The sequence below is a fragment of the Epinephelus moara genome, chromosome 20 (genome assembly GCF_006386435.1).
Source record: "Epinephelus moara isolate mb chromosome 20, YSFRI_EMoa_1.0, whole genome shotgun sequence".
Classification (NCBI taxonomy): Eukaryota; Metazoa; Chordata; class Actinopteri; order Perciformes; family Serranidae; genus Epinephelus; species Epinephelus moara.
The window spans coordinates 17,707,441-17,779,529 of NC_065525.1; the positions used below are offsets into that span (position 1 = coordinate 17,707,441).

The 72,089-nt window shown below is 41.6% G+C and overlaps 2 protein-coding genes across 4 annotated transcripts; one reads left to right on the forward strand and one right to left on the reverse strand.

Annotated features, from left to right (window-relative positions):
• Positions 1 to 4,147: 4,147 nt before the first annotated feature.
• On the forward strand, positions 4,148 to 42,300 carry si:ch211-236l14.4 (SITS-binding protein). The gene is made up of 11 exons (XM_050073302.1): positions 4,148 to 4,214; positions 4,290 to 4,953; positions 7,433 to 7,604; positions 12,829 to 13,036; positions 13,223 to 13,373; positions 33,098 to 33,295; positions 33,699 to 33,967; positions 34,085 to 34,221; positions 35,254 to 35,375; positions 38,584 to 38,763; positions 38,926 to 42,300. Exons 2-11 carry the CDS (start codon positions 4,483 to 4,485, stop codon positions 39,097 to 39,099), a joined length of 2,082 nt encoding a protein of 693 aa, XP_049929259.1. The 5' UTR covers positions 4,148 to 4,214; positions 4,290 to 4,482; the 3' UTR covers positions 39,100 to 42,300.
• A 6,041-nt stretch (positions 42,301 to 48,341) lies between these two features.
• On the reverse strand, positions 48,342 to 67,833 carry cpt1ab (carnitine palmitoyltransferase 1Ab (liver)). Of its 3 annotated transcripts, none has more exons than XM_050073939.1 (19): positions 67,675 to 67,833; positions 63,765 to 63,929; positions 63,108 to 63,250; positions 61,909 to 62,080; positions 60,591 to 60,692; positions 60,088 to 60,225; positions 59,880 to 59,957; positions 57,919 to 58,026; positions 56,580 to 56,664; positions 54,872 to 55,067; positions 54,323 to 54,511; positions 54,118 to 54,223; positions 53,728 to 53,844; positions 52,886 to 53,050; positions 52,335 to 52,466; positions 52,048 to 52,200; positions 51,458 to 51,571; positions 50,317 to 50,409; positions 48,342 to 50,213 (listed from the first exon to the last, which is right to left on the reverse strand). In XM_050073939.1, the coding sequence occupies exons 2-19, from the start codon at positions 63,903 to 63,905 to the stop codon at positions 50,130 to 50,132; spliced, it is 2,316 nt and encodes a 771-aa protein (XP_049929896.1). In that variant the 5' UTR covers positions 63,906 to 63,929; positions 67,675 to 67,833; the 3' UTR covers positions 48,342 to 50,129. The 3 variants fall into 3 exon arrangements, with proteins under 3 accessions (XP_049929896.1, XP_049929894.1, XP_049929895.1); XM_050073937.1 differs by lacking the exon at positions 56,580 to 56,664 and adding an exon at positions 57,160 to 57,247; XM_050073938.1 differs by lacking the exon at positions 56,580 to 56,664 and adding an exon at positions 57,160 to 57,247 and having other exon boundaries at positions 67,679 to 67,831.
• Between the last annotated feature and the right edge of the window lie 4,256 nt (positions 67,834 to 72,089).

The following is a 72,089-nucleotide window of genomic DNA, read 5'->3' on the forward strand; positions in this document are numbered from 1 at the left end:
AGCAGGTACAGGAACATGATCAAAGACCGAGAAAGCAATTAGTGAAAGTCCAGATCCGATTCAAAAGTGGCCTGTTAGCGTCTGCTGTCACAGGCAAGGCTCATACAGTAGGCTTAGGCTGCAGTATGTTATGTGTGTTATGTACCACAATCAGGGATGAGGCAGAACTGTGTCGGGGGAGCCAATTATCATATTTGGCAGCAGTTGTTTATAAAACCATTCTCATCCTCCGTTGACAATCTGTAGCAGATGTTTCAGACATATAAGACTCACAAGGCCTCAGTGGCTTGTTGTCTATCAGAGGTCACTGAACAAGTCAGTCGATCTATACTTACATTTTTAGCGACCCTTATGGCATGGCTCTGCAGACTGCTTTGGTCCAGACTGAATGAGCTCAACAACTATTGGATGGATTGGCATGAATTTTGGTACAGACATTCCCAGTGCCCAGAGCATGAATCCCAGTGAGTGTGGTGATCCACTAATTTGTCACCTAGTGCCGCCAGCTGGTCAAACTCTTCATTTATCCATTTAAATATCTCGACATTGAGAAGGGTTGGCACAAATATTTGTACAGACATGGTTCCCAGACAATAGTAACCATGATCCCCTGACTTCTTTTGTATTTATTTATTTTTATTTAGTGTATTTCTGGTCAACATTTTCATTCTTTGGGTCATGATAAAGTACCTGCAAAACTAATAACATTCTCATCAGCATCAGTTGTTCTCATAACCAAATATTAGCATGCTAACTTGCTAAGGTAGTTAATTACAAAAGGTTTTCAATAATTGCCACAATATAAAGGGACAGTTCACCCCAAAATAACAAATACAACATTTTCCTCTCACCTGTAAAGTTGTGTATAAGTCCAAATTGTTTTGGTGTGAGTTTCAGAGTGGTTGAGATATCAGCCCTAGAGATGTCTGCCTTCTCTTGAATATAATAGAATTAAATGGCACTTGGCTTGTGGTGCTCAAAGCGCCAAAACATACATTTGAAAAACTCGTGACCTGGTTACTCAAGATAATCCACAGACCTTGTTGTGAGCAGTTTCATGTAGGAACTATTTTCTTTCCACAGAACCACTCCTGCCAACCGTATCACCATGCAGAAGGAGGCGTGCATCTACTGCTAGCTCATGAAGCAGCACTGAGGTAGCTAACATTCCAGCTCAGCCGAGGAGGATGCCATTGATGTTTACATCTTGCAGTATCAGAAACCCCTTCTCCATGAGTAGATGCACGCTTCCTTCCACGCGGTGATACAGTTGGCAGGTGTAGTTTGGTAGAAAGTAAAAAATTCCTACATGAAAGTGCTCACAACAAGGTCTGTGGATTATCTTGAGCTACCTGGTCATGATTTCTGGAAAGAGACATTGCTGTTGAGATTTTTAGTGTATTTTTTTGGCACTTTGAGCATCACAAGGTGTCATTTAGTTCCATTATATTCCATTATATTCTACAGCCGATATCTCCAACACTCTGCAACTCACACCAAAACAATCTGGATTCACAAACAGCACTACAGGTAAGAGGAAAAATTGTTTGTTTGATTTCGGGGTAAACTGTCCCTTTAAGTTTCTCTATCCTGAATGAAGCAGTCGACTTGACACACAAAACATAAACCATTAGCCATTCTGCCCCACACCTAATTAAACCCTTGCCCCTTTGCCATCAGCGCTAAATGAGTGGTCAGAGGTAGTGGCCAGTTCAGGTCAGATTCCTCTGTTTTTTCATGTCCCATGTTCACACTCTCGGAGGGAGCGGGTGCATGCCACGCAGCAGTCCTCTGCCTATTAATAGCCGCGAGGGATGGAGTCGGGGGGCAATCTGGATGGCGTGTAAATTTAGACCCTCCCCCCTGGATGTTCCGTTGATGTCATAAGTCTGACCTCTGACCCAGGAGCCTGGCTGCCACAAGGCCCACACTGAACTTGAATTTCAGGGTTCCGAGTGCAAGCATGCACGCCGGACACATGCTAGCGCTTATTCATTTACAGTACATATACATGCACACAAATGCACGGTGCAACAGTTTGTGGAAAAGAGCTGTATGTTGTATGTCACCAAAGATGCTAAGTACTCTGTGCCCTCTTTCACTGAGAGAGACTATCACACTAACTGACTGTGTGGCTTCTTTGTCTTTCATTCACTTACTTTTTGTGTGCAGATAGACGCACCGTTTGTTTCCTGCAAAAAACAAATTAACAACTGATTCATCAGTCATACACGATCATGGTCTGATTTCCAAAGATTTTGAAAGCAACTGCAGTAGGAGCGGGGCGATTAGGTAGAGTGCTCGCACAGGTTCCCACAGCCTTATCCAGTGTCTCTGCCCCTGCCAGAGCTATGTGATGGATCGGAGACTGGGGGGCTGACATGCATAAACGGGGACAGGGGCAACTGATCTTCAAGGTATGTCAGCCGACACTCTTGGGATATCTTGTGCACAGCACCGCGGAAGAGACCTTAACCCTACAAACACAACAACATTGTTCAAGCCATGATTCCTCTTGTCTTATTTTTGGGTCCGATAAGGTTGTCGTTGGATACCAATAGAGCCATGACCATGTTACAGTAAGAACTGTGTTGAAATAAATGAATAGCGACACGGGATTAAAATGAGTCAACACAAGCTGTATAGAGTTTAGGTTTCGGAAAGTTATGGCAAAGGATACGCTTCTGTGAGAGCTAAGAGTCAAGCTTTGTGTCATTCATCCATGAACATTGACTTTGCATGTCTGTTGTCAAACACTCGACCACCTATAGTATGTTGACATTATAACTCCAGACACAATAGATGTTGACAGTCCAAATGGCAATGAATGCCACCTTCGACCAATCACACCACCCCCTGCCACCCTTGAGGTGCTCATAAACAACATTCCTGCCCTCAAATGTCTTCTGCACTCCACATGAGACACGCAGACCATTAAACAGTGCACAGCCTATAATATATTATCACAACACACCCTGAATGCACCACAGATTCTTGCGCTGCTTCACATTTTATTTTCTGTCCTATGTGATTCTCCTGAAGCAGTTACATACAAAATTTTGGATACTTTACTTAATGCTTTGGCTAAACAAGTGCTGCAACATGTTGAGCTGCAGATTACGTCCTAAATTTGCTGCAATAGTTAATGATTCTAACAGCTCAGTTTCCTTTCAGGTTTAGCATCATTTTAATAAGACGTCTGTCAGTGTTGTGGCATAATGTTGTCAGTATCATATGTATCTAAAAAATGAAATAAAATAAAAACACAGCCACTAAGGGAAATGCAGAAAATGGACAATAAAAGAAAGGTCAGACAAAAGTTAATCTGGATTTTTTACACCATTTAATCTGGATAAATGGGGTAAAAGAATCTAAAATTACAAATATAATACTTGATTTTGGTTGTAGATACTTGATAAAGGTGAGCTATAGCAGAGAGCGTTGGCCATGGAATTTCAGCAGGGATGTTTCCTGGATAATGAGCACTTCATCCAAACTGTCTCAAAGCCAGTCTGTCTTCTACATGCAGTCCCTTGACCCAACGTAAATGTTTAGACCAACTATTTCTTTAATTTATTGGACATTTTAATTAATTATTAATCACTGTTAATGTATAATTAACCTCCTGTTAACCTCAGTTTAATTAATTATTCAATAAGATTCAGCCAATTCCATTAAACCCACATGACAGGAATACAGCATTGGTTTTAAATGTTCCACTGCTCAGTTGTAGCCTACATCTCATTTTGGAATCAGACATCACTCCTTGTGCTACTTTAAGATGTGAAACACCACAAGATCAAATTTGGATAAGGCATGGCAAGTGTCCCGACCTTGCCATGCCCAATTGACGCCCCTGATCCGTCCACCAAACCACCAGATGACAAGTCTCCACAGTCTTTACGCACGGAGAGCGCACGGAGAGTTTGCAAGCACGCATGGGGATCCCTCCCTTCCAGGCTGTCCGTGGCCTCCTCGCCCGGGCGGGCTGTTCCAAGACTCAGCCAAACCCTCTTGATCCCCCATTTCCCTCTCTCTACCTTTCCTCTGAAGAAACAACCCGGCGTTACGTCAGAAAGTGCAGGGCAAGCAAGTCAGCGTCTTAGGAGCTATTCGTAGGCATTGCTGCCAAACCCGGCTTGGGGCTGCTCACGAGCTCACTGCAGCCAATGCAATTTACAAATGCAACTCTTTTAAAACAGCAGGAGTATGTGGTAAGTCACTTATTCATTCATACTGTTTTATTTCCTCGCTGGGATTTTATTCTCACAGCTTTCTTCACATGACAGGTCTCTGTTGCTGGCACAATTGCGCAAAAAAACAACATCAACAGAGTAAACGGTGCAAAGATAAAGAGTAGGCTGGTTTACCCTGTAGCCTCACTGGAAACACCATGACATGATGAAGCAGCAGAGCTTTTTGACGCACAGAGATTTCTGCAGCATTTTTTGTGTTTGATTCTTTGCTGATCTCAAAGACAACATGCCCCACGCTCGAAATAGGAACCCCAGCCCCATCCCAGAGGTAACATGGGACACGGGGCTGAAGGAGATGAACGAGACCTGGAAAGGAGCTATAGCCTGCCTCGGAGTGGCCGTCTTCTTTGTCATGACCATCGGGATCATATATTGGCAAGTGGTGGACCAGCCTAACAAGAACTGGATCCTCAGGGGGACTTTTAGCGGACTGATCTGGGAGAGAAGAACCCACTCGCTGGTCATACAGACCCTGACGGAGGACAAGACCTATGTGGAGATAGACGTCGGGAACGTGGGGAACCCCGACATCGAGGTTCCCTTCGTGAGGAACCTGTGCTGGCTGAATAAAACGGAGTTCTGCTATACGTGGGACTCGGTGGCCGAGGTGAAGATCTCGCTGGAGGTGAATGAGGAGACGGAGACGGAGTGCTACAGTATGACTTGGGCGCCGGTGCACTGTCATGTGGAGCTGAAGGTAGGGTGTCTCTCAGTGTGGACTCAAGAGCCAAAAACACAAGCAGAATGTTATCAAATGCACTTTTACGCACAATGTGATGCGCAAAAAAAGCAGTTTTGCACGTGGAAATTTCACGCCTTAATTTCCAGTTTACGCAGTGTTAATTGGCATATGATTGTGCGCATTGGTGCACAACGTAAACCATAAATTTGAAGGCCCATGTTCACGTTTTAAATCTAAAAGCACGACATTATGCGTATTTTCTCATACAAATAAGTTACAGGACGTTTTGTCTGTTTTATATAAGTGGTCTACTTAAATGTACATGATTTTAATCACCACCTGGTCATATAAAATTATTAAATCACAAAAGACTTAACTGAATTAAATAAGTGGCTCAGGTGCAGCAGATGAAGGTGTATAATCCATAACTTGGCTCATATGTTCAGATACAAAAATACTGCAATTTATGTTTATTTTAAATGTCGTTTTAATTTAATTTTGTTGAAATTAAATTTCTAAAACTATGACAACCTATTAAATTACTTGAAACAAAACACAACCATGACGCATGAGTGACTCATTTGAGCTGACATGATGTAATAGACCAAAAAATAAATAAATAGTTTGCGTGATCCCCTCATCCTTTCCCTCTCTACAGCCCTGAGCGGACTCCATTCGTGTTAAATCTGCCTCGTCACAGTTGTTGTGCTTCTTTACATGCACAGTACTTACTGTACTTTCCCCCCACAACTTAATTATCAAAGGCATTTAACTATTGGGATGTTTGGGGAGGTTAATCTGTACCCACTGGAACATTCCTCGCCATAACTCCCTGTCATGTGGCGCGACTGCTCACAGGAAATCTCTCCAAACTAAAGTCGCCTTTATTTTTCTAATTTCCAAAATCCTGCCCGGCGCCTCTCAGGTGACCACTTGGCACCTGTTTTAAAACTGCTTAGCAGAGCCCGGATTTGCTTACGTGAAATAAATGAGCTGCCGGTTTGCGCATTTGTACCCCCCATGCGTCAAGGCGCTTTGAGGAAGGACAGACTTTCTCTTAGAAAACACTCTGTCATTCAATCCCTCCTGCGTGCGATGCTCTCTGAGACAGTCTCATGTGCCAGCCGTCACATAGCCTACAGCCCTGTGCCATGCAGCTCTGCACTGAAGTCATACTACAGTCAGAGATTAGATTCATCCCTACTGCAGCACATCAGGTACATAATGTGATAGCACTGGAAACATTTAATCTGTTCCAACTTCCCCCCTCTGGAAGGCGTTACAGGACACTGTACGCCAAAACATCCAGACACAAGAACACTTTCTTTCCACAGGACATCACTATGATGAACAGTTAATGTCAGGCATACAGTGTCAATAACCCTGTAACACCAAACATCCACTGTACCTGCAAATTACGTATTTTTATAGTTTACACACACTGTGTTTTTTAACATGTAAATATCATTACTGTCAATATGAATAAAAGCAGGCTGGATATACTCCCAAATCCAGCTTCCTCGTGTAGATAACGCAAACTGTCACATCAATAATTCCATATTTGTTCCAGCACCTTTTGCATCATTGATCTTCTGTCAGCATATGTTGCTGTCAACATTTGGGGGCACACATATAAAACAGGGGGTTTGGGTGTCCCCGGCACAAAAAATTGGAGCATCAAACACAATTCTCAACACAATTTTCTGCATTCTGTGGGATTTTTATGCACTAATTTGTGCCATTTCTGCACAAATGTATGGTGTAAATGTCTTCAATTTGTTGAAATTAAAGACCTCTGCCACTTTAAAGTAAAAATGCATATGTTCTAAATATAAAGGACGTCAGAGGAAGAGCCTTTGGCTCAAAATGCATCAACATGCTTCCAACAGGAGCTGCTTGGTGTGTGGATGTATTTGTTTCCTACTGAATATTGATGGAGACATGTCCCCTGCCTCCTCCCCAAAATCAACACATATGTCAACTCATACAAAATCAGTACATACATACTGATATAGATATACTTTTTTTTATATTTGTACTTACTGTGAAATGTTTATGTTTATCTTGTTCAGCTTTGTTGTCCTTGCTTTTAGCTGTTGTGTCAATTTCTATGCAGATGCATTGAGAGTAACAAAAAACTGAGTCAAATTCCTTTTATTGGCCAATAAAGCTGATTCTGATTTTGATTAACGTACAGTCAGAGTCATCTTATACCCACTCATAAATGAAATTCAGATACCCCATTCATGCTTAAGTCCACTTAAAGCATTTGAGTTGTCTCAGAAATGAATAAAACTTGCATTTTCTTCTACCATCTATTAACTTTTAATCTTAACCCTACCACTAATTTCTTATGTATATTTTCCTTTTATTTGTCAGCATCAATTTCATATTGCTGTTTTCAGTCTGTCTTGATGTATGTAAACCTGTCTGTCTCTTTCTCTATGTGTCTTTCTCCTTCACACTGTTTTTGTGTACGTGCCTATCTTTTCAGGACTGCTTCTCCATGACCAACGTGTCCTGGTACGGTGGCGCCAGCGTCCGGGGTCAGACCTGGCCGATCAACGACCAGAACGCCACTACACAGCCCTTCATCGTGAGCGATCTTAAGGACAATCCCTCAGGCTTCGGCTCTGCCCTGGAACGTTACTTCCTGGGCTCATCAGGTGAGAAGGTCACGGTTGGAATGAATCTTTTGCATCAACTGAGATTTACTCTCGCAGTCATTAGCAAAAGTGGAGTCGTAGTTCTTCTTTACACCTTGGCCTGTTACAAGAAAAAAGACCTTTGTAAATCTTTTGAATGACACATCGTCAGCTGTTTTTCCACACTTGCCATTGGCGCAGGGTTAGCACAAGGGCTCGGGAAATCTGACCCCGCATCAGCGGGTATACGATGTGTGGCGTGAATCCCAGGGCGTGAGGGAAGCCCTGTGGATGTTGTTGTGTTTTCTTACCACCCCCCTCGTGTTTGTTTGTGTTTGAGCTGAGGAAAAAATGGCCTCCAGAACCAGCATCCTTAAAAAAACCACACACTCCACTGACTGGACAGGACGTCGTCCATCCTACTAATAGAGTGTAACGTAATACTGTCTGTGGCATGTCAGTTTATTAATTTAGAGATTAGACTACAAAGGGAAGCAAACCACCTTTAGCATCTTAAATTAACTCTTAGGGATACCGGGGTAATTGCCTTTTGTTTCTATTAAAAGGGCAGGTTGGATGAGGGCCCTGCTGACTCTTATAACTCACCAGGTTATTTTGGGGGTGTTAGATTTTATCCTGGGGGCAAAGGGGGGAGGCAGGGACCACTGGCGGATGTGAATGGTTAATGTGACTGACGAGGAACGTGTGGTGTTTGTGCGTGTGAGTGTGTGTGTGTGTGTGTGAGTGTACATGTGTGCTTGTGTGGTAGGGGGTATAGCATTAACCTCGAGGGACTTTGCTCTCAAGTTGTGTTTGTGTGAAGTTTGCTTACTGAGCTGCTGCTCAAACTAACCACTCTATTCTTAAAAGAGTTCACATGACATTCTTTTTTGACAACCAGACATTTTAAAATCCCATTTTACACACACATGCACATTGCAATGTGTACTTTTTTTTAGCATATTTCTTAGATTACTGACTCTCAGTGTCAAAGGGAATCCTGTGCATGTGTGTGTGCCAGCCAGCGTCCAGATCAGGGCAGAGAGTATGACTTCATCCGGTGAGGTGACACAAACAATCATCTATCATGACTTCACTGATTGTTAGCAGCAGTCACACACATTCATTCACATACTGACAGACACAAATGCACCCATGCACACGCGCATACACCCATACACATTTTGGGGATGTTATGTAACACAGTGGCAGGCTTAACAAGAGAGTCACATGACTTAAATCCCTTTTCCACCTTGTGAGAGGACGGCAGTAATTATCAGGACCCTGTAACCCTTTGTTTCTCCCGTTAGCTTCACACAGAGAACAAAAAAAAGAAAACGGATGAGATGAGATCCCGACGAGAACAACTGTTTGAACGTTGCCAAGTAACCACTCGCAGGCACACACTGTACATAGCCCCAAACATAGCAAACTGATGCTCAGCAATGACAGCGATGCCTATTGGAGCATTAAAGGTATATTTAACATGATATCTTGCTTTAAAGTTCAAGGATGTTTTTGTTTGGCTCTTAGATTTACATAATGTACCTCAGAGAGAATCGTTTTTCACAACTGAAGACATACTGATATTTGTACTTGGCTGCTTTCCGATTGCAAGGATCAGCGGAAATTATTATTGGGAAATGATTTTTAATTGACTTTGATTTGTCATTCTTCCTTCATGCACGCAGCTCATGAGTTAAAGAGACCTAACAATGTAGACTGTCACACTTCAGATTTGGCTAATGTGACGAGAATATTTCACTTGTAGGGTCCCGTGCAGGGCCATGCACAGACATTTTGGGGGTCAGGTGCTCGTGTGAAATAAAGGGCACCCCTCTCATAATTATTGATAATAAAAAAAAAAGGCACATACAGTAGCATATCTTTCACGTACTTACATATTTATTTACTTCATACCCATACACTCATACGTTGTGGTTTAACAGAGACAAACAATTGTAGGCATAGGGCAAACACTGTCGTCACCAATCAACATATCCTCAAATAAAGATTCGTATGATATTTTACACATACGACAGACTGTATGATATGTACTGAATTAGCACCGCACAAATGACATCATATGTAACATAAAGATACATACTTAACGTAAAGTTATGTTGGTTAGATTTAGAATAAGAAACATGGTTAGACGTCTTTAGGTTTAGACAAGTAAAGTTATGTAGGTTAGGTTCAGGAAAAGAAACATGGTGAAGACGTACCTTAAAATAACTCACAGGGATGAGGGTTAGAGGGTGAAGGTTAGGGGTTAAAGGGGACTCCTCACGCAAACTTTTTGCTCTCCAGGCCCTGATCACACAGAAAGTGTTTCAGCAGTTGGAGGCGGCTTTTTGTAATTGTTTTAAATAAGAATTAAGTGTTTTGCTCATGTTTTTTGCACTGTGACACACCTCGCGTTTCTGCGCTCCAGGTGCCTGCCGTATTTGCTGCAGCATTCAGAACTCCTCAAGGTTAAAAAAACCTTCCACTCAAAGCAGACAAGTGCTCCATGTCATCTCTTTTTTTTTAATCAAATTTTTTTTTTTTTTTTTTTTTTTTTTTTTTTCATTGTCCAATGAGATGACCTTCTGCGGTGGTCAAGACAACAAGTTTACAGTTGGTAAACAATGGAGGAGAAACTGGTGGTAGTGGTTGCTGGATACCCAGACCTATACGACCCGACGTTAGACAGCAGGTTGTCAGACTGCCCCCGAGTCATCCTAAAATATGCCTGGAAATGGCCATCATCGAGGTGAAGCACCTGGACCAGGCTCCCTTTAATCCACCCTCTTTTTTAGGGTCTCATGNCCATCAGAAGGTGCACGGGGTCACCTCCGCTACCACCTCTAAATGCTCGGCTCAGACTGAGCCAGAGGAAGTGCAGAACCTTTATGGTCCCATAAGTCCTGCTCTGTTTTTCTTAGAAGTCTACATTTTCCTATTAAAGAAAGTGCATGTGAATGTGTGGGAGAATGCACGTGTGTGTGTGTATGTGAAGAAGTTGATTTGTGTGTTCGCTCAGCAGCTGTAAAAATTGAGGCATGTGTGTGTCGAATCATTCAAATCTGCCCGATAACCTTCATTCATTTTCACATCGGCCTATCTGCTGCTGTGTAGGTGAGCTGATACGGTCGGTCGCCAGGGCATATAATTTTGCTTTTGAGAGCTAGTGGAAAATATTTCGGGGGAAGCTTGGAGTGTTTAAGGAATTGTTCTAAAAATAGCCCCCTCCCCTTTCTCCGCTTCCCCTTTAACTCCTGTGCACCCCACCTTGGCTGTAACTCAAGGCCTCAAACCTGCTTCACTTTCTTTAAATAACACTTATTGATTCCTGCTCCCCCAACACCACCCCCAGAGTCTGTTCTGTCTGAACGAGAGGTTAGAAGTTCATTTTCAATCAGGAGTCCCCCCTCCTTTATACTAAAAATGCATACCAGTGCATGCAAACTCCTTTCAGTGGAATTGCATAAACACATCAGACAGGATTTAGTGTATTTATCATTCAAATCTGCGTGTTTAGTCAAAGATGGAATAAAAGGTACAGCTGTTTTGGACCACATTGTCCCATTTCCTTGAGGCCCTGCAGTGTCATTTCCCATAAAAATTAACTATGACTCAAGAAGTCATGCCTGCAAACCTTAACTCCACTTTCCACCCAGTGTGCACTTTGGTGAAACACACTGTTTGCAGCCTTCTGTATCTGCACATCATTCGACAAGGCTGCTCGGTGTCTGGTGTACGCTGGTCGCCTCTGTTTCCACTGCCTGCGTTCCACTTCCATCCTTCCATAAAGCTATAACATTTTCACCACTGCCCCACTTTCTGCTCCCTTGTATGTGGACATTAATGACGTGTGCAGTTTCATGGCACCTGTGTTTTATTAAAAAAAAAAAAAAAAAACATTTTAGCTATTTCATCCCATGTGGTTAAAATATACAATAGTGTTTGTCACAAATATCCACATTTATCCACCATTATGAATCCACACAAGCAGTTGAGAGGTGACTTTATACCTTGTGAGGGGCAGCTGAGGAGTTACCAGTATCTCTTTGACATTATCCATTGCAAACACGTGAGAATTACCCTGTGCTCGAAGGCTCTTCGCGAGGCTTTATGCCGCACTTGAACACTGATCTCTGAAACGATTAATCTGATTATGAACCGGTACGTGAGTATCCTGCCTGCTCCTGGTCCCTGCCTGCATGAGAACAGTAAGCCCATTGAAACTAGAGAGGGTGGCCGGAGTGAGCCAAGCTCTCAGCCCGGGTTCTCAGACTGTCTGCCTGCTTTGGAAACAGGTCTCGCACCCTAATCTGTTCATTGATCACCTCCCAAATCCCAAATCCCAGTTTGGCTGCTTTGAATGAATTGTGCAAAAACTGGAGGTCACAGTCTGGGTTGGAGGGTCTGATCGATACTGGCTGGGTTGCGCTGACCTGAGATAGAACAGACACACAGCACAGTAAAGCGGAGCAGTGAGGAGAGGAAGGTAGTTAAAGTTGGGAGGGAGAAGGTGGGAGTCAGGACGGGTGAGAAGTGGTGAGGATAGGGGGGTAGGAGTAACCTGAGAGGGACGAGGCATTCCTTGCAGGGCAGCTACATCTGCGGACACAATTATCTGCCTCGCATAATTATATCATTTCACACGGCCTCTAAAAGGCGTCATATACATACAGTAGGAGGAAAAACAAGATTTTCAGAAGGCTAAAGTTGGCTGATTTAATCGCAGCTCCACTTCCTCCGAGCTGCTTTTGTCACCAAGTTTGAATAAGAGATGTGATCTGGATTAAAACTGACTTTATCTTCAATGTGACTTTGGATATATATCCGAGGCTCCTCTCATTGGTGTGCAGTGTAACCTACCTACTCAGAAGTTGCCAGCAGCCCCGGTGTAAACTCATCTAACCACATACTGCTATATCTCATTCTAGGGAGTGTTTTTCTCACATCTGAGTGGAGCAATATCAGCTGACACAGCCCACACTCTACCTCCCACAACACTCCATCCGTCACACTCATCCTGGTCTCAGTATCACTCGCGCACTATGTCATATAAGAGGAATCCGCAGTGGACGTCTCATACTTACACTCCTTTTTATTGCTTTACGTCAAGGCCCGCCTTCTATCTGTTTGAAGCGAGACGTTATATCATGTGTTTATCTGATTCTCTGTGGATTTCTGACGAGCGTGGTGTAATGAACTAACATCCTGTGCCCTCTCCTGTCTGCTTTCCACCCTGCAGGTGTGGCAGTGCTTGTATCTCCTGATATTCCCCTGCAGCTTGGGGTGGACAGCAGGCAGCAGTTCTGCCTGCAGTCGCTGCCCAGTATGGAGCGTCTCCCTCTGCAGTACACCGTGTGTGTGGCCCACAACGTGAGAGCTGCTCACCAGGAAGCAGTGCAGCAACTCTCCCAGCACAGCAGGGAGCTGCCCAACATGAACACACTGTGGTTAGTTCAGTTAAGATTCAGATTAGCGGTGACTTCCTCGCCTGAGGGGGCTTCTGTTTTGTCAAAATACCAAGAAGTCAAACAGTGGTGCATGTGTGAGCACTGACTGAAACTTTGTGGGTATTTAGGGGGTCATAAACTAAAAATCCATCCAGGTTGTGTATGATCTCTCTGTGTGTGCTGTAGGCTGCCGTTCTGGAAGCTGCTCGCCAACATGGATTCAGGGCCGAAGGTGGAGAGGGAGCTGAGGACCTTCTCTAATCGTCTGAGGAGACACCAGCTAGGGGAGGGAGTCATCAGCCTCAATGAACATTCCACCACCCTCCTCTCCGAAATGGTATGTTCCCCTCACCGTGCTGTCTCTGTACCACCAGCCTCAAATTCTCACTTACTTGGTTGAGTTAAACCTCAGGAAGGCAGAACCAAAGATAACACGAAGTGTAATGTTCATCCTGTTGAAAAAAGAAAAAAGAATTTTAACGGTCTCTACAGAATCAAAGGGCAAAAATCTGAAGACAAAATAAAAACATCACATATTTTTGAATGAATCAAAATAACAGTCGCTCTCCCTACAAAAATAGCCTGTTGGTTTAATTTTACCTTTTTAGGTTATGCCCTATTTCAATAGTGTGTTTCAACGGAAAATACATTAATCAAAAATCCCACTTTTTTGAGACCAAATATTTCTCTTTCACAATCAGATTCAATATTTATCTGGCACTTTAAAGAAGAGAGTTTCATTGGATCAGCTCATTCAAATAAAAACTACAACTCTCAAATGATCATTTTAGTTGCTCCCTCCATGTTATGTTCAATTTGTGAAGAAAACTACCTCACACAAAGCACAAAGTTTCTTTGTGTTATTGTGTGACTTCAGTGTTTCAAAGGGTAAGCTCGGATTTACTGAGGTCACACAAACAATCTGACTGATCGTGGCAGTGGTAGACCAGCAGCTTGTGTGTTCAGCCAGGTAAAACTGTTGTTTATGTCAATGGAGTCTGGCTTTGAAGAGAGCATATGTAAGGGTGCTTTCACACCTGTCCTGTTTGGTTCAGTTTAATTGAACTCAAGTTTGTTTGCCCCCTAAGTGCGGTTCTTTGGGCAGGTGTGAACACAGCAATCGCAGTCAGGTGTGGACCAAAACAACCAGACCGAGACCTTCTTGAAGAGGTGGTCTTGGTTCGGTTACAAACAAACACTGGTGCGGTTTGTTTGTAGTGAGAACGTGTTCCGACCTCGATCCAGACCAAGTGCAGTCACATTACACATTGTTTGGGTTAAATAAACAGGAGCATGTTCCAGGATTATTAATGCGTGCCTCCTCCTGTACTGCCTTAAAGGGAAATTTCGGTTTATTTCAACCCGTCTCCTATCGTCCTAAATTTGTAAGGTAAGACAACACGTTTACATGTCGTTTTCTATATGTTCTCTGACATTTATCCTAACGATATGAGGCGGTCTTTGTGGAAAAAAAGCTTGTTTAGTGGACTAACTTTGCACTTGAAGGTTGCCCGTTCACTTACGTTTTAACAGGTCTGACGCTACTATGCGCCCCGGCTGTATCTAGGCTAACGGCTAACATGCTAACTATTATTTTTATGTCACTAGTCACTTGAAACAAATTTAGGACGATAGGAGACAGGTTGAAATAAACCGAAATTTCCCTTTAATATGCACATTCAGCACATCCAACGCATTAAAACATTGTTTTCTAGTTGGAGCCGCGCCTCGTTTTCAATCTGTATGATTTGCCTAAAATGAACAATGACAGCAATATAGTACACAATGACCAGCACTAAAATCAACTTGCGTAGTTGTCCCTCCATTGTGACATTAGAAAGTGTCGCATTTATCTTGCAAGTGTACTCTTCTTCGTCTTGTTCACTTCCTGGATTTTTCCCACATGGGAGTTATGACCAATCAAGAGCAGCTTTCTCACACAAGGCATTTTATCTGGTCCGCTTGTAAATGCTGCCGTGAGAACACGAACCAACTCTGAGCAATTATGCAACTTTGTGACAAAATTAGTCCCTGATTTGGACCAAAGCAAGACAACTCTAGATCTGAAAGCACCCTAAGTTTCACTTGTAGTGCAGTTCCCCAATTGAAAGAGCTGTCTCTATGGCAAGACTTTGATTATACTTAAGACTTTGATTTTACTGCATTGATGTTGTGAGTGTTTGTAATCAGATGTTTTTAGTTTTTCTGTTGTTACATGTGTCACCTATGACTTCAATTCATCAAGAATTTTTTGTTTATCGGAGGCATGCTAGAAAAACAACATTTTCTTAGAGATTTTAACGCAACAGTGGGTGAGTAATTGAAATAGGCAACAAATGGTCTTTGGGGGGATGAAGTATTCCTTTAAATCTGTACCAGCAGAGATACTTTACAGTAGCCTACTACTATGCTTATCTCTATTGGTACAAGTGTTCATTTCTTCATCCTCTCTTTATTTGGCTGTTTCTTACACCATGTAGCTGTAGACTCCCATAATCCTCCTCTTCAACCATCTGGGCTGTGAGGCTGGTGAGGGTTCATCAGTCACAGGCTCAGAACTGGTCAAGGACAGAGATGAAAGAGTTTTCTTAAGTGGATCTCCAGAAAGCTGGAGACGGGCAGGAAGCGAAGGAGGGAGGACAGGTTCACAGAAATGTCACAACGTAGAAAAGAAAATGTTGAAAAATTTGTTTCCCTGAGTGCAGACCACACTACCTGCAGGCCACATTTTTAAGTTCTCTCTTTAAGCTTGTAAATGTGATAGATCAGGCTCACCTAATAGGTTTCAGGTATTCTAAACTTCATGATTCATTGGTCCATACAGTATCTGGTGTGTGATACAAAAGGGCAGGTGATGTTTATCATCATCGGTTCACATTTATCCAGTTACTTTCCTTGAAGGTTGTAGGGAACTGCCTGGAAACAAGAGACCACCAGGACCACTCTTGAGTGGATCTAAGTCAATACCCTGTGATATTCCATTACAAAACAAATATAGCTGAGAGAAGACAAACAGAGGCTACCCTAACTGATCTCAGGTTGCTCCGAGTGTGGTAACCGTGGGACGGCGAAGAATTGGGTGTGTTGGGATTAGAAGGGAAGTGAGCCAAGACTAACTTGAGTAGGTGATCCTGACACCAGCTCGATGTTGCGATCTGACCTGGACCGTGTGGCAACAGAAGAGGAGGCAGAGGAGTTTCACACAATCTGTCCATCAGAGAGGTTGAGTTTATTATATATACACACACAATGCTTACAGTAGGCTCCCATTCCCGGATCAGAAGGTGTGAAAGGATGAAAAAGGGGGGAGGAAATGGGAGGAATAACACGTCNGATGACCTTCTGCGGTGGTCAAGACAACAAGTTTACAGTTGGTAAACAATGGAGGAGAAACTGGTGGTAGTGGTTGCTGGATACCCAGACCTATACGACCCGACGTTAGACAGCAGGTTGTCAGACTGCCCCCGAGTCATCCTAAAATATGCCTGGAAATGGCCATCATCGAGGTGAAGCACCTGGACCAGGCTCCCTTTAATCCACCCTCTTTTTTAGGGTCTCATGCACCCACCCAAATCTCAGTTTCCCTGCATCCAAAAAAACTATTTGCCGACAGCCTCTGACCCTCAACCAGAGCTAGAGCAGGTACCCTCTGCCTGAACATTTTAGGAACTCGCCACTAATTACTATGAAATAAAAGATGCGGTAGATTGATAACACAGGAAGGTTAGTGTGAGGATGTGATGGAGTAGTTGCCTGGACACAATAAAAAGGCACAGCAAGTGTTTTTTTTACTAGTGGCCTTCGCATCAGGGCTTCATACTACTTCCGTCTTTCCTCTCATCAGTGCATTGGTCACATTATCGCAGCCTTCCTGATTATGTGGGTTGTACATGAATGGTGGTGCATTACCTTTTGTAGGTATGCATATAAATAGTGCATGAGAACAGCCTGTACCAATGAAGGCAGGTCAAGGAGACGTGGATGCTGCTCTACAAGGCATTCGATTTACATGTGTTTACTATGGTGGCTGTGACAAGGGAAGTCAAAGAAGGAGGTGCTGGGGCTCGCAGAATTAAAACTCAAATGCAGTTGTCAGGTGTTACAACATGTTTTTAAATGAGAATTGTTGCCAAGGACTTTAAAATATAAAGATTAGAAAAATGTAATAAGTGCAAAAAGGGCACTTATCTAGGGTCGATCAGTGTGTGTGCCTGGACGCATCATTTCGCAGGTAGAGGTGATGTTTCCTTGAACTCCAGTGAGAGGTTTTCCCCCTCAACACACTCTTGGTATTTGGTGATTCACCATGGGCCCTGATAGGAGGATAGGCACCACAAATAAATTTTTGGTGTTACATTAAGACGGACACATCTCCTCAGACCACCTGTTTTTTAACGAGTAGCCACGTCTGGATGTGGAACAAGGATAGAGTTTCAGTTCAGTTTTGGTAGTAATGACATTATGGTAGAGTAATAGTCTGATTGCTTACTGGCGTCCTGTATGAGATTGGATTGATCCTCTCCTTTCAGAGGTATAGGCTCAATATGTGCATCCACTTACCTTGAATAAATCATTGATGTATAAACAGCTCCAGGCTCCTGCAAAATAACCACTCACATCCGTGCTCTTGTGCACATCAGACAGGTCGGACCACCGTTAAGATGCATCACATTTTAAACAGCAATTGATGACTGCAGCTGTGACGAAGAGCACGATGTGGTAGTCATAACTGTGTTATTGTTGTGGGACAGGAAACAATTACAGCAGCTATTATGGAGAGGAAAAATACTACCATTATGTGTGGATAGTAAATAGGATCATTATGGGAAATTTTGAGTTTGTGCAGACTTAATCAGATCATTGATTTGTTCCTAGTATTGGCAGTAAAACGTTATTATTTCTACATGTAAACAGAACAAATCTAATTGAATGCAGAACTAAATCTGTTTTGTTACATAGACTGAATACTATTCATAACCACGTCTTTTCTGAGTTTAGATAAATTAATAAGAAGGAAATTAGTTGAATTTATTTTTGTGTAGTAAAGTAAAATTGAACTAAAAGCACAGCGACAGGGCTCTCACATGTCTGCAAAGGTAAACTGAACTTAAAATACTCGCTGTATATTTGTATGTGAGACTCTACACCTCTCAGTTCATAATATATCCTCTCAGGAAAAGCTGAACTCCAACTATTCACACCGACTTCACTGTTTTTAACAAGATAAGAGGAGCTGCACTGACCATGTTTGATACCAACAAGCTCAAATTTTATTTATGTCATGATTTCACCCCGTTTCTAGATGAGGTGCGGTGTGCTTCTTTGGTTTCAGCTGGTTTAAAAAAAAACAACTGTGGTACTTTTATTTTGCTCGACACGGATTTGTGAAAAGCAGCACACCCGTGGTGTTAAAATAGTTAAGCATCACCACATGTCTCGATCATACTGGTGAGCTTGATTTAGAATTAACAGACAGACAAATCGCATCTCAGCAGAAAGCCTTCATCAGAGCTCTGATGTCTCCTTTTTCCTGAGTCTGCTCTCTGCAGTTTTAGAGTAACATTACACAGCTGTGTAAGCCAACTGACCGTCGTGTATGTATGGGACCTGTCTGCACGGACTCTAGTTAGTCATAAGAGCACATTATGAATGTGGTAGGCAATATATGGAGCTGTGACTGACATCCCTAAGAGGGCCCCTGGGCATGATTAAAGACAGACAGACTGCAACACAGAGCGACAGAGCAACAGAACGACTGCGCACTGTGCTGTAATACCTGATATTTCACAAAATCAGGAGTAAAGAGTTGCAAAGTAAATGTTGTGAAAATTTCCTTTGGTTACATTCCTCACTGATAACACTGAACAATGCCTGTGTGCTCTGTGACCTTGTCTTATAGTTCACAGAAACCTGTTGCACTCCCTGGCTCACTGTGCCATGACCGAGCCTTGAACCACATCCTTCTTGTCTTATATTCTCACATAAATCCGCTCGCCCACAGCATCTCTGAACAGCATTTAACTGTGTAACAGTTAGGAAACAAACTATGGGACACAAACCACAGAAAAAACGATGATCTTACAGCAGTAAAGAAGAGGTAGAAAAGTAAGGCAAAGAGACAGCAGAGATGATATATGCAGCTGTGCAGCAAAGTGACATTTGAGAGTGTTGCCAACTGGAGGAACTTGTCACAGCCCCACCTGTCTTTAGTCATACAAAAACAACTGGGCTACTAAGAACAGATTAGATATCACTGAGGCTGCGTCCTGCATTGATAACATAAGAGGGAACTCTCAGGGAGACGTTGTCCCAGAGCTTTAGGGGCTTATTCCTACGTTTATTTAACTGGAGGTCTGTGGGACACAATTTACACAGGCTTTAGAGAGCAAATGTATGCAGAGGAAGAGTGGATATAGGTACCTATGTTTTGGAAGATAATTACTGTGCATGGCAAAATCACGTAGTAATCAGATGCAGATTGTTGGCTTGATGTGATACAGAGGGGACGTACCATTACAGGTCTAATATAATAAATGAACAGTTTATTTTGCTAATTGACATAGATGCCTTCATTATTGCTCTACGGTGTCCATTGAGGGTCAGAATTTGAAAGATAATGGCCTGACATTGAATAAAGGTTCTTTAAAAAATGAATTTACAGATGGATCAGTATTTTAATGGTAATTTATTTCTGATATTTTTCATTACATTGCAGCTAAAATGTATTTGTTAATTATCAGTCTTATAATACTTTGTGGTTTAGTTGTGTACAATTTAATTGTATATTTGCATGGTTAATTTAAGCTTTAATTGCGGCCGCTTTATAATTGTTTTTTTTATTTTATATAGCGAAGGACACGTGATTTTTTTCTCAGTGGAGGAATTAGAAATAATTAAATTGTGAAAATGTTCATTTGAAACATTTGTAAAATAACCAAATAAATAACCAAATAATAGATTAGATTAAAAAAAAAATCAATATTTATTTGCATTTGTATTCATGTAATTTATTGATACACACACAATAAATAAAAACAGTGCACGCTATTTATCTTGACAGAACTAAAACACACACACACACACACTCACACACACACACACACACACACACACACACACACACACACACACACATAGATATGATTTTGTATATCAGCACACAGTGTACAGCTTCTTTTTTTGTTTGTTTATTTATTTTGGTTAACTCTTAAATATATTTACATATTAGAAGTTAAAAGTTGCCTTATTATATTAATATGAGTATTATTTATATTCATAGGGCCTCACTCACATGCAGACACAGATACTGCGTGTTTACATCAGACAGATACCTTGGCTCTCATCAAAGCTGAAACTCAAACTCATCATTACAAATAAGGGCTTAAGAGTTCCTATTTGTTTTCACAGCGGGCCGTTGTAATAAGTGAGAGTGCGATAGCTCTCTGGATCCAATAAAAGTAATTTATCTACTGTCTCCTCATATCTACTTTTCTCAATGCTAGCTTTTATAAAACGAGCATCAGAGATTAGAATCAAATGTAATTTCTGTGAATTTATCAGATTTGGCAGCAGCTCCGTCAGATATTAGACCACCTCCGTGCAAACGTGTATCTGTGCAAATGTGCACACACATTACCTCTGTCTTGCTCTCCCTTTCAGTTTCTGGTCCTTCCATTTTAGCATAATTTCCTTCTCACCATCTCCCACCCCTTTTTCTTTATTTCTATCTCTGACTCAATCTTTCCATGTGGGATTCAAAGAAATGATACTTTACTGCTCCTGCTCGTTTGTTGTTCGGTTTCTCGGAGGGAACTGGCCAAGCACAACACGCAGATATGGAGGAAGGTTATGTAACAATCGGGGATTTTGATTTCTTTTTTCTTTCAGATAATGATACTTAATCATCTTTATTTGATACACCGTATAATGACGAGGATGGGAGCAGTAAAGATGTATTTCCATGCATTATGGTGTTTAATATTGACCAAGCAGAGGAAGCAAGAGAACCACAGACAATATTTGTGAGTGCAAAACATCCACTAAAAAGAGGCTTTAAAATGCAGCAGTTTTAACTTTTTTCCAACTGAAGGTTTACAGATCATGAGATTTGTTTGAAAGCCCTCCCAAAAACAATAAAGGGACCTTGAGTTTTTGTGGTCATTTAAATGCACAAAGTTGAGAGCTGGTAAACGAAATGCCAATACTTTCTCCAAGCATCTAAAGGAGGTGAGTTACTTTAAGTCTCCATGGAATAAAAAAACACATTTTCCCGTTATTAATACTCTTCCCCAGTGTTCATTGATCGTTTATCTCTTGTTACATGCTAAATATATGTAAATAAATAAATCAGTATCATTTTATTTTTACATCAAATTTCCTGTCTTTTCTCTTTCTGTGAAACCGGGTAAAACTATTTTCTGGGAGTGGGAATCACCAGAGGCTCTATGATATGATATAATCACGATACTCACAATACAGTAGTATTGCAGTTCTAAAAATGTTGCAATATACTGAGTATTGTGATAAAAATAAATTGTAATATTTTGTGTTGTATAACCTTTTTTCAACTGTGAATTCTGCCGTCAAAGGAAAACTTTATCAACATCTGTTTCATCTAATAAGACAAAGTTTTCAGTCTGTTTATCTCACTTTAGTCATTTTATTTTATTGCAACAAAAAATATGTAGTAGACTGAAAAAGCAATTGATTTTATTGTTCAAGTAGGCTACCCAAAATTTAATTTGTAATATTAATAATTTGTTCATTAAAAAAATAGATACATGGCATTGTGTGACGATGCGATAATGCCACACAAATATATTGTGATACTATGCTGTATCGAAATTTTTTCCCCTCCCCTACTATTTTCAAATGTTTGATGACTCATCCAGCACTCGGGGGCTTTTACAAAAGTTCGTCCAGTCAAATGAGACTTTGGGAGACTAGCTAGCCACAATGATCATATAAAATCACACCTTACTGTTTGTGGCTTGTCGCAGCTAACAGAGCAATATGTCTATATAGTAAGCAATGTGTGTTCGGATATCAGTGGGCAAAATCTCTGTTTTCATCTACAAAAACAACATTGTGGAAGTCTAATTCATGCATCTCTCCCTCATTCTCATCCTGATCTAATGGCAAGAGATCTAACGGACTCTGCTGTAGCTTTGTATCGCACTAAACTGTAAGCCTGCCCACGTTAACACAGTCCAAAGGATTTGATTTAAACCCCTCTTGTAACTGTACACTGCTGAAATATTCAGCTTCACTGGGAAATACATCACAGTACAGAAGCTAAAGACGCCCTAACTTACATTTCACAGGGACTTTAAGCTGAGTTTAGTACCAAATAATAATGAACAACAGGGGTGTAGGGGGGAGTAGACAGAGTACTACTATAGTAGAATAAATAGATGTGGATGTGGGGAGGGGCCCATAGAGAATGGGTACAGGGTCCAGAATTTTGTGCTACGCCCCTGAAAAACAACACAGGTAGATTGAGAGCTTGTTATCTTCTAGAGGTTTATTGTTTTGGTTGAGTTTTTCCCTTGCATTTTCTCTGTCTTTGTGCCAACCCAAGATCACTGAGTCACACCTAAACAGAAATAAATGCTCAAAATATTCAGCTTGCATGGCGAAGTAAAACAAGCTGCTGCTGCGTTACTCAATAGGTCACCAGGAGGACCCGGGCAGCTGCCCTGAAACCTCGACTCTCGACAAGTAAGAGGTGAAACACTTTGACAATGACTCACTTAGCCAGCTGAAGCTTTGTTAAAAGCAAGCTGTCATCTCCTGAATGAGAGCGCTACTGTATATGAAAATCATCCCACACAATTTTCCACAGCCGATGTCCTACCTAATACTTTCCATCAAAGACAACAAGCGAGAGACGGCAGAGAGAGAGGCTCTCTTTTAAATGGACGGTTGACACAACACAACAGCGCGCTGATGTAATTACAGTATGTGATCAGTGATCAGTCTGTGGTTGCTCAGGTCGGCTCTGTTTCCTGCCTTAAATACTGAACTATTACAAATGATCTTACGAAACAATATCCTTGTTTCAGAGAGCATTTCTTCATGTGAAATGACTACAAATCTAGCATTGAAGTTCTCCGAAAACGTCAGTACTGAATTGATTTAACAGTCTGCTAACTTCACCAGCTGAGACTGACGTAAATGAAAAGGACCGAGAAAAAGAAAATACTTTTTTATGACATCAAAGTATTTGAATGAAGGATCATCTTGTCTGATCTATTTTTACATCTCTACTTGTGATATTTGCACAGAACACCGCGTCTCACACTTGAAACAATAAAGCTGATTGATGCTAGGAATGGAGCAGAGAAAGTCTCTTTAGTGTTTCATTATTTTTTCAATAAGTGGAATTGGAAATTTACTACCATGGCAAGATCCCAGTTTTGTGGCCATCAATTTCTTGAGGTTGGGCACAGAAACTAAGTTTCCATTGTTAAGGAAATGCATGCCTGAACACACACACACACTCACACACACACACACACACACACACACACTTGCACGCACACACGTAGTTAGCGTTTGAATGCACCTTTTTATAACCCCAGTCAGGTCTGTAAGTGTGCACAGGTGTCATAAATAACAGTATAAATATGACAGGTAAAAGAGTGCGGCCCATCTGGTCCGCAGCAGCAGGGAGTCAGGCGGCAGCGTTTTCCACCCAGACAGGTCGCTGTCCGAGGGCCTAGACGCCACATTAAAACCTTCCTGACCCATCAGAAGGTGCACGGGGTCACCTCCGCTACCACCTCTAAATGCTCGGCTCAGACTGAGCCAGAGGAAGTGCAGAACCTTTATGGTCCCATAAGTCCTGCTCTGTTTTTCTTAGAAGTCTACATTTTCCTATTAAAGAAAGTGCATGTGAATGTGTGGGAGAATGCACGTGTGTGTGTGTATGTGAAGAAGTTGATTTGTGTGTTCGCTCAGCAGCTGTAAAAATTGAGGCATGTGTGTGTCGAATCATTCAAATCTGCCCGATAACCTTCATTCATTTTCACATCGGCCTATCTGCTGCTGTGTAGGTGAGCTGATACGGTCGGTCGCCAGGGCATATAATTTTGCTTTTGAGAGCTAGTGGAAAATATTTCGGGGGAAGCTTGGAGTGTTTAAGGAATTGTTCTAAAAATAGCCCCCTCCCCTTTCTCCGCTTCCCCTTTAACTCCTGTGCACCCCACCTTGGCTGTAACTCAAGGCCTCAAACCTGCTTCACTTTCTTTAAATAACACTTATTGATTCCTGCTCCCCCAACACCACCCCCAGAGTCTGTTCTGTCTGAACGAGAGGTTAGAAGTTCATTTTCAATCAGGAGTCCCCCCTCCTTTATACTAAAAATGCATACCAGTGCATGCAAACTCCTTTCAGTGGAATTGCATAAACACATCAGACAGGATTTAGTGTATTTATCATTCAAATCTGCGTGTTTAGTCAAAGATGGAATAAAAGGTACAGCTGTTTTGGACCACATTGTCCCATTTCCTTGAGGCCCTGCAGTGTCATTTCCCATAAAAATTAACTATGACTCAAGAAGTCATGCCTGCAAACCTTAACTCCACTTTCCACCCAGTGTGCACTTTGGTGAAACACACTGTTTGCAGCCTTCTGTATCTGCACATCATTCGACAAGGCTGCTCGGTGTCTGGTGTACGCTGGTCGCCTCTGTTTCCACTGCCTGCGTTCCACTTCCATCCTTCCATAAAGCTATAACATTTTCACCACTGCCCCACTTTCTGCTCCCTTGTATGTGGACATTAATGACGTGTGCAGTTTCATGGCACCTGTGTTTTATTAAAAAAAAAAAAAAAAAACATTTTAGCTATTTCATCCCATGTGGTTAAAATATACAATAGTGTTTGTCACAAATATCCACATTTATCCACCATTATGAATCCACACAAGCAGTTGAGAGGTGACTTTATACCTTGTGAGGGGCAGCTGAGGAGTTACCAGTATCTCTTTGACATTATCCATTGCAAACACGTGAGAATTACCCTGTGCTCGAAGGCTCTTCGCGAGGCTTTATGCCGCACTTGAACACTGATCTCTGAAACGATTAATCTGATTATGAACCGGTACGTGAGTATCCTGCCTGCTCCTGGTCCCTGCCTGCATGAGAACAGTAAGCCCATTGAAACTAGAGAGGGTGGCCGGAGTGAGCCAAGCTCTCAGCCCGGGTTCTCAGACTGTCTGCCTGCTTTGGAAACAGGTCTCGCACCCTAATCTGTTCATTGATCACCTCCCAAATCCCAAATCCCAGTTTGGCTGCTTTGAATGAATTGTGCAAAAACTGGAGGTCACAGTCTGGGTTGGAGGGTCTGATCGATACTGGCTGGGTTGCGCTGACCTGAGATAGAACAGACACACAGCACAGTAAAGCGGAGCAGTGAGGAGAGGAAGGTAGTTAAAGTTGGGAGGGAGAAGGTGGGAGTCAGGACGGGTGAGAAGTGGTGAGGATAGGGGGGTAGGAGTAACCTGAGAGGGACGAGGCATTCCTTGCAGGGCAGCTACATCTGCGGACACAATTATCTGCCTCGCATAATTATATCATTTCACACGGCCTCTAAAAGGCGTCATATACATACAGTAGGAGGAAAAACAAGATTTTCAGAAGGCTAAAGTTGGCTGATTTAATCGCAGCTCCACTTCCTCCGAGCTGCTTTTGTCACCAAGTTTGAATAAGAGATGTGATCTGGATTAAAACTGACTTTATCTTCAATGTGACTTTGGATATATATCCGAGGCTCCTCTCATTGGTGTGCAGTGTAACCTACCTACTCAGAAGTTGCCAGCAGCCCCGGTGTAAACTCATCTAACCACATACTGCTATATCTCATTCTAGGGAGTGTTTTTCTCACATCTGAGTGGAGCAATATCAGCTGACACAGCCCACACTCTACCTCCCACAACACTCCATCCGTCACACTCATCCTGGTCTCAGTATCACTCGCGCACTATGTCATATAAGAGGAATCCGCAGTGGACGTCTCATACTTACACTCCTTTTTATTGCTTTACGTCAAGGCCCGCCTTCTATCTGTTTGAAGCGAGACGTTATATCATGTGTTTATCTGATTCTCTGTGGATTTCTGACGAGCGTGGTGTAATGAACTAACATCCTGTGCCCTCTCCTGTCTGCTTTCCACCCTGCAGGTGTGGCAGTGCTTGTATCTCCTGATATTCCCCTGCAGCTTGGGGTGGACAGCAGGCAGCAGTTCTGCCTGCAGTCGCTGCCCAGTATGGAGCGTCTCCCTCTGCAGTACACCGTGTGTGTGGCCCACAACGTGAGAGCTGCTCACCAGGAAGCAGTGCAGCAACTCTCCCAGCACAGCAGGGAGCTGCCCAACATGAACACACTGTGGTTAGTTCAGTTAAGATTCAGATTAGCGGTGACTTCCTCGCCTGAGGGGGCTTCTGTTTTGTCAAAATACCAAGAAGTCAAACAGTGGTGCATGTGTGAGCACTGACTGAAACTTTGTGGGTATTTAGGGGGTCATAAACTAAAAATCCATCCAGGTTGTGTATGATCTCTCTGTGTGTGCTGTAGGCTGCCGTTCTGGAAGCTGCTCGCCAACATGGATTCAGGGCCGAAGGTGGAGAGGGAGCTGAGGACCTTCTCTAATCGTCTGAGGAGACACCAGCTAGGGGAGGGAGTCATCAGCCTCAATGAACATTCCACCACCCTCCTCTCCGAAATGGTATGTTCCCCTCACCGTGCTGTCTCTGTACCACCAGCCTCAAATTCTCACTTACTTGGTTGAGTTAAACCTCAGGAAGGCAGAACCAAAGATAACACGAAGTGTAATGTTCATCCTGTTGAAAAAAGAAAAAAGAATTTTAACGGTCTCTACAGAATCAAAGGGCAAAAATCTGAAGACAAAATAAAAACATCACATATTTTTGAATGAATCAAAATAACAGTCGCTCTCCCTACAAAAATAGCCTGTTGGTTTAATTTTACCTTTTTAGGTTATGCCCTATTTCAATAGTGTGTTTCAACGGAAAATACATTAATCAAAAATCCCACTTTTTTGAGACCAAATATTTCTCTTTCACAATCAGATTCAATATTTATCTGGCACTTTAAAGAAGAGAGTTTCATTGGATCAGCTCATTCAAATAAAAACTACAACTCTCAAATGATCATTTTAGTTGCTCCCTCCATGTTATGTTCAATTTGTGAAGAAAACTACCTCACACAAAGCACAAAGTTTCTTTGTGTTATTGTGTGACTTCAGTGTTTCAAAGGGTAAGCTCGGATTTACTGAGGTCACACAAACAATCTGACTGATCGTGGCAGTGGTAGACCAGCAGCTTGTGTGTTCAGCCAGGTAAAACTGTTGTTTATGTCAATGGAGTCTGGCTTTGAAGAGAGCATATGTAAGGGTGCTTTCACACCTGTCCTGTTTGGTTCAGTTTAATTGAACTCAAGTTTGTTTGCCCCCTAAGTGCGGTTCTTTGGGCAGGTGTGAACACAGCAATCGCAGTCAGGTGTGGACCAAAACAACCAGACCGAGACCTTCTTGAAGAGGTGGTCTTGGTTCGGTTACAAACAAACACTGGTGCGGTTTGTTTGTAGTGAGAACGTGTTCCGACCTCGATCCAGACCAAGTGCAGTCACATTACACATTGTTTGGGTTAAATAAACAGGAGCATGTTCCAGGATTATTAATGCGTGCCTCCTCCTGTACTGCCTTAAAGGGAAATTTCGGTTTATTTCAACCCGTCTCCTATCGTCCTAAATTTGTAAGGTAAGACAACACGTTTACATGTCGTTTTCTATATGTTCTCTGACATTTATCCTAACGATATGAGGCGGTCTTTGTGGAAAAAAAGCTTGTTTAGTGGACTAACTTTGCACTTGAAGGTTGCCCGTTCACTTACGTTTTAACAGGTCTGACGCTACTATGCGCCCCGGCTGTATCTAGGCTAACGGCTAACATGCTAACTATTATTTTTATGTCACTAGTCACTTGAAACAAATTTAGGACGATAGGAGACAGGTTGAAATAAACCGAAATTTCCCTTTAATATGCACATTCAGCACATCCAACGCATTAAAACATTGTTTTCTAGTTGGAGCCGCGCCTCGTTTTCAATCTGTATGATTTGCCTAAAATGAACAATGACAGCAATATAGTACACAATGACCAGCACTAAAATCAACTTGCGTAGTTGTCCCTCCATTGTGACATTAGAAAGTGTCGCATTTATCTTGCAAGTGTACTCTTCTTCGTCTTGTTCACTTCCTGGATTTTTCCCACATGGGAGTTATGACCAATCAAGAGCAGCTTTCTCACACAAGGCATTTTATCTGGTCCGCTTGTAAATGCTGCCGTGAGAACACGAACCAACTCTGAGCAATTATGCAACTTTGTGACAAAATTAGTCCCTGATTTGGACCAAAGCAAGACAACTCTAGATCTGAAAGCACCCTAAGTTTCACTTGTAGTGCAGTTCCCCAATTGAAAGAGCTGTCTCTATGGCAAGACTTTGATTATACTTAAGACTTTGATTTTACTGCATTGATGTTGTGAGTGTTTGTAATCAGATGTTTTTAGTTTTTCTGTTGTTACATGTGTCACCTATGACTTCAATTCATCAAGAATTTTTTGTTTATCGGAGGCATGCTAGAAAAACAACATTTTCTTAGAGATTTTAACGCAACAGTGGGTGAGTAATTGAAATAGGCAACAAATGGTCTTTGGGGGGATGAAGTATTCCTTTAAATCTGTACCAGCAGAGATACTTTACAGTAGCCTACTACTATGCTTATCTCTATTGGTACAAGTGTTCATTTCTTCATCCTCTCTTTATTTGGCTGTTTCTTACACCATGTAGCTGTAGACTCCCATAATCCTCCTCTTCAACCATCTGGGCTGTGAGGCTGGTGAGGGTTCATCAGTCACAGGCTCAGAACTGGTCAAGGACAGAGATGAAAGAGTTTTCTTAAGTGGATCTCCAGAAAGCTGGAGACGGGCAGGAAGCGAAGGAGGGAGGACAGGTTCACAGAAATGTCACAACGTAGAAAAGAAAATGTTGAAAAATTTGTTTCCCTGAGTGCAGACCACACTACCTGCAGGCCACATTTTTAAGTTCTCTCTTTAAGCTTGTAAATGTGATAGATCAGGCTCACCTAATAGGTTTCAGGTATTCTAAACTTCATGATTCATTGGTCCATACAGTATCTGGTGTGTGATACAAAAGGGCAGGTGATGTTTATCATCATCGGTTCACATTTATCCAGTTACTTTCCTTGAAGGTTGTAGGGAACTGCCTGGAAACAAGAGACCACCAGGACCACTCTTGAGTGGATCTAAGTCAATACCCTGTGATATTCCATTACAAAACAAATATAGCTGAGAGAAGACAAACAGAGGCTACCCTAACTGATCTCAGGTTGCTCCGAGTGTGGTAACCGTGGGACGGCGAAGAATTGGGTGTGTTGGGATTAGAAGGGAAGTGAGCCAAGACTAACTTGAGTAGGTGATCCTGACACCAGCTCGATGTTGCGATCTGACCTGGACCGTGTGGCAACAGAAGAGGAGGCAGAGGAGTTTCACACAATCTGTCCATCAGAGAGGTTGAGTTTATTATATATACACACACAATGCTTACAGTAGGCTCCCATTCCCGGATCAGAAGGTGTGAAAGGATGAAAAAGGGGGGAGGAAATGGGAGGAATAACACGTCAGTTGATGGGTGTCATGTGGTGAACAAGAGTTTCTCTTTACCACAATCTCATGTCCTCTGTGTCTATCAAGACCCTTAATTCAAATGACTATCATCACTTTTATCTGCATACTGTCTTCACCATGACACACCCCGAGAAAGCTGCGTCCCTCCACATACACAACGAAGCACACGTCACACACTCACAGGTTACCCACAAGGCATAAATGCCATAAAGAATCCACCAAGTGTATAGACCTGCGTTATGGAACTTTAAGTTATTTGTGAGGTATAAGGTTCTGAAGAAGTGTGACGGGCCACAATAATGTCTGTAAAGAAAAATGAAAAACTAGTCTTTTCTTTCACTCTATATATTGACAAGTGTCCATAAATGATCAGTCACACCGCAACCTTTCCCTTCCAGTTTCCTATTATCTTGGAATTGCAGGCTTTGGAACACTGGAGTTATTCAAGTGGACCTATTATGCTCATTTTCAGGTTCACATCTGTATTTTGGGTTTCTACCAGCACGTTTACATGCTTCAGTGTTCAAAACCCATTTTTATTTTTCTCATACTGCCTGTGCTGGAACACCTGTATTCACCCTCTGTCCTGTCTCTTTAAGCCCCCCTCCCCAAAAAAAAAAAAAAAAAAAAANGAGATGAAAGAGTTTTCTTAAGTGGATCTCCAGAAAGCTGGAGACGGGCAGGAAGCGAAGGAGGGAGGACAGGTTCACAGAAATGTCACAACGTAGAAAAGAAAATGTTGAAAAATTTGTTTCCCTGAGTGCAGACCACACTACCTGCAGGCCACATTTTTAAGTTCTCTCTTTAAGCTTGTAAATGTGATAGATCAGGCTCACCTAATAGGTTTCAGGTATTCTAAACTTCATGATTCATTGGTCCATACAGTATCTGGTGTGTGATACAAAAGGGCAGGTGATGTTTATCATCATCGGTTCACATTTATCCAGTTACTTTCCTTGAAGGTTGTAGGGAACTGCCTGGAAACAAGAGACCACCAGGACCACTCTTGAGTGGATCTAAGTCAATACCCTGTGATATTCCATTACAAAACAAATATAGCTGAGAGAAGACAAACAGAGGCTACCCTAACTGATCTCAGGTTGCTCCGAGTGTGGTAACCGTGGGACGGCGAAGAATTGGGTGTGTTGGGATTAGAAGGGAAGTGAGCCAAGACTAACTTGAGTAGGTGATCCTGACACCAGCTCGATGTTGCGATCTGACCTGGACCGTGTGGCAACAGAAGAGGAGGCAGAGGAGTTTCACACAATCTGTCCATCAGAGAGGTTGAGTTTATTATATATACACACACAATGCTTACAGTAGGCTCCCATTCCCGGATCAGAAGGTGTGAAAGGATGAAAAAGGGGGGAGGAAATGGGAGGAATAACACGTCAGTTGATGGGTGTCATGTGGTGAACAAGAGTTTCTCTTTACCACAATCTCATGTCCTCTGTGTCTATCAAGACCCTTAATTCAAATGACTATCATCACTTTTATCTGCATACTGTCTTCACCATGACACACCCCGAGAAAGCTGCGTCCCTCCACATACACAACGAAGCACACGTCACACACTCACAGGTTACCCACAAGGCATAAATGCCATAAAGAATCCACCAAGTGTATAGACCTGCGTTATGGAACTTTAAGTTATTTGTGAGGTATAAGGTTCTGAAGAAGTGTGACGGGCCACAATAATGTCTGTAAAGAAAAATGAAAAACTAGTCTTTTCTTTCACTCTATATATTGACAAGTGTCCATAAATGATCAGTCACACCGCAACCTTTCCCTTCCAGTTTCCTATTATCTTGGAATTGCAGGCTTTGGAACACTGGAGTTATTCAAGTGGACCTATTATGCTCATTTTCAGGTTCACATCTGTATTTTGGGTTTTTACCAGCACGTTTACATGCTTCAGTGTTCAAAACCCATTTTTATTTTTCTCATACTGCCTGTGCTGGAACACCTGTATTCACCCTCTGTCCTGTCTCTTTAAGCCCCCCTCCCCAAAAAAAAAAAAAAAAAAAAAAAGCCAAATGGTCTGCTCTGATTGGTCAGTGTTTCCAGGTCTTCGGCATCTGCGTTCTTGGTGTCTCTGTACCATCATTGCAGCCAGGGGAATGACTGTAACAGNCCAAAAAAAAAAAAAAAAAAAAAAAGCCAAATGGTCTGCTCTGATTGGTCAGTGTTTCCAGGTCTTCGGCATCTGCGTTCTTGGTGTCTCTGTACCATCATTGCAGCCAGGTCTTCGGCATCTGCGTTCTTGGTGTCTCTGTACCATCATTGCAGCCAGGGGAATGACTGTAACAGAGTATAGTTATACTTTTTTACAGTAAAAATCAGCAATATAACCTTTTTAACCCCAAACTTCCCAACCACCGGACATATTTCAGCAACATTGGCAACCAAGATTATGTTTCCCTGAGGTTAGCATGTAGCTCTATGTAGCAATTTAGGCTATGTAATGTAAACACTTGCAGCTGGAGCAGATGACCATATTAAGAAATCCTTCATGAGCCAAAGTAGAAAACAATAGTTGGAAACAGAGTAGTCAGGATGGTCTGAAGCCTGATGGTTTTGCTCATAGGGATTACTTTTATATACTTTTTTTTTTATTATTTGAAATGTTGGCCATGTTTAAAATGAACATCCATCATTATAACATATATATGACAGAAATAAAGAAAAGCATCGGCCCCCTGTAATACATTTGCAATGTTTCTAAACCTATTCCTTTGACACTAGATATGCAGCTTTTCACAAAACAAGACCAGATGCTTTTCTATGTTTTAGTCCTCTTTAGTTTTTAGTATTTTGACAATTATGTGTAGTTTAAATTCAGGAAAGAAGCAGAACAAAACGAAAAAACATTCTAAGAAATTACATAAAATGTGCTAATCTACTCTTTCTTCTCACAGCCGGTTCACCTCCTGGGGTCAATCTTTGTATTCTTAAAAGGTTTCGTTCCACAGTTATGTAACCTGAAATCTGTGTTTGACTTTACCAAGCGAATTCCAAAGGATTATGATATATGTTCAAAGGTTCTGGCAGAGGTTGAATTGTCACAGATACCAGTTTGCAAAGCAATGTGTCCACATGGAGACATCAGTGTGTCTGTACCTAACATAAAGCAATTTTTTGTACCGGTTTATGAACATTAAAATTATTCAATTAGTGCATTGAATTGTATCATAGTTATTTTGATGCAATATGGCCAGTTGCTGATTCAGCTACTGTTAAATGATGTTGGTACAGACTGCCTCTCGCAATGCAAAGTGCTGATGTTTCACGTCTGTTCATGCAGTTATGGCAGTGTATCTCTGTGTCTCTGTAGGACCATGACTACCTCAACAGCAGGAAAAGGGGGATGTCCAAGAGACTGACCAGGGACCTCCCACTTGTCAAGCTTCTTAACATTTCCATCACCCTGTCCCCTTTCCTGGGCGTGGACACCACGCAGTTCCACACCTCCCTCGTGGATGGCACTGAGGCCTACTGGCTCAGTCTCCCCTCAGCCCCTCAGGGACAGCTGGTGAGACCTGAGCAGAGCACACTCAAAAGCACTTAAGTGATTTTATTCTGGTTGTTGTTGTGGTGCTGGTGGTGGTAAGGAGGGAGAACTCCGCTTCCTCTACCTTGTGATTGGTCCATTCACAGAAAACATATTCCATGTCTAAAACTTTGAACTTTCCTCAACTTACGAGAACACTCTTTATAAAAAGAAACCAGACGCAGAACTTTTTCCAAAGTGAGCACTTTCCATCTGCCCCACAGCCTGTCTCCATTCAATAGTTGCAGTCTGATAAAAAGCAGAGCAGTGTGAACATGGCCTAATCCAGAAAATCCATCACTGCAACAGCAGAGGCACTGAGGTTCATAATTAATTACCAAAATAGAAGCTCTGTAAAATGAACTCTGTACTTTCTATCCTTCAGATCCCTGTGATGAGTCAGTGGCGAGGAAAGTTCTGCGTTAAGCTGAACATCACCAATCCAGGAGCAGTGAGCTGGTTCCTGGACAGGGTGGGATCCCTGCAGGCCCATTTGGGGATGGAGTACATCATGCTGGAGGGGGGCGAAGGGAATCTGTTTGAGGAGCAAGCCCTGCGGCCGCCGCAGGCTCTTAGTGGAGACAAGTACATCAGCCTGCTGGCCGACCTGGCCACAAGGATAGGAGACTCCACCATTGTGACAGCAGGGACACGGTAACAGCCCTCTCGCATTTTGCAGTTTGCCATTTTTACCCAATACCGACTGACAGTATTTATAGGTAAAGAGTCCTTGTTCTGCTTCTGCTTACTATGATATTGTATGTGTCTTAGGTCAAGCCACAAGCCTCTGTTTGTGAAGATGACCCCCTTGCAGTCCGACTGGAGCCCAATGGGCCTGAAGGGCATCATTCCCTCCCTGCTGCACCACACTCTGCTGGGATACAACTTCCTCATTCCTGATGCAGTAGGTAATACCACAGCCTATGGGTCATCTTTCTCATCTCTAATACGACAGTCCAGTTCTTAATATTTCATGAAAAAAGTGCATAATTCTTCTCATATGTCTCATCCATCCCTGTCACCTGTTGACAGTCGGCAGATAAATCCATATTTCCGAAGTCTTTAGATCCAGTTTCTGCCAGTCAATCTCATAAAGATTTTTGAAACATGTTTGATATTTGTGACTGTCATCAGCGACTGATTACATCACTTGTGTGTCAATAAACAGACTTACCTTAAGTTCACTCACCTCAAACGCTCTCTGTCGGCTATACCGTTTGCATTGTCCAAACTTCTCAATCCAGGCTCTCACACAATAAGCCTTTGCCCTCCTTTTAAGGCCATTTCAACACAAATTGTTCTGCATATAATCAGTTCAAGCTGCTGGTTGCCGTCCCAGTTTGTCTTTAGTATGTGACAAGTGCTGTTTTGCAGGATTTTCAGGGTCGTCTTTTGCCAAATCCCAAGTCGTTAATGACCAGTTGTTCATCGTGTTGTGTTTACTCAGCCGTAAGGTTTATGCTGCTTAATGAGCGCAAAGACTAAAAAATCTGGACAAGTTGTTGGAAACAATCTTTACAAGTGGTTTGACCAGCCTTTCCAGGTTTCAGCAAGTTGTAAGGTAGCCCCAGACTTTGGTATGTGAGGACGCCCTCAGCACACCTGGTAGAGCGGGTGCCCCATGTACTGTACAAAGGCTATGTCCTTGCCTCAGCAGCCACAGGCTTGACTCCAGCTCTGGACCTTTGCTGCGTGTCATCCCGGTCTCTCTCTCCACTTCATGCTGGACTCTCCTTTCTAATAAAGGCAAAAATGCCAAAAAAATATGCAGTACACATGAAAATGGGACTTTCCGCTTCCCCGAAATCACCCAGCTCACATGCATGTTTTTTGAATAAGTCAATTTCAAAACCAGAGAATGAATACAGTATCAGTTCTTAACTGTTCAACTAATGTGTCTTAATTTCTGCCTCTGCCCATCCCTCTCTCTTCACCTACAGGTGGCTCTCTGTCTGGAGACCTGGTCACAGATGAGGAGTTGTTCATCCGTTGGCTGGAGATCACAGCCTTTCTCCCTGTTATCAGCTTCCATACGCCACCCTGGGTCTGTGGAGAGGACCGGGTATGCAACTAGAATTATGATTATGGAAAAAACTACAATGAAAAACACATTACGAAACAGTCAGAGCACTTCATGTAGCCGCCCTCTAACCCAGCAACTCTTTCCTCTTGACCGCACTTTGGCCAACCCTGCAGCTCCAGGCTGAGGAGCTGTCATTACATCTGCTTTATCCACATTAAAAATGATTACATCAGCAAAAAGAAAAGAGGTGTTCACATTCTTTTCTGGAGTAAAAACAAGATTTTCATTTGTGAAGGTTTACAGTGAGAGAGATCAAGTGAAGTGATGTGTGAATGCTGCCAATTAGATGTTCTTAAATGGAGAGGGAGATTATCCTTCCTTCTTGCAGAGTGGCTAAGGTTGCTTAAGAAAAGAGGCGAGAGAGGGAGAGTTTATTGACCCAGCAGCCTCTCCTTAGTTTTGAGGGTCAGTGCTGAGAAGTTCCCACCAGTGTGTTTTGCAGAGGAGTGTGAAGGCTGCTGAGACCTGGACTATCAGAACTCAGACGTGACAGCATGAGAGCCAGGACTAAAACCCTGACCCTCTCTGCTGGAAATCAGGAATGTGCTGTTCACCGTGCATGGCAGGAAAACAAAGCTAGCGATCTCACAGAGTCTGGTGACAGATATCGATAGTTTTTATGGCTCAGGTTCCCGAACAGAAAAGCACTTGATGCTTGTCAAGAGGGTTAGGGCTATTTTATCCCCCTCCCCTCTGCTGCCCTTCCCTTCTTCCCTCAGTAGGGGCGACTGCATGGCCCCCTCCCAACATCACCTGTGGTTAAGAGTCCATCTGTTCCGAATTACAGTCCCTCCTCTAGATTTATGGCTCACTCTCACTCTCAAGAGTCACTTCGGCAGGAATGATAATGAATTTAAGGACAAGTCTTGGAAAAATACTTTATTGTGGCAATTAAGATTTCCATGAGTAATTGACAAGTGTGACAGAGTGGGAGTGATCAACGGCTTTTCTTTTTTCCACGAGGAGAGGACTGAAGCAGCAAAATGTATTAGTTATGACTTGCGTTGCGTGACAAAGATAAAAATAGGCCTTTTGGACAGCTAGACATTTGACAGCAGCAATGTTTTCCATTTGGGTCTCTTGCGTGGCCCTCAACTTATAAACTCGGATGAAGTGAGACTGAGAAGAAATTTTAGAGACTAGACTGCTGCGTTACACGTGATAAATGAGTCTTTTTTTTTAATGGGTGTTTTACTGTAGTTTTAATGTGGCGCACCTTTATTTCCAGAATGTGTGATACTTCAGTCACAGACAGGTCACGGCAGCGACCACATTGGAATCAAATAGCAATAAAGCCACAAACCCACACACATGCCTGGCTTCTCAATTAGAGAAAGATCCACTCAAACCCAGGCTGTGACTTCAAGCTCATTCCTACAAATGCTCTCAAACCAAGCTCATAAAAAGACATTTTTTATAGATGCGGTCACGTTTTTGTTTTTGTCATGGGACACTGAAGAGGATGTGACCCTTCCAGGAATGCTTGACAGAGGGAGACAAGAGGACGACTTGGAGTGTTAAACCACTAAGTCAACAATGAGCTGCTCTTAAGTTCTGACTGCATGTCTGGGTGCAGAGATGGCACAAATGGCTTTTGCAGAGCTCGTTGTCAATATTTTTCTTGTCCTGAAATCCTTCAGTCAGATGATTTAGTTAAGGAAATGGCTTTTTTTGTTTCATTTTTTTCATTTACTTTAGATTTCTTGAAAATATATTTCGGTCATAGGGGTGGTCAGATGGGGCCACTGAAAATTTGGGGTGGCACGACAAAACCAAAAGCCATAACTGCATTTCAGGAATTCGATAATGCTGTTAAAGTATAAAGGCTAGTTGAAAACTATGTCACTATGGCCAGTCAAAATGCTGCATACTGAAATGCTTTCTTATTTTACAGATATTACATTTTATTAATTATCTGATGTCCATAGACTTATACCAGTACCATTACCATTTTGAGTCCCACAACAATCCTGTTTTAATATGTTTTGTATCTCTACATGTTAGGCAATTAATTCTTCTTCAACTAGGCAAGGTGTCCTTTTCCTTAAAAAGACAAATATACAGCTTTAATATGAAGGAGCACTTTCATAGTAAGAAACAAAAGGGAACCTGTCTTCTCAAGTTTAGGAAAGACTCGCTGATACCCATAGAACCCATTTTCATTCAGATATCTTGAGGTGAGAGCTTAAGGGACCCTTTCAAAAAATGGCCATGCCAGTTGCTCCCTTGCCAAAATTTTGCCTAATCTTCAACCATTATTTAGTCCTCTTCCAAACAAGCTATGCTGATGGGATTGGTACCAATGGATGCCTTAAGACCCATTTCCACCAAACTCTTTTGGTATAGAACCAAAAGTAACCCTTCAGACATGGTAAATAGACCATAGGGTTTCCACCGCAAACAGTACTCTTAAATGTGGGCGGGGTTGTTGTCACTCACTGCTCCGTCCAGCACTCACTGTATTTCCACCTTTATCAATCTGCACCTCGTTTATCGTCCGCAGAACAAGGTTGTACGCCAACATTTTCAGAACAAGGTAGGACAGGGTGCAGTGAGAGTCTCTCTCCATGGGATATTTAGAAATAGCGGTTTGTGCATTTAGTCCTTCTCAGGCAAGCTCAGGGGTTTAGTGTTGCTGGAGCCCACAGGAACAATGCTCTGCGGCACGTTTTTTTCTCAGAGCAAGGATTGGGATATATGCTGTTCACATAATCCGGTCAAAATGAATATTCTTGAACTCTTGAAGATCCACTCATTACTAAAAGTGTATGTCATCCGAGAGAGACAATAAAAAGTACAGTAATGGTCAAAGTTGGCACAGTGAAATTTAAGGTCTGTTGATGGATTCACGTCAACTCATACATTGAGTAAGACAACAAGTAAATGTTCCACCTTAAAGGTCATCATTGTCATCCATCCATCCATCCATCCATCCATCCATCCAAGTTGTCATCCACAACTTTTCACAGTGGAAACAGAAAAAATGTGACCGAACTGAACTGAATGTGTACCATACTGCTCTGTGGAAACGGGGCTTAAGCTTGTCTAGTTTTACAGCATACCACTACCTTTGCACCATTACCCTAACCCTAGCTTTAAAAAATGAGCACCCTATAGCCTCTTAATGTCAGCATAGAATTGGTTATTTTTACTATAATCTGTACCCCTCTCCATTTGTGACTTACAGGTGCTAAACCTAACACGGGCCTACATAGCAAAGCACCAGAGAGATGTGATCCCACTGATAGAGAAGTATGCAGAGGAGTGGCAGATGACGGGAAACCCCATCTACCGGCCGATGTGGTGGCTCAGTCCCAGCGACCCCATGACTTTCACCATCGATGACCAGTTCCTCATCGGAGACGAGGTGACTTAATGATGTTCTGATGGGAAGGGATTGAGTTCCAATATACTTGGCATACAGTAGCGTATGAGTCACCCCCCTGCTGTAACCTGATGTCACCCTAATTAAGTGTACAATCTCCCTGACATCTGATTTCACTTTTACCAAACTGATGTGTGTTTCCAGGTCCTGGTGGCACCAGTGGTGGAGAGGGGGGCAGTGCAGAGGGATATTTACTTACCTGATGGGGGCTTCCAGTGGCAGGACAGCCAGAACGCTCAGGTGTTCGACGGGGGGACGTTCCTACAGGACTATCCTGTGCCCTTGGAGGAGGTGGCTGTTTTCTTACGGAGAAGCTGAGTCACATGACCGATCCGCCGAGTCATCTGACTTATCCTGTTACTGTTTTGAATCAAATTCTATTTTTTTTTTTTTTTAATTACTCGTGCTGTTCTCAACTTGCACTTTTCCACTACAGACCATTGACCCTGTCTCAAGGCTTGAGACGATATGTAGAAAGATTTTTTTTTATACTTGCACTTTACAGTACAAAATGATTTTTTTTTTCTCTTTGTGACAGTTTTTTTCTTCCTTTTTTAAAATGTTAATCGGTTTTACCTCTTGGCTGATTTGTTTCCGGACTTTTTTGATTTGTTCTGCCTTTTTTTTTTTTTCTTTTTTTTTCTTTTTTTTGTATGTAAGTCCTGGAGAAATCTGTGCGTTTACATACTGCATTTCTACAGTCTTTAAATTTTTAGTCGCTGCTGGCTCTCTTGATAAGGAGGAACAAAGCAAGCCCATTGTTTTGCTTGAATCTCTCAAGAAGACCAAATGAAGATATCGAAGGACGAAGGAAAAAAACAGGCTTATTGGGAGGAAATTAGCTCACAGAAAGCTTCGTACTGAGACCGACGCACCATGGTACCATATGTCTTGCTCACTCATCGGAGAGGCTTTTACTTGAACTTTTCAGGCCGACGGGCTGATATTTTATGAATGTACCTCAAGTTATGGTTTTTGACTGCTTTACAGAGTCATCAGACACAACAGCCTATCACCCCTTATACTTAGCACTTATTCTTAGAGTAGTTTCACTTAATTTATCAACATACCACTCCGTTGGACACGTCTGAATGTCCCTTAGTACTGTAGGCCAGATGAACTTGAGGCCAAGCCACTGTAATTGTAACTCTGGCTATATTTGAATTTAGATTAGATGTAACCTTCTTACTAACCTGCTGTAGTAAGGGCTTTTAGAAGGGCTGCTCATTTTTTAAGTCTGTCTGATGTTGTGTTGATATGCTCTTTCATGAGTGTCTGAGGAAAGCCTTGTTGACGACACCACATAGGTTGAAATTACGTTTTTAACAGATAGTTTGACATGCTGGGAAATACTCTTATTCTCTTTATTTCACGTTTTGTTCGCCGATATAAAATACATCAGTATATTCCCCACTTGTGAATTTCTAAGCTTTTAGATATCTTAAAAAAGCAGATCGCTAAAAAGTGGCTAAATGAGACTTTAGAACACCATCACGCCGAAAACGCCTTTACAGCCACACTGTGGTGGCAACATTAAGTCATCTGGCTGTAATGTAGTTTGTTTATAGCCTAACGTTAGCTTTGTACTTCTAGCAATTGCATTTTGCTTAAAAAATCATGAAAGTGGTGTTAGTTTGTGAAGACTCTTGTGCTGAATGTAACATAAGTATCATAAAATTTGTTTGCAGCAGAGCTTATTTTCAGCAATAATTCAAAATCCAGTAGAAAAATCCCACAGGCTTTTTTGTCGAGGGAACCAGGACGAAGCTAACTTCCATGTCAACCTTAAAAAAAAAAAAAACCTCATCCCTGCACCACTCTATGGGGTTGTGTTTACCGTGTTCACGAGAGGAGTTCGTATGAACACCAGAAATTTTCTAGAAGCTCTGAATTTACGAGTTGTAATGTGATTGCTGATGTTTTCAGAAATGGGGGAGGCCATGGAAGTTCATTTTTTGGTGGGTGGTTAGTTTAGGTTTAGGTTTAGGTTAATATATTGGGATTTTAGAAGTTATTCTTGGTAATTTTATACTTTGCATGAGGAAAATGTTGATATTCCCAACAGCCTCCTCTTTGTCCTCTATTGTTATGCCTCTGCATTACGTTCGCTAGCGTACTAAATTGTTAGCCTGGTTGGCTTCTAGATGCTGTTGCCTTGCAGCAGTGGCTTCACGACTTAAACCACTTGAACGCCAAACATATTGTTTACAGAACTTCCCCTGAGGTAACCACAAGCTTGCGCTTTCCATTTAAAGGCAGCAATAGGACTGGAAACGTGGGGAAATAGCTCGCCTGGTCCACGGCTAACAAAATCTGACTACCAGCACCTCTAAAGCTCACTAATAAACAGTTTATATCTTGTTTATTTAATCCATTCAAAAGCCAGAATGTAAAAATTATGAATTATGGTTTATGAGAGGTTATGTGCTGGACTATTTCTTGAACAGAAGCAGCGACTTCCTCCAGTTTCCAGTTTTCATGCTAAGCTAACGGTCTCCTGGCTGGAGACGTCCTATTTATGATACAGATACAAGAGTGGTATCAAATCTTCTCATTTACGTCTCAGCAAGAAAGCAAATAAGTGCATTTCCCAAAATGTCAAACTTCCTCTAATAAGACGGCAAGGGGGAAAGAGCTCTTTAGACCCCAAAATACATAAATAGGATGCTCTCATAGGTCAGACATCTTTTTATTGCAACCATCTTGGACTGATTTTTAAAAAGTCACAGAGATGCAGTGGCCATTTGACATAAACCCTGATGAGTATCTCATTCTTTGGACTGTCATTGTAATCACATCCATTTCCATCGCTTGCTTTAGCTCAGTAGGATTACTTATGTCAGATCATTTTGTATTTGGTTTCAACCCTGACTAAATGCTTTCAGCAAATGATATGTGAATGAGATAACTGATTCTCTTCATGGAGAAATGTAATCACCTTTGCCCCATGATGCATTGCTCTATGTACAGTTTGTTAGTTAGTTGTCTTTACTGATTTGTTCTTCACAAGACGATCTTAACTGGCCGGCAGTGATGATACAGACTCTGAAACCTTAGTGAATGCTTTACCACTAAATTGATTGTGTCACTTTGATCCAACACGTTTACTGTATCAACTCCAACACTCAGGTCTACTGAAGCTTATCAAATCACCAAATGTCTTAGTGCAACGCAGTATGTTGTGAACACATTGACGTCTTAATCTCTCCCAGAGCTGAATGTACAATGGACAAACTGTGATTTCCCAACCGAGCCCTTCGTGCGGGGAGCTTTTCTGGTTCCCCGTTCTAATACTTTTATGGAATGCTGTGGTATGTTCACGTATAAGTTGCAGGAAAAGCTTTGATGTGTTATTCCTTCCCTCTACAGACTGAGCGAATCATGTGCCTTAATATGCCACTCTTAAATCTGGACGACACGAGTGTCTGGATTATTGCAGTATCAGCAATGTACATATTACGATGACTGTGCCATTACAAGTGTTTTTCTCTTCTGTAAATCAGAGAACTTAGAATGACAAAGTTGCAATAAAGTTTACATTTTTCTTACTTCACTTTGAGTAATTTAGTGCACACTTATTTCAAGACATCTCCATTTTATGTATTAGCAGTGACAATGCTAAGGGAACAGGTTGGATGAGAAAGCGGAGAAGCTTTTCTTCTCAGAAAGATATGTGCTGTGTCTCAATTCAGATATTTCACTTAGTACACTTCCCTGTTGTACACTATGTAGCCTACACTGTGTACTTACTTGGATAGTGCGTGAACTTTGACGGGGTCGTGTTGTCTCAAATTGATCTCTGCCCTTGTGAACTTACCGGATATGACAATGGCAGCATCTGACCACTTCTTCATCTTCCTCTTGTTTCCCCACCAAAATATCTGCTGGCTTGTTGGTGAAGATTCTCAGTCATCCAGGTCATGGCAATCCTAAATGCTATATCATAGGCAAGCTTGAGTCTCTCGAAGACGTTTCCCCTCTGATCCAAGAGGCTTCTTCAGTTCTAGGCTTGTTTGCTTGTTTATCGCAGCGACTGCAACCCATGGATGTATACAGAGAACTGGATACAGCGTTGGAAGCACGACCCAACTGCTGTGTATAAAATTAACTGGATGATCAGCACTGCTTTCACATCCCTGCGCCCCATAAGGCAAGTGCGCTAGAGACTTCCACCGGATGAGCAAACTACTTCCAGTTTTGCACTCCGTTGACTTGAATGGGGATAAAATGATTTCATCATCATGTGGCTCTTCTAGACTTCCAAATGTTATAAGGCTGAATGGATCAAATCCTAAGAGTAAAATGAATCATTTTCTGGGGGTTGTGATGTGCAAAAAAAATGTATACACTGATTTTCAGACTTCTTTTTCACTTCTAAGTCTATGGAAAAAAGGTCGTTTTGGGCCCAATGGCATCGCGTGACGGACTCAGGTGTTGTAATAACACGGTTTGGCTACTACGAAAATTGGCTTCAAAGTCTGCCACAACCTCTTTCGATGCTCAACTTTTTGACCGTTGTGAGTGCAGAAGATCGCAAATTAAGACACAGCATTGGACTTCATCCAGTCAAAAACTACGCCTCTATGTGTTTGACCATCCGTGACTAGGTTCCTTACCTGCCACCAAAGGACTGTGAGATGGTGGGCTCCAACAACCAATGACCCCAAATAGAAACATGCAAGTATGAGAAATGAATAAATGTAACCGGTGGATTCTAGTGTTGTCTGCGTTGTGTTAATATAAAGACGCCCGGACTGTGGATATCTTTGGAGGCGATCTCCGTTTACTGCTGACAGCAAGAGGTGAAAACAAAACCCTCCGTCAATTACAACCACACAAACTCGAGCCCCTGCACAAATGAAGTGACACAGGAATATGTTAGCATAAAATGAATTACAAAAGCAATGCCGCTTACCTCTCCCATGGAGTACCACAGCAAAAGGGGAGAGGTAAGGTGGGAGACAACCCTTTCTAGGTGAGGTACCCTGAAAGGTGAACATAGGGGTACAGAAACTGAGTATCAGATGTTCCACATATTGAGTATGGAGGCCTAAGCGTGTCAGGTAATAACAACTGAAACAAATTTTGTGGAATTATAATACTTAATATTACAAATGTACATTTGACTTAGTTACATGTATTACTGCTGTATAATTGACCCTGTTACATAAATGATGATCGTCTTGTAAATTAACTGGTTTCACTTGAGGAATTTGTTGCGTCTGTGTCCATGCAAGCTTGCAAATGTGCATGCTCCTGTGCGAGTGTGTGTGTGTGTGTGTGTGTGTGTGTGTGTGTGTGTGTGTGTGTGTGTGTGTGTGTGCAAGGCTCTTATTATTAACACCCCTCGCTCTTCCGTCTCCTCATGTCAGAAAGTCTATGTCTATATATCCGTGAACATGCTGACGACTACCATCTCCACTAATTCCACTTAAACCTAATAAAAGTTATTTTTAGGTTTCGGTGAGCACGTGGTGAGAGAGATTTTCAGGGGAATCACATTCAGCTCAACGTAAGCTTCTCTTCCTTTCCTTCCTCTCCCGCTGCCCCTTGGCTGAGCTCCACCTTGGGGCCCCAGGCCCTGCTCCTTTAGTGCAGTTAGACAGGTGCAGCTAGCCGCAGACATGCACCGTCCCCTCCACACCAACCTCCCAGCTCGTCCTCTCCGTTTACACCCTCGCCTTAATCACTTAGATTCATATGGCACTTTTTTTTAAATCTGGGCGCAGTTCTCGGCCAGATAAAATTCATAAGACATACTAGCGTGGCTCCATGGTTTGTGAGGTGATGAAGTTACAGTGTTAGAGGCTCGGGTGGGGGGGACTCTGCTTCAGAGGACAGCAGAGGTTAGGGAGCGAGAGTCAGGTAACTTTGTGAGCAAAACCTTACGTGACCCTCATTATTCTATCCTTTTTTTTAGCTTGCTATTTTCAGTCGAACATAAATATAATTTTGCTTTAATCTGTGTACAATTTTTGTCATCTGTTTGGTATTGATCCTTTGTCCTACACTCTTTCTGTGAGGTCCACTTAAATGTGAAATCATGCCACAATAACACAGTCCCTTCCAGAAATCTTGCGGTCAAAGACATCCACCCTTAAACTAACATTTAGCAGCAGGACACAGCAGTCCAATTATTTTTTCCTCATTCCCTGAATCAACATGTAACATTCAACCCAATTAGTTTGGGGCATAACTGAGCCTTACATAAGTTGTCCGGCACAGTGCAGGAAAAACAAATTGTCCTGCCAAAACCCGAATCAAGAATGACACGAATGATCAACATACAGTAGCTGCAATGAGAACAATGTAATTCTCCACTGTTAACAGCTACCAGTGATAACCACCGGACAAAATGGGAACATCCCATTTCCTGCGTTCGCTTATAAAACAGGAGAGGCAACGTTGGCTCCCCTCTTTTCTTTGAGGGTGTTGTGGAGCAAGTGGCGCATGAATTAAACTGGTGACAAGCAGAGGCCGCAGATCTCTCTCAAAGTCTACTTTTAGAAAGTGCAAGTCAAGGTTTTAGGTTTCAGTGTCTGCTCTTCGGTGAATGGGTTTTCCAGCTTGCCAATTAGGTGTACAATTTAAAGGCTTGTTGTCCATAAGCCAGACGGTGTAAGTCTTAATGCTGTATGGATTTGTCTTAGTTTGCCTGCACGTCTTCTGCAGGCAAACTACTGCCTTTTTCCTTTGTTTAAATACTCATAAAAAAGAATCCTTATTGCACACAAAAAGCAAAAACACACTTTATAATTTTAATGTGACATAAAAAAAAAACCCAAAGAAATATAAAGTGCTGGCTTTAACGGTGATCATTTCTCTTCAAGTAGCCAGTTTCCCATGAGTAGCTGAGAAGTAAGCAGACCTCGGGAATGTAGTCTTGAAATGTTAGCCTGCTATCGGAAGCTCGAGGCAGGGTGACATCGGGGTGGGTATACTATTGTGGAGGGGTGTGTGTGTGTGTGTGTGACAGAGGCTAGTGGTAGACAGGAGCGAGAGTGACACTGTCACATGTAATCACTTCCTGCCCACGCCCTCCTTAAAAATCTGTCACGTCGTGATGCCCTTAATCGTCTTCCGTGTAATTCAGATTAATAACTGAATATGCCCCGAGCAGTCCCAGTGCGGAGGGACTTATTAATACCCTCGGAGGCGGAACTGGCTCTTGGGTGCCGTCCACTTGAGCCCAACCACCTGGCCAGATGGCATGCCACAGCTTCCCCTTGATTAAGTAAACACTGAGCTAAGGAAGGAAAGATCTCATTTTCACACCAGACCAGTTTCAGGAGGTTTACAAATTGTCAGCTGAGAAAAACTGATGAACATGCGCATGACTATAAGCCAACCCTGTGAGGCAGATGGGGGTTGTGCATCCAAAATAAATAAGGTCTAAACCATCATCATGGTGCAAAGTGCATGTCGTCTGTGCATGAGAGGCCATTTCAGATTTCTCACCAAAAGCCGCGTTGGTTTTCAGGGGAGGAGATGGTTAGAGCTGGTTAAAGAACACGGGTCATAATACCATAATCCTCAAAGCATAATCGTAGTTATGATGATATGTTATATAACTTTTGCACTTCTTAAGCAGAAAAGCCTAATCAGGGACAGGGGTCACATATTAGCCTTAGCTCAGGGGTAGGCAACCAGTGGCTCCGGGGCCACATGCGGCTCTTTAGCCCCTCTCCAGTGGCTCTCTGTGGCTTTGACACATGAAAATGATTTATTTTGTTTTTCAACATTTTCATCTGCAATTGTAAAAAGATGTAGTCTATGCCCTGATTTATTTATTTATTTATTTTGTCAACTATAATGTGCGTCATATGTCTACAGCCCGGCACCTTTTCCTCTAAATTTTGCCGAACCTTAACAGTAGTGGCTAGTCTTGAGCTTCCCTTGCTAGGCTAGCAATGGATTCCAAATCTGAAAAAGTAAAAGTGACAGAGGAAAATAGAGAATTTAAAAGTGCATGGACAAATTCTTTTGCTTTCACCACAAACGCCACAAACTTAGAGTACCAATAGCCCACTGCAGAGCAGCATCCTGTAGTAAAACATATTTTTGAATGCTCATTTAGACCTATAGACTTATCCTCCTGAAACCCAGTGTCCTCAAATAAGGACATCACATTTTGGGTTTGCTTGACCTTATAATTCATTCTACTTAACTTAGACCTGTTGTCCTTGTTCATGGACACTTTTTGTGCCATTTAGTGGTAGTAAGAGCACAATACACTAATCCTTGTAAAAACAAGATGGCATGTATGGCACGGCATATGTTTAGTTTTTTTTATGCTAATCAGGTCCTACTGATCCCAAATAGCTCGGAGAAATTAAAAATACACACCAAACAAAAGTTTGGGTCTCAGGAGATTAATAGGCCAAGTTACCATAAGGCTGAAATAATTTGTTTAACTTATGTTTGGTCCAAAATGGCTCCATTTCTGTCTTAGCTAGAAATTCTGTATGCAACACATCTGTTACCTGTTCAAATATTTTTTTGCATTGTCCCTGACAAATTAACTAATAAACCAAATAGAAATAAAACTTAGGGTATTTATTATTATTATATTTTAGAATTAATTATAATAATTATTTTTTTATTTTATCAGTCTACCCTCTCTTCTATCAGATAGAAATATGACCGCATACATGTGTGCCCTACAAAACCGCCCCAAGGAATAACAACTAGTTTTCATATTTTTTCAGCAGCAAAAATAGTTTCCTTTCCTTTTGTTTGTCTCGTTTTGTCTATTCTGTTTCCGTCCACTTTTATGTATGTAGTGTATGCCTCTACCTCAGGTTTGTTTACTGCCCTTTGCACCAATTAAAGAAGGTGGTAAAATACCCTGACTCATGAAGAAAAAATAACAATAATAAAAATAAAAAAACATGCTGGTGGCATGGTTGATAGATTACTTTGAAATTTTATGCAGACGTTCATGGTCTCCAGAGAGAATTCCTAGTGACTTTGTTGATTCTGACTTTTCCTCTGGTGCCACCATGAGGACGACACAATTTAGTGAAATGTCTTGACAACTATAGAATTGATTACCACCAAATTTGATACACACATTCATGTCCCCCACAGGATGAACTGTAAAAACCTTGGTGATCCCCGTACATTTCCTCTTGCACCATTATCAGGTAACATGTTTGTGTTTAATGCTACTTAGCAAATTTTAGCATGCTAACAGGCTAAGCTAAGATGAACTCGCTGAGGTCAATGTGAGCATGTTGACATTCAGCTCAAGTCAACATTTTCTAGTTGCTGATTTTGTCCAACCCACAAACCAAAACCCAAAGTTATTCTAAAAACCAACAAATCCTGACGTTACAAGCTGAAACCAGAGAAATTTTGGGGCTTCATAGTTTAGCTTGATAAATGAATAACCTATCAAAACAGTTTTCTGTCAATCAAATCATCTATTAGCTGCATTATAAATTAGGATTTTCCAAAAATCTGATTTTCTTGGTGTTTACATCAGCCATGGCATTAATGGTGGACAATGCAGTGCGGAAACGGATTGTTAGCAAGAGATGGCAAACTCAGAGGTGATATACAGCTGTCTGACATTCACTTTATTGTTAAATCTCATTTTGGTATATCAGCTGCTTGGGTTTTTTTTTTTTTTTTTTTTACACCATCTTTAAATTAAAAGGCAAACATATACAGCTTCATCTTCAAAAACCATGCAGCAGTGTAAACATAAAGTCTATTGAAATAAAAGTCATACAACTAGAACATACTGGCAAAAGATGCGATAACAAAACTGACATGTCCAAAAAAAAAAAAAAAAAGGAAGCATTTTGTCTGTTGCACTTTTTTTAAAATCAGTAAAGCTTTAACTTAGTGCTCATCATCTGCGCATTCGGCTGTTAAATATGCATGTTTGTTTTGAGAATAGCGAGGTTAAAACATGGAAGAAAAATAAATAATATGATGAAATGAGAACATATACATAATAATAAAAACAGAAATGCATTCCTATGATAGCGACGGGCCCTCTACTGTATATCTGCACTTCCTAAGTGTTAGGCTGAGAGAAAAAAAAAGATTTCCTACTGCACTGCAGAGACATCACAACCTATTAAGCGATTCTGCACCTTATATCGACAGCTGCAATACCACTAACGCTGTAACTGACAACTTGATAAAAGTCAACAATTCATCTTGATCTGACAAAAGGCTACCAAGGTAGTTAGGAAATGGGTAGTTTGAAGGACCAGTCATGGAGTGCACAGTTAACACGAGAGACAAGAAGAAATCACTGTCAGCCACGCGGTGTGTCAGTCGGTCTCCCCAGACACACACCCCGTCCTGCATATCCCTCACTTCACCGCAAACTCAACATTTAACTCCCCATCAGCTCACCGGGGTCACATGGCATCATACTGCATCTCAGTTTCTTCTACTGTTGCTCAGGTACGCGGCAACGTGGGTGTTAATCTTCCAATGTTGTCGCCAGCACCCTGAACTAGGTCAAGTTAAAAAAAAACAAAAAAAACCTGAGTATGAAAATGACCAACACGCACACACAACAATGATCTGCCTTCATCGCTATGTTGTTTCATGGTAGCAGCTGAGAAGGACAAACACAGCGGCTGTGCACTTGAGTCAGAGAGGCAATGTTGATCCGTTGATTGAAAAGCTCCCTATCTTGTGTTGGGATCCAGGATTGCACTGATACAGGGCTGAATGTTTGTGATTTGTGTGATTATAGATCAACAGCTTGACTCCTTCTGGCTTCCGTAGATGTAAGATTACAGGATACAACTGTTCAAAGCCATATGAAATTAATGAACATCATGCAACATGCAATTTGTTGATGATATTTAGCATCACGTTGTTGCTTTTGGCCAGTTACACACGACTCAGGTGCTGCAGTTGGAAAGACCAGAAGAAACCTAAAAGACTAAAATAACTGGGACAAAACTATTAAAAAATATTGCACCATCTCTCAACTTAAAATTCATACTGGATGATGCTACTGAACAATCCTTTAGCTGAAAAGTCTCTTGTAGAAATACAGACTTGATATCAGACTAGTGCTCTAATTTCTCCCTCCCTTTCTGCCCTCTCACTAAGGCACCCGTGCAAACAGTCCTGTGGATAAAGACTTTGTTCTGTGCACTACCTGTACCCAAAAACACCGGAATCTCACCTTGCCCATACATACAGTGCACATAAACGCCTCACAAACATATTGACACATAATCATCCTTATATCTGTAACATCAATTAACTTAAAAATAACCCAAAAATCCAATATTTGATTCTGTACAAGCTTCAGGAAGAATACATCTGTTGCTAAAACCATATGCTTATTCCACTCATAGAGAGGGCGATCACTTGGTTTTCTTGTCAAGCTGGAAGAGATCCAGTATGTCAAGCATAGCCTGTCTGATGTTGGCGCCAAAACGGTGGGAGTCCTGAAATAGAGCAAAAAAGAGGACATATGTAATCATAGGTAATCAAATTATGGACAGAGACAAATCTAAATTGTCTGTAAAAATGTAAAACTAGTGAACTTACAGTTTCTGAGCTCGAGTGTTTGCTGGAGATGTGGAAGTTGATGAGGTTCTCACCAACAATGATGTAGGAGACACCATAACCATCATCAGCCACCTTTAGGACACAAGAGGAAAGAAAAAGAGATGTGAGTTTAATCTCAAGAACAGTCTCAACATCTGACATGTACATACAGATCCTCAGTAAACGTGCATAAAAACAGGAGGACGGAAACATACTTCGTGTGACATGCAACCCCTTGGTAAAGATCAAAACAAATATTGAGCCATACATGAAGGAAATAGATTGCATGATTTAGGCCCAGTCCCATCGCACCTGTTGCTCTTACAACTTATCCCTTATCCATCCATTTTGCATATTCACATCGAGGGGTAGGGTGTACCTATTCTTGATGGGATAAAAGGGTGGGGTGAAGCATAAAGGCTACTTGTTTTCAGAGGCACAATTCAAAAAGTGTGTTAGGCGGAATCATCGGTAAAATGTCAGCACAAGCAACAAGAAAAGCCCACAAATGGATTTTCTTTGTTATAAAACATTTTAAAATTATAATAACCATCATATTATTCTAGTTTAATGTTTCAATGAATTATTTTCCTTTCTTTATAACAAGCATGACAAAAAAAATGCTAGTATGCTGATATCTCAGTAGCTAACTAGCTAGCTAGCCACTGTTACACTGTTATTGCTGATTTGTGCATGACAGTCCCACATTTTGACATATTTCCATGTTGCATCCCCCCTCTTTTAAACGGCTGAAATTTAACTTAAGTCCAGGAACAAAGTCACTGCGCTTGTTACAGCTCTTCTAGTATCAGTTCAGGATGGCAGGTAGGAGCACAGATTGGTAACGTTAGCCTGCAGAGCACCACTGATGGCCTGGTGATGAAGCAGGGTTCTTTGTTATTTTATGTCTTGTTTGATTGATTGGCAGCGTGAAACTTAAGTTGTTGCGAACGAATCGTGAGCACCCTGACAAGCGCAAAAGGATGCCTGTTGCACATGCAAGAGAAATCATTACTGCAGAGGATGGCATGTTCACAGCGCCTGGCAAAACTCAAAGATTGTCCCATTTCCTGTTTTTCAATTACAGAAAAACTGCACAACCTTCTTTTAAAATTTCTGTGAAAACTGATGGATAACTTACTGGACCAAATCCGCCGCCGGAGGACACATACTCAGGGTGTTTGACCAGATCAAACAGCTCAAGCTGCTGCAGTGGCGTCTGACTGGTGGACAGCCTCCACGGCTCAGACAGGACCTAAACATAGCGGTAACATACACTTAATTCTCCGGTCAAACAAAACTCATGCTGTCTCCTCAGCCAAAGTAACATGTTTTTCTAGCCTGATGTAGAAGCATTTTTTCTTTAATGATACTTAATACACAGTGGAAAGTTATTGAGAGAAGGGCAGAAGTAGCACATGTTATATAACAAAAGTAGCTGGATTTAAATATACCATGTCACATGTAAGTGGAAGGTGGACAAACAGGACGTACACCTGTAAATTTTATGAGCCAGATTAATAAGGAGTGAAGCTTAATCTAGAATAGTTATTCCTTGTTTTAAAAGGCTGGTTTCCCTTTAAAAATCGCACTAGTAGTTATTTCTTTATGGGGTCCTGGACAACATTCATTTCAACCACTTAACACTCTTTCAGAAGTTACACCAACAATATTTCTTTAGTAAATTCAAGTTGTCCTAATCGCAGAACAACTTGCAACAAGACATCGTACCTCCTTGAGGAAGGGTGAGTCCTCTCCCAGGTATTTAGAGACCACATAGAGACAGAAAAGGTGGCGATCGATGCCCTGTCCTGTCATCGCCAGGCGGTACATGTTCTGGTGCTTCTCTGCCGCCTGTTTGAGCAACATGAGACGCTCTTCTCTCTGAGATGGACGAGAGATAAAAACGAAACATGACAAACTGTTAAAGAGCATGATCTGCATACTGGATTAACAATCAGAGAGTAAGAGTAGCACTGTAAACAGAGGTGTGGTGTGTTGCTGCTGCGTAGCCTTACTGTCTCATCTCTGATCATGGCACGGACAAAGGCACAAGTCTCCATGGTGCAGGAGCGCACAGTTTCTGTTCGGCCCTCACGGAACAAACGCGTCATGGAGGCTTCGTAGGTCAGGCAGAACTTCCCTTTGTCCTGTTGAGAGATGGTATGGGTCAGCATTTAAAAGACAAACTGCAGAAGGCTGTTTTAATGAGATAAAAGTAGATTTTTGACATGTTGGTAACTACAAAAAAAAATTAAATTAACTTTACAAAGATGTTTAATAACCGCCTATATATGATCATGTCCTGTAATTTATATCATCAAATACACTGCAAAACTAACGGGAGAAAACAGCTTCAAACTGTAGTTAAACAAAGTTTACTATTTGAAATGTTAACTTGAAAGTGGAGACTGTCCTCTGCTGGACATTCAGAGGAATTTCACTGGATTGTTTCAGTTTTTATAATTAAAATCACAACATGGACAGGCCACTAAATGACAAATAAATGCCTACAAGTGTTATTAAGTCATGACTTTTGTTTTGAAACCAGTGAGATGTATGCACTTACCCTGTAATGGGCCAGCTGTAGGGCGATCTGGATGAAGGCATCAGGACTGGTGCGGCACTTCTTGATCAGGCCTTTGCCAAAGTCATTGAAGGGGAAAATATGAGAGTCCACATCATCGGCCAGAGGCTTGGCTACTAAAAGAGAGCTCTCGATGGCCTCCTGGCACTAAAGGAAGTCACAAAGTCGTGTGTTAGTCTGAGCATTTGCAGCATGTTACTGATGATGTACTTATAAAACAAAGAAACTAAGAGAGCTCTGATTGATAAATTCTCTATCAGTGGTATTAGTATCTATTAAGCTAGCATCAGTTACTGCACTGTCACATTTTGAATTTCAAATAAACAATACCCAATGGCCCTTCTCTGAATGGAAGTAATAAAATACCAACACTGGTGCACATAGTTCAAGCTACCAGCAGAGGGAAACCAAGGCCTATGAGTATCAAATCTCAGCTATCAGCCCACAGGTCAAACAGCTTCAAGAACACCATCATCCTAGTGTGTCAGAATTTAAGGGTTGCATCCCTTTCCAAAACCAATACTTCAACATTCACACCCACTTCACACAGTGAGTGACCAGCTGTGCAGGGTTTTAACTTCTGTTTTCATTATTTACACAACCATTTCTCATTTTCGATGTGCACTGAATTCAACACTATGAATGTCTTTGAGGAGAGACTGTCTTATAGTGTGTGCAGTCATCCTTGTATTTTCACGATTATTAGGTTCCCTCCTCTTTATGATAGCCAGCTTTCCTCCCGACCTTCAAGTGTGGCCTTTCCCCTTCCGACGTGGTTCTTTTTGAGTAATAGTAGTTCTTTATGAGCATAACCTGACCCTTACCTCAGTTGAGAGGTCCCACGACAGCCTCTGAGGTCCTGGCAGGTTGGGGTGGGGCTCCCCACGGCAGTGACCCTCCTCAGTGTATCCCAACTTTACAGGGTCCATAGAAAGAACATGCTGCAACGCAGAGTCAAGTTTTAACATGACTAATTCAGTTAAACTGATGAAACTGCTTTTACATTTCTGTGTGGTGAGATTTAATGGACAACCATCACAGCAATCAGAACATGACAACATTATTCCCATTCCACTGTATTAGTTCATATTGTTGAGCAAGTTAAATACATTTTTTATTTTACTTTAAAGAAAAATCTTCTGAGGTATTCATTTCTTAATTCAATCTTTGTGACGTAATTAGAAGTTGGTTTAATCCAAACATGAGAAACGTACCTCCCAGAGATGGCCAATGATTGGAGCGTCAGCCCAGGAATGCTCTGCGTTCAGTCCCATGGTGCCATTCTTGAACACGATCAGGTTAAAGGATTTATCAAACCACCTAATAGTAAGACGGAATAAACAGTTTATTTATAAATGAACTTGTGCTGCAAATTCTTTAATTACCTGAAAGAAAATATACCAAGTTCATTTGTCCCACCTGTCGTAGCACTTCCCGTGGAGCAGGGACTTCGCATAACTGTCCAGAGACTTGACTGGGTTGGCTGCATCATAGCGCTGCTCGGTGTCATCGAGGGTTACAAAGAAGGCTGCCTTCTCAACTGCGTCCAGAGATTGCTTGTTCCTACCACGGCTGAAGAAGGCTTCACGAGCTTTGGCCCATGGAGTCCTGCAGAGGATCAAATAACAGCCTTTTTTTAGGGCAGGTCTGAGGCAGTCAAGTCAAGCCCACTTGAGACAAGTGCCTGCAAGTTTCTCCTCAATGAAACAACGATGACGTGTGGAAGGGTGGTACAGAACCTTTTGCATTTTTGTGGTTGCTGACACAACCTTTCCTAGCTTCAAATTCTACCTCTAAAAGTCAGTATTAGCTTCCGACCATTACACTGTCTGGGCCCATATCACGGGCAGATTTAAATGGCATTTAAATGTCCATCAACGTAGTGTCTTTCCTTACTTCCTGTCTTGATACAATACACAGTGTAAAGTGTTTGGCCTCATCAGCAGCTGACTCTGTAATGCCACCCACCTCTCCCCTGCAGTTAGTGCAGCTAGTTTCTCCTCTCCTGGCAATGGCTCCGACTTGTCGGCCAAGATCCTTTCCATCTGCTGCTCTATCTCCCGTGGTAACAGCAGCCGTCCATCATAAAACATCCACACCTTGTAGAAACGGCCCTTATGGTACACAGCTATGTGTTTGCTCTCGTTCATGTGCTGAATGGTGTCTGGGGCAGAAGGACCAACGGTAAGGAGAGAGAGGAAGAGGAAAACGGAGAAAGAAAAGACAACTGGAGTGTTGGGGTGGTGTCAGGGTGATGTCTGGGTAGATTTATGTGTTTGTGAGTGTATCTTGGTGCATCTTAAAATGTAAATTGTATGTAATTAAAATCTCAAAAAGAAGGCAGCAGTTTTAACGGAGTGAGGATGTCACAACATTTCATTTCTGGGAACAACAGAAGTGTTAGTACCCAGTTCTGCGTCCCAGGGAAATGATGTGACATCCACACATCCACTGATTTCTGTCAAGCACAAAATACAATTAAAAGGGCTGGTTCTTTTGTTGTCAACATCCTTCTTTTTTAAGTTTCAGGGACAAAAAAACCCAACTGAATTCATGATGGATGGGACTACTACCCAGTTCAATAACTAAAGCAGCTTGAAATGGGAAGTGCGGGAAGTGAGATGAAAAGGGAAAGTAATTTGGGAAGAGAATGGTGGTTTGGAATACAATGGATTGAGGCAATGTTTGTTTGAACAGCACTGTGCACAACCGAGAGAAATCAATTCAAAAACATCACTTCCTTCTTTGACGATATTGTTGTGGTGCCGCTCGTGTTGTTCAAACAAGCGTTACCCTTGTTAAAGGCAAGACAAGGGAGGGGATACTTACACTAGGACCAAACCCAAGAACAACCAACTCACATCCAGGTAACACTAAGCCTAGACCTCCGCCATATTAATATGAATCTTTCTGTCTCCAAAAACTCCTTATTAACCTATCATGACATATGTTTTTTATTTAAATATGTGAATGTATCACTTATTTAGTTGTTTTTAATTCAAAAGTAGTCGTTTTTCAAAATTTTCAACACTGAATCTCAGTATTTTTCTAACATATTTCAGTGCATTTAAGTGGTCTTAAATTGTCTTTGTCCAAAGGCTTCAGGCTTTGGGCTTTCATACCAGAGTGGTCCTCGCCCTGGTTATAAGACTGATGTTATATCATGCATCAGAGGTCATTACCACACTGACCATGCATGTTATACTTTATTTTAAATCTTCTCCTTAATCCCAAGTTTTAACCAGGTTCTTGTTGAAGTTGCTTTATAAAAGCTTCCTGCCACCTCAGAGGTCATTTGGTGCTTTTACACAATGCTGAACAAACAATGGGCATCACCCAGACATTAACGTGATACCAGTATTTCATTATCTTTTGGAAAAACTGAACTGAACATTCCCTTTATAAATATATATATACATTTATTTTCTATGTATTCAGCCCAGCGTAGCACTGTTTGACATTTCCAGGTCTTACACTGTCGCTGTTTTGCCTTCTCAAACTCAAACACTAGAGTTCAGTCACATGCAAATTAGTCCTTCAATCTGCTCAGACCTTCACACATGCATTATTTATTCATGGAGGTCAGATTATTTCTGATTCAAACACATGGACAAATGTCCCAAGGAGAAGTACAGTAGGAGTAGTGTGGAGGAGGCGGTACTGCTAAAGACTCTACCTGTGTCTACACCTGGGACGCGACTGGTGTTGAACATATGCTCGTATTGGGCTGAGCACATGGGAATAGTGTGTAGGAGCATGAGCTGAAAAGCAAAAGGGGAGAGTAAAACACACAGAGATGACAAACTAAATTACTAAAATCCCCAGAGAGCAGCAGCAGACACACACCTACGCGGAGAGGAGCATGGATGAAGTGGAAAGGAAAGATGAGGATCGGTTTAAGAAGCAGTCTTAAGGAGGAGAGGGGACCTGAGAGTGCTGCCAGGGAAAGGGACATGGGTAGGGTCCAGAAAACCAGTGGTCTGCCATCTCAATGCCACCAGCAAAGCCCTGATATTAGCAGTAAAGTTTGTACTAAAATCTAGATGCTTTTACAAATTCATGCTAAAACTTAAATTTGTATATCTCTCCAATAGATGTCTAAAATAATACTACTAAAAAAATGAGAAGTAGGATTGTTTCAGGGCTGTGCTGTTGAGAATGAGCGTAGTAGTCAGGGTTTCCAGCGGCTGTTGCTGTAGCTAGGGTCACGGGGTAGGGGGTTCAGAGGGCACGGCGGAGATGTGCCCTCCTCTTACCTGTCTCCAAACCAGGGACGCGGGTGGTGTTAAACATCCGCTCCCACTGAGCCGAACACAGAGGAACCTTGTTCGCCAACAAGTATATCTAACGCAGCGTCCGACACAGCGAAGGGACAAAACAGTAGAACAGAGACAACTGAATGTGAGTGTGGAACAGAGCGAGCTCATGCATTGCATACAATCGGTCTTGGCAAGAGATCAGTGTGTGTATGTGCAACATGTTGTATGTATTAGGGGTGTGCAAATGTAAAAAGAATTTGCACTCAAGCATCATGCGGGCTGGTAAAGGAAAAAGGGCCGACAGAGGAGCAGGAGAGGACGACACTGATGAGTGTCAGTGAAATCACCAGCATTCATCAAGCCTTTAGAAAATGCTTGTGATTTCACTTTGCCGGTAATAACAACTCCACCTCCATCAATACAAGCAAAAAGCACCGTGCATAGCTAACATCAAAGTCACAGATAAGCACAGTTAGCTAAGGATATTATCAAGAATCTTCATAACCACTGGCGAGATAACAAACTTACTTACACAAATCGTACACAAGAAAGGGTTGTGACAGATAAGCAGTTCACATTGTAAACTTAAAAGACAAACACACTGAGATAAGCTATTCATCAATAAATCATAAATGAGAAAGTTAAACATTTACAAAGGACTGATATGGTCAAACTTGCTAATATAGTTAATATTGCAGCTCACACACAGTCTGTTTAAGGAGTGAAACAGGAAGACAAGAGGAGCTCTGTACTCACTGGTTTGATCTGAGCTCTGTCCAGTTTTCTCCTGTAGAGCATGATAGCATGGATGGCATTACCTGCCCTGGCTGCCTGGATCGAGGTGGGAAACACATACAGGAAATCCTGGAGATAAAAAAGGAGATTAATAGTTATGAATTAATAATCACTCACGTTTTATCCCACGTCACACGCTCCTGAGGAATATAAAACGTGACTTGTAAATGCAAACAGAACAGAACAATGTCACAGTGTGACCCATCCATAGATTCTGTGTTGTTATTTTGGTCGAGGACTGAATGCACACATACAGCAGCTCTCGTGACCGGCTATTTCAAGCATGCTCAGTGTTATTCCACTGCCCCCATACCAAGTCTACCTCCTTTTAGAGTAGTGTTTCTCTGATATGGTTTTGTAAGCAAGAGTAGAGTTTCCCATTTAGGCTGCATTCATGCTAAATTTGGCGTTGTGGCGAAAACACCAGTTTTCCCATTCATTGAATGTGGGCAGTGTGTCAAGGCTGAAGTGGTCAGGCAGAAAGAAATGCAGCAGCCTGCAGTGAAAAGTTGAAACAGAATCAACTTTTGGAGAAACACCACCAAATGTCACACTGTTGTGGCCACTCATGTAACTGGTGATCAGACCAAAATACACCTGCAGTCCATGCTAAAGAGTAATAAAGTTTCTCTCTATTGGTGAATATTATAGTGAGTAAAACGTGTACAATCCCGCTAAAGAGAACACTTGTTTGTTCTTTTGTGGCAGTCAAGATGCTACAGTATGATAATCAAAAGGAGATCCACAGATCTTTTGAGCAAACATAAACAAACTAACCGAAGACAAATAGTCACTGAGACAGGGAGACGGCATTTAAGTGACACTCTCAAACCGTCACACATACCTGCGGCTAATCGCTGCAACGCCTGATTTGGTGTGAAAGCAGCTTTATACTATCTGTTTGATAACCTCACACAGACTAAACAGATCCACAGTACTGTGTCTAGGAGCAGCGACTCATGCCTGCCATGCTACAGTGACAGTTCAGTCTGCTCTCATTCATTCAGGCAGAAACACACAGGGGGAGCTGTGGGTTTGAGTCCTCAGTGTTGGGTAATTATCCCGCTGAGTTCACCCGGTCCAGGATCACAAATCTGGAGCATTCAACCTGCCCACTAGTAACAGTTTAGACATACTGTAGTACGGTGATTGTTGCTTTGCCTGCCAAGTAGCTGTAAAATCCCAAGACTATAAGACTGCAGCTGTAATGAGTTCCCCTAAGACACACATGTATGGGGTTTAAGCCGCCAAGTGTGTGACCTTGCCATAGATAGAAAAACATTTGCTACCCAACTGTGTACAGCTAATCACACATAAGATAAGACTAGTGGTACACCATAAAAACTACTCTTATCCAAAGGCTAATTTAGATTTTTCAGGAAATCTATCTAATCTGTATCACTAAATAAAAGCAAGACAATATTCAGTCAGATCAAAGTTGCAGGAAGAAGGTTGAAAAATTCAATTTTAGGAAGTTTAGCTGTAGAAGAAGCTACAGCTTTTTGTTATAGATAACAATTATTTTTCAGTATGTATGGTGATAATTTACAATTTAGCCTGAGACGTGTTAGCGGAGTTGTCATGTGGCATGTTACTATATGTCACTTACAATGTCATATATCAAATGAATCTCAGCAGCCTGGAGGCGACCCAGGTTACTCCGCAGCTCTACTGACAAATTACTTTATGATTACACATTTGATTACACTTTGCATAAATCTCTCAACGTTTCCCAGCTGTGTTTTAGGTCACACAGCTGCAAAAGGGTCACACTCATCTCAGCTCTTTTGGAATTTATTAGGAACATGAAACACACCTTCGGAGAATGAATCACAACCCACATTGAGATGCTTATTGCTTAATGTTTAAACAAAAGGCTGAGGCACTGTTTGCAAACAGACACTCAGGCAGACATGTCTTACCATGGCATAATAGTTGCTGTTGACCATGATGGGCCCACGGCCTCTAAGGTAAATGTACTCTTCCCACCAGTCACTGACCTGTGCGACACAAAGAGAGGGAGGGGGGGTGACATTATAAGACAAGCTTCTTTTCTTCAAGAGGTTGAAGCTGGTACAAAGCCACAGTGTCCAAAACTGGGGCAAAGGACCAAAGAAGAGAGAAACTCACATAGTTGGAAGCCCACCAGGACTTGAGTTTGAGGTACCACTGCAGTCTGGGTCCCAGGTTCTTCTCAAAGTCTTTAGTCAAACCGGTCATCCGTTCATACTGCTCATCATCCATCAGTGGGCGTACTGACTCCAGATACTGTCACCACAGAGGAATGCATAGTCACATGTCAGGCAAAGGGTCAGGCAAATGGTTGTCAGTTAAATTAGTCATCAATTCTTTGTCTCCAGAGGGATAATGACAATCGGCTTGTTTAGACAAACAAAGCCCTCGGCTATGTTCGCATGACACACAAAGATAATAATTTACACGCAATACAGTAGCCCTGATTGGCTTTTATCTGAATACATTATTAGAAGAACATTTTAGAACGTTAAGCCCTCTCCAATTTTCTTCAAAATGCACACTCTGGTTCCCGTCCAATAGCTACGATCACTATGAACAACGAGGTAGTGCACAAGGCATTGGTTTAGACAGGAAGTGACAGGACAGGTGGAAATTACCCTTTGGCAGGTGTCCTTGACAGTGGGAAGAGGTAGTCGTGGCAGGGAGTTCTGGAAACTGTAGAGCATTGGCTTCCTGCCAGAGAACACCTTCACTAATACCTGGACAAGCAGAGCAAATATGGGAGAGGTCAAACGCACTTTGAAGTTACAGTTTGTGTTGCCCCAGGAAAGCTTCGGGGTCTTAGGCAAACATATAAACACTTGGATAAGCTAACAGGACCAAAGTATAACGTGCATGTCAAACAACTGTGTCGTGTTACGTAAAGAAGAAATCGAATCTTCAAACATGGCATACCTTTACTTTATTCTGGGTATTTTTTACGGCTTGCATCAAAAGGAAATCAATGTCCTACAGCAATGCACACTAGACTTTAATTCATTCATATCAAATTAAAGGTCCAGTGTGTAGGATTTAGGGAGATACATGGGCAGGAATGGAATATATTAATAACAAGTATGTTTTTTTTACTGTATAATCACCTGGAAAAAAGAACGGTCGTTTTTTTTGATACCTTAGAATGAGGCGTTTGTATCTACATAGTGAGCAGGTCCTCATCTACAGAGGTCGTCATGTTGCACCGTGTTTCTACAGTTGTCCAGAACGGAAAAACCAAACACTGGCTCTGGACAGGGATATTCACATTTTTCGTGTCAGCAACTGTGGTTTGCTGCCCCTCCGTGACAAGAGCGTCAGAAAAACACTGATTTTTTTTTAAACATGATACTGCTTTAGTCAGTGTTTACTAATTTACATTACCAGGTCTGTTTGTTTTTGAGAGGGAGAGACCTCTATGGATAATTCGGCTCAGGATGAAAAAAACCTCCTGAACGTCTGGATCAGAAATAAGGTGAGCGCACATTAAGTTATCAGAGAAAATAGGTGAGCAAAAATTAACAGATGCTGGGCAAGTGGGCCGTTTGCAACGTGCCTAACAGCATAGGAGAAACACTAAATTGCAACGTTAAACTACTTTGTTCAGTGTTTTAACCAGTTTTACCAGTTTTAATCTCTTGGTCTGATTGTTTTGGAGAGAAAGAAACCCCTGCAGAAAAATCGGCTCCCCATAAAAACCTTCTGAAGAATAAACACAAAGGGAATTCTAACCAGGAGAAGTCTCAGCTGATCGCAATCAGCAATATTATATAATATTATATAATATTCACTTTAATCGAGAACAGTCTTGTTAGCCGGAATCGTGTAGCCATGAGTTAAGTAAATGTTTCCTCCAACGCTTGTCTGTCAGTGTCACTAGAAATTTCCTGTGTGAATCTGCTCTAAAGTGAACTGAACAGAGGAGCACATCCATTGTCTCACCATCCACAGACGAGTAGACCAGGACACAGAGCCGTGGCGGGCGTGCATCCAGCCGTGCCACGACAACAGGCACTTTAGGACATTCCTCATAATCATGATTATGGTGACCCACAGGCCCGTGCCCACCAGAACTCCACCAACTATCCTCTGGCTGTCTGTAGACATGTACCGACTGTGGACAGAGACAATACATATGAGAGATTATATGTTATGGGTCTTAAATGATATGATGTTTGACATACTAACACAGGTCATTTCATTCTCAAGTTTGACCAATTAATGGATCTCACTGTGCACTGAAACAAGATAATGGATGCATTAGGCATTTAACGGCATACGGCAGCTGTCAGACTTGGCCCAGTCCAAAGTCACATCAAATCATGGCTGATAATGCATGCCACACACACACACACACACACACACACACACACACACACATTATGACTAATAAACTGCCAACGGTAAAATCATACACCTTTATTACTCAGTGCAGCATGTATAACAGACGATACATGTTATAAACTTAAGAAGTGGCACTGCATTTCTGCTATTTCAGTGTTTAAAACAGCACAACACCAACAAGTGCCCTTATCTACACAACACATATGCTTGTCCTTTGAAAATTATGAGACATTTCTGGGAATAATAACCTTAACGATGCTGTCATAAACACCGTCCTTGACTTGAGGAAAAATCCCCACATTGTTGATAAGAGTTATTAAAGGCTTTAAATGGGCAGGAAGTGTTTCCATGACATCAATAAACATGATCAACACTGTTGGCAAATAGGAAGATGAGGGTAGTGGGAAGGTTATTAAGTTACAACTACTTCACAATCTGTTACTACACGTAGAGCTGTCACTGAAAGACATACTGGAGAGACAGGCCTGTGCGTTTTCTCATAAATACCAGAGGCATGTGCATAACTGCATAAATGTAGTAAAAGCTCGATGACACTGCATTAAAAGCATTCCACCGTCATTTGTCAAGATGGGGCATTTTCACATACTAGATTTCTTATCAGCATTTCCTGTGAACAGATTCACATGGTAGCTATGTCTTGACATTAATAAAGCTCTTTGTTGTTCCATATTGTTTTATAAGGCCAATAAAGAAGGCTTTCCAGTTTACTCTATCTGCTTATGAAGAAAGACATTCACCACATCATACGTGGCAGCACCTCCTATCAGTGTCCTTACCTGATGGGTATGTGTTGACCCAGCTTGGCGATCAACCCCAGAGAGGGATCCAGCTGGTTATATTTATTGTAGGACATGTAGGACACAACCACAACCATGAACCCAGCAGGGCTGCCCGGGTACACGCCAGTCATGACCCCATTCTGTGGGAAGGTGAACCAAATGGAAGGTTACAAATCAGTGTCACAGAGAAAGCAAAGAATCTTTGAGGACACTGTTTATAAATCTATTGATGCCATAACAAAGTATTCTGGCTCCTGCTGATTTATGCAAGATATCATTTATGACGCTGGACAAAGAGCAATATGTGAAAACGCTAGCAGGTGTTTACGTTTGAGTGACTCAGTATTGGACTGTGTGTAAACAGACAACTAGGTCAAAGGCTAGGACACAAAGAACAGACAGGAAGGTTATCGTCACTGTTGGCTGTTTGTGTGAGAGTAGGTGACCTTCCAGTGTGAGCGAGTTAACATCACCCCAAACAGATTTACAGTAGGAGCAAATTAATCAGTCAAAAAACAGTATCACTGGGACCCTGTGAAGCTGTTTATTAATTGAATATTTACTGAAAAGAGATAGACAGTAACTCAGTCAAAGATCATCACAAATTTCCCCTCATACTGTACTTTGCTCCCTCATGTATCTAACATCTCTCACCTTGAAGCGAATGAACCTTTTCTTCCAGGAGTGGAGGCCAGAGAGGTAGATCTGGCGTAGAGCCTCGTGGCACAGCTGTAGGTCAATGCCATCTGGGGTGACGGTGAACTGGAAGGCCACCGCCTGGTGAGCTTCTGCCATTGTGGCTACTACTGTGCAGGGTCACTGGGGGTAAGGAGAGTGAAAGATAACAAGGTTACGACGAAGGACGAAGTTTAGGACGAAGTTTCAAGATAGTTGATGTAGGTCAGAAACATTAGCCCACCACCTACGTTTTAACTACTGTTCCTACAATATGTTGTCTCTTTACGTGAATGTGGATGGTATAAATCGAAGGCATCGACCCTCAAGCAATACTTGTAGTAGTTAGAACAATTTTATGTTTCAGCTTGTGGCCTGCTGTCGATCTTGCAATTATGCTCTTCTAAATACTACAACTGTTGCTTGAGTTTCACCTTTGAGTCATATCCCTTCTCTGTGCACCTTGGAAGTGGGTGAAGTTGCTCCAGAAACCCTCACCCTGCTTCTACAATGTGGATGGCACAACCATTTAGCCAATTCATCACAAAGTTGGGTTAACAGATAACTGACTTCAACAATGATTAGATCACAACCAACAACCACGTCTTGATATGTGGAAGAGGCTGTAAATAATTGTCAAAGGCAAATATCGTCACTATCTTTTATAGTGATGTGCTCCTGCCACTGTTCTTTAAAATATGTTGTCCTCATTCCTTGATGACACTGCAGGTTACCTAATTTCCTAGATTGAATCAGTCTAAATTGTTTGTTGGGAACCAGCAACTGAATGGGAAAGGATTCTTATTGGACACTGACGTAGAGTTGACACAGAGTTAGACAGACAACTGCATGTTTACGAAGAAGGACAACATATACATAGCTAGAGGCCAAAAAGTTACAGTACTGAAATATTGAAACATATGAGCTGGATGACCAGGCGTTTCGAGTTACTAGAGTTTGCATTTCCTTCCTTCCCTCAAGTCTCTTTAACTGAAGCCTTGAGTCCACTTTCCTAGTTAGTGTAGCCCTTATGGTCATATCCAAATCATCTTGGCTTTGCTTGCAACTTTACTTGGTTTTAATTCTGTCTTATATCAAAGGACTGATTTTTTTTTTTGTGAAGAACCATTAGACTGTGCCTCACAGAGGTATCTTCTGACTGTCTGTGTCCCCTCTAGAAAGCTGTCTTGTGAGCCAGTACTGAAACTTCAGGGTATTTATAAAAACATCAGATGCCCTGAGAGGTACAAAGAATAACCACAGATACAAACTGGCAACATTTTAGCTGTTTTCCTGCGTTAAAAATACTTAGTCACAGTGATTGTTCATTAGCATTTTATGATTACGAAAGCTGCATATCCTTTATTAGGAAATATCATGAATAGTGGCGTGTCCTTCATCAATCAGCTTTATGCGCATGATTCTACACTTAGTTACTATATCAACTAAACTGGATCCTGCAAGCTGACACCTCAAGACATACGCAGGGAGGTGGCTATATTGTTCTCATCACTGAACTGGTTAGGCAGGTGTAGCATCTTATCCTTTACCATAAGAAAGTTGATGCAAGACACCCTATTTGATTCAAAGCTAGAAGTGACATCTGTCTCAAATCTGCAAATGTTAAGTGAGCGATTGCGTGTTAAACTAATGTTAGGATGCATTTTTGAATTGAATTCTTTTAAATTTGATATAGTAAGGGAGATAAGAGGGGAGGGAGTAAAGGAAAGCTATGTGGGAACTGATTTTAAGCATGCATGGGTGACATAACAAGGTGTGTATTTTGAACTGCTATCATCCATCACCGTCACTGACAGACTTAAAAAACTTGATTGGTGGAGTTTGAGAGTTTAGCCTAAAGCTCATATTTGGCAAATGGGTCTTGTCAGTGCTTACCTTACCCAGTATTGCATATTGTAGACTCCCTGTCTCTTGGAATTGGGGAGCTAATAGGGCCTCTAATATACATATTTAATTGTTGTTTGTGTACTAACTGATGATGCAGATGGTGGTTAGCATTAGCAAACACATTAATTTAACCATCCCTGGTATTTAGACCATCAGCAGCCAATGTGTAAACTGCAGGCTATCATCTGAACGATGAGACTGTGTTTGCGGAATTGTGAGGGAACTGCTGTTTCCTGTTGCCTTCAACTGCTGTCGGAAATCAAACCGCTGCATGCGCATATGTTTAAAAAGTAGCTGTCTAACACAGTTGTTTAATTCCTTAATTTTTTTTATCATCATGTGTGAACATTAAACTGTTATTTACACATCAACGTCAATGTTTGGCATCCCATAATGCCATGCTTTAACGTATTAGGTTTTCTCTTCCCTTTCCACCAATAACACTGTAACGTTTCTCCACACAGCTCTTCCTCTTTTCTCACAAGCAACGCTTTTATCTTCGCAAGGTCCATTTTTATTTCATTCACCCAGAACACTCTGGAAGCAGGACACGTCGTTTCTATGTTTTCAGTCCTCGGAAGGAGCACCTTCCACGCAGCAGTGTTTCAGCAGCCAGTCCCCTCCCCCAGCCACTTTCCAACATCACATGATCCACCCTGTGCTGCAGAAACTGGGGGAAAGGTCGCAGCGCTGCACCGCTTAAATACTGAGTATAACTGGCATCATAGTACACACAGGTCCTCGTATGCCGGCAAACATGTCACATCGTGGTCACAATGAAGCAACCGAGAACACATTGTTTGTTTAGGAGTTGAATAACAGGCGTTTATCCATTTTATATTGTTGAAGAAGACACAAATCGCAGTCTAGAGTTAATTAACCATGCAAACCATGCAAACAACCCCCGGTTGTCATGCATAATGCCTATCTGCATTCTGATTCTGGCCGTAAACGCCACATCATCCACCCCATAAAGCCTGTTCAGCCAGTTGTCATCATCTAACACTTGATCACACGAATTAACTCCCGAAAAATCCACTCAGCATATGTAGGCTACATTTATTCTGGTATTATATCAAGTAACCTGCCCACGTGGTCTGGGAGAAATTAGGTCACTAGTGTGCACCCCCCCTCAAGTGTCAATAAACTATATTCAACATATTAATCACAATAACCAGCGTTTCAGTCACATGTAAATAAACAGTGTGTGTTATTTCTGCTTTTATGATGCTCTTAATAGAAGGACACCATGGCAAATCAGCTTACTGACCTTCAATGGCAGGTGATACTATCACACCTGTGCTAAATTTCTCACTTTGTATTATTACACATCACAGGCACAGACATATTACACTTTGTTATTACTGAATAGCAGAACTGTGTGTGATGTAATGGTGCGGCCATGAAGTTGTCAATGGGTGACCTTTACTTGGACTTTTGCCTACATTCATGTTATGACTTAGCAAGGAGGATAAGTCCTTACCTGGATCGTTCAATATAAGATCCTACAGCCTACAGGAAGTCACAAGAGGTTAAATGAGTAATGCAGATATTAGGCCAAATTTTCACAAATGGCTGTTAAAAACTATGGCTGTGAGTGTCATAGACAGTTCCCCTTGAGATTTAGTCTTGACTTTCATGAGTCAACATTTGCCTGTAAACTTAATTTCTGCCAGCTACAGGCCAGAGAAGCACATACCCGGTTATGCCAATGCGAAGGTGAGAAAACCTACTGTACATAATATAAACACCGCACAGCTTTACTATGTACTGCGCCGACAAGGAAATGCAACAATCTGACATGAAGGTAAAAGCTGCGCACAGATACGAACAGCTTTCAATGGGTTTTTGTTTAGCTAGTCGAGTTTTTTCCTCCTATCATAACCCTTGCAGCCATATTTGCAAACCTACTTCCAAAACTGCCGAGACTGAGTCATTATGAAGCTGAGACATGTACCGAAAAAGCATAAATATTACTCACCGACCCTTTCTATCAGTCAGAGAGAGCAGAGCTTTCTGTTTTGACGAGGATGTGACACGGCCTGGCTGTCGGCGGAGACTGCTATACGCTCAACATGAATGGGAACACACAGACTTGTCCAACGCCTGCCCCCTTTTGAGACGAGTCGCCTACTGAACGCGTCCTTGCACGAACAGCGCCCCCGCGAGGTCCCTGAATTTGTTGCGTCTATGGGTTGTGTGAGGACATCAGGTATCCAATGGAAATACATCGTGCTGGCGATGACATCACAGACACCATGAGCATTTCACTGCACCCAGGACTGCATGTACCCAGACTGATGAGCTGTGCAGATGATAGACATCATATCAACATAATGCAGGGTCAAGTATAGTAAAACAGGAGTGGGCAGCATCCTCTATGTGGAGTAGTGTATGTTTTATTTTTATCTCATTGTGAAGTATACCATAAAATAGTAGCTACTGTGGAAAATTGACTCTCTGCAATGTCAAAATCTGTCATGGTTTCTCAAATTTGTGCATTAACATAATGTGTACTTAAAGTGAAGTGTACTGTATCGCACTGACACGATCCTCAACCTGCTTTTTTATTTACTTATTTTCTGCCTCCATTCATTTATATATGTTTTTTATTTTTCATTAATTTATTTCATTTTATTTTTTTGTGTGTGTGTGTGTTAAACATTCAGCAGTTGTACCAACATTTTGTTCTGGTATTTCTTTTACATTTCTGTGCCTGTATATGTACACACACCTGATGTGTGTATGTCCTTGTTTATTGTTGTTAGAATTAATAAAGATACTGTTGGGGAAAAAACTATTGTGGAAAATAAATTTAGAAAATATCTATAAATAAAACAACCAATGATTTGTTAATCTGGCCATAACATAACATCCTACACTGTCATAAATCAGTCTTTCCCATGACTTGCAACATTTCCTATTATGGTATAAAACAGTTATAGACATGGTAAGGAGTGCTACCACAGTCTAAGCTACGTGGCAATCTCTGATGGTTGACAAATTCACACAGTTTCACATATTGTCATATCGATGAGCCCTACAGTTTAATATGATAATCCCCGGTTGTGCAGTTCCTGTAATACAGGAAGTGGACATTGTACAAGCAACACTTGCACAACAGCCTTGCAACAAATACTCTGCTCCCATGTTAAGTTTTGCTGACATTCATTTTTTCATCCCCCATATACAACCCACAAAGATGCACTACAATGCCTAGTAACACCTCTGTAACACGTATCAACAAAAACAACACGTATCACCATTCTTAATAGTAATTATAATACATTGGATTATATTCCACAGGTGTTACTATTTGATATTGTGCCCACCCCCCTATATAATGATATTGACACCATCTCACCAATAGAGTGTGCCTTCTCTAGGTCTAGGGTTGTTTAATACATTGTTGTTAAATTCTCAGTGTACCCTGATACAGATTAAGCCCCACTGATGGTCTTATAATTGTAACTTTATAAATAATTTGATCACCAAAAACAATATAACAATGCAGGGGGACACATTATGGCAATTCTCAAAACTTACTGCAATTGCAGTAACTGTTAAAGGTCATAACAGCCACAAATTAAAAAGTGTTTTCACTTTATATCTTGTTTTCCTCAGTGTCAATAAGCCTTATACACCACAGACAGTCTGACTTGTCATAGCAGGAACAGCACAAGTCTTAGGCTACTAATCGCATTAATGATGACTTGCATTAAAGTGCAAGAGGCAGCAATTCCAACACCATGGCCTTAGAACTGGCATACCTATAAAATGCAGCCATCTTCGTTTTTTTTAATTACTCTCCCCTTCCCCTGTGGCTGCAAACTCAACTGTTTGATGAAGGGTGGTGCGGACAGTCATGAGGTTTCTCTGATGTTGCCAGATGCTTTTTTTCTCCTGCCAGCAATGACCTTTACAGAGGCTTCTTGCTGCCTTTAAGATCCCTCCAGTCATTGTGCAGTCCACTAGTGAGTTACTAACAGTGAGTCACTAGTCCCGGTACTGCCAAAAATGATGTATTGGCGCAAAACTAAGCTTGAGGTATTAGGACCTGATAGGACCTTAACCAGGATTCCTGCAGTCATCACAGAGCGCCATCCGAGTGACCAAGACTGATCTTGACAGACCTCTTTTTAAGGCTGTTGCACCTCTGATTATGGGACAGCCTACATCAGTTATGGCCTGACATAGGGTGCTGGGTGGCCCAACGCCATTTTCTAATTCACAGTGAAAATGAATTAATTCAGACTGGGAGGGGTTTTTTGTACTTTAAATGTGAATAAGGTGCCAGAGGTAAGCCCTGGAGCCCCTTACAGAAGTCTGGGCTAAATATTTACATATTAACTAATAACGTTTGTTTATTAACTGGCCCCTGGCCTCCTGTCACTCTGTTAAAGTGCCCTCGAGTAAAACAAGTTCAGCATGCCTGGCCTACACCCTTATTACGTATACTGAGTTTGATGACCTCAGCAAATTCCCAGCACTACTCTGCTCAACGTCAACCACTAAAAAAACGGTCTTATCAACCTCAAATAACTGGACACACCTGCTTGGCTGTGTACTGTCAGTGTCAGCTACTACACAGGTTTTTCATAGCAGATATTTTGACATGCCATTGCACAGACAGCACAGGTTTACTTAATAACATGAATAAAGGCTCTATTTCACTTAGGTGTCCCAGTTGAAGGGCTTTGGAATTGCTCCTGCTGACCTAGTAGTATTGCCATGAGGACACCCAAGTGGAATGTAGCCATTAGTAATGTTAGTCATACCTAACCTCTCTATCTGCCATGAAAAAGGTCTGTCAAGAAAATCTGAAAATAGGCCCTTTTCATAGCAGACATTTTGACTTGTTATAATATGAAAATCACATGTGTTACTGATAACATTAACAATGTCTCTCTCCTATTACATTGTAATTTTACACATGTGATTTTCCTGCTTAGACTTGTCACATGTCTTCCATGAAAAAGGCTGATGGTTACAGAAGACAAAACAGTTCAAAGTCAGAGAAAAGGAAACACATAGATCAATGTACATCCAAACACAGGGGGGCACTGTTGCACACTGTTGAAAACTATGGTTGGAAATAATGGGAGAATGGGCCAATCCTTCGGCACAGGCAACATTCACCGGGCAGATTTTGATGTTGTATTAAATTACACTGTATTCTGCTGTTCATTTGCAACAATTGCACACATAAGAAGTCTTGTTCCTTCTCTGTGTTATACCCTAAAACAACTGCATGACTTGAATTCATTGAGATGTAGAGCAAAGTCCAATACATATTATGTGGAAGACATCCACTGCTGCACTGACCTGTATGTGTCAAAAGACTGCAGTCTGTTGCATTTATTAGGCGACACACAACAGATCTGTGGGGTGTTGTTGTCAACAGGCCACATTTGCATGGTGACTGATGACCATTCCAAATATACAAAATATGCAGATTTTGAAGCAGTTGTTTTTTCTTGAGGGCACATTTCAAGATTGTACTTAAGGTATCATAAAATCAGGTCAGATCCCGAGAAAGATATGAGTCACAAGATGACTAAGTGGATAAATAAGAAGAACATGTTATGATTTCTGCATTAAATTTGATTTTTTTGATACCCCAAACAATTTTTAACCTATCTAATGCCATCCCCAAACCATTCTTACTTGTGCTAAAGAAGTGATACAACATACTAATTCAGTATGAACATTGTCAAATTTATATATGGGAGAATTTCATTTCCTCAGTAAAAAATGTAGTAATAGTCAGATGAGAAAAATAGTAACTGATGATCTATATCCAGTTCAATAGAGTAATGGATTTTCGTGACATGCATCCTGAAAAGGAATGAAATTAAAAACAGTATTCTTAGATTATCCAATATTATCCAAAGCCAAAGAAATTCATTTTGAATTAATTAATAATATATATCTTTCAAATGAATTCCTTAGAATGAGATTTAACTTTGAGATTAATGTTTGTTGTTTCTGCATTTCAGATATTGAAACCACATTTTCTGAGCTTATGGTCATTCCCCAACTTTTTTTGGAAACAGACAGAAGAATGGTTTAAACAAAAGAATGTACAGCTACACCCAGTTCACACAGGGATGTAATGTATGGAGTAGTTATGAAAGAAAGACAAGAAAATCTATTGACTAACACAATTATCATTATGGCCAAATATTACATGCACAAAGCAAAATTGTGAAAGCACCACCCATAGTGATTTTTGTTGTACTGTAAATCCTGACAGTGTATGAAATCTAAATATGCAAACAAATTGCTCAACTGTGTAGAAATGTACAAATGAACAGACCCTAGACAAGAATCTCCATGGACTATGATGTTTGCAGATGACATTGTGATCTGTAGTGAGAGCAGGGAGTAGGTGGA

Excerpts from the sequence above, each read along its gene's own strand:
- si:ch211-236l14.4 (XM_050073302.1), top strand. The coding sequence starts at position 4,483 with ATGCCCCACGCTCGAAATAGGAACCCCAGCCCCATCCCAGAGGTAACA. Across the intron at positions 13,037-13,222 it reads CCCAACATGAACACACTGTG|GCTGCCGTTCTGGAAGCTGC; the intron begins GTTAGTTCAGTT and ends TGTGTGCTGTAG. Across the intron at positions 35,376-38,583 it reads GGGTCTGTGGAGAGGACCGG|GTGCTAAACCTAACACGGGC; the intron begins GTATGCAACTAG and ends TGTGACTTACAG.
- cpt1ab (XM_050073937.1), bottom strand. The coding sequence starts at position 63,905 with ATGGCAGAAGCTCACCAGGCGGTGGCCTTCCAGTTCACCGTCACCCCA. Across the intron at positions 59,958-60,087 it reads CCTGGTGGGCTTCCAACTAT|GTCAGTGACTGGTGGGAAGA; the intron begins GTGAGTTTCTCT and ends TGTGTCGCACAG. Across the intron at positions 53,051-53,727 it reads CGTGGGACCTCTCAACTGAG|TGCCAGGAGGCCATCGAGAG; the intron begins GTAAGGGTCAGG and ends GACTTCCTTTAG.